Here is a 72,089-nt window from a genome sequence, read left to right as displayed (position 1 = left end):
CTGCATGCTTGTCACAGTTCCCTCCCCACCCAACTTGGTATCATCTGCACACTTGGAGATCTTACATTTTGTTCCCTCATTCAAATCATTAATGTGTATTGTGAATAGCTGGGGTCCAAGCACCGATCACTGTGGCACCCCACTAGTTACTACCTGCTAATTTGAAAAGGATCCATTAATTCCTACACTTTGTTTCCTCTCTGCCAACTGGTTTCCTATCCATCTCAATACACTTCCCCAATTCCATGCACTTTAATCTTGCACATTAATCTCTTATGTGGGACTTTGTCAAACACCTTCTGAAAGTCCAAATATGCTACATCAACTGGCTCACCTTTGTCAACTGTACTAGTTATATCTTCATAGAATTCCAATAGATTTGTCAAGCATGATTTCCCCTTTATAAATCCATGCTGTCTGAGTCTGATCCTGCCACTGCTTTCTAAATGCTCTGCTATAAAATCCTTGATGATGGATTTGAAAATTTTCCCCACTACCAATGTTAGGCCCACAGTCAATAATTTCCTGTTTTCTCTCTACCTCCCTTTTTGAATATTGGAGTGACATTAGCCACCCTCAAATCTGCAGGGACTGTTCTAGAGTCTATAGAATCCTAGAAGATGACCACCAGTACATCCACTGTTTCTAGAGCAACTTCCTTAAGTACTCTGGGATGTAAATTACCAGGCTGTGGGGATTTATCAGCCTTCAATTCCAACAAATTTCCCACCACCATGTCTCTACTAATATTGATGTTTGTCAGTTCTTCCGTCTCACTAAATATTGCATCCTCCAACAATTCTGGTATATAATTTGTGTCCTCTTTTGTGAAGACAGAATCAAAATATGAATTCAATTCCTCAGCCATTTCTTTGTCCCCTGTTTCTGTTTGTAGGGGACGCACATTTGTCTTTACCAATCTCTGTCACCTCATGTACCTATAGAAACTCTTAGTGTCAGTCTTTATGTTCCCTGCAAACTTAACGTTTGTACTCCATTTTCCCCTTCTTAATCAATGCCTTAGTCCTTCTTTGCTCCCAATCCTCAAATTTATTATTTTTCTTGGCTAATCTGTATGCTTCTTCCTTGGATTGGATCCAATCTGCTATTTCCTTTGTAAGCCATGGATTGGCCCTCTTACTCAGTTTGCTTTTGTTACAGACCAGAACTGGATGGGTACATGAAAAGGAAGGGTTTAAGGAGCCAAATGCTGGCATTAGATTAATTTAGGACATCTGGTCAGCATGCTCTACGACTCAATAACTCTGTGAAGCTGATCTTAGAAGACTAGGGCCTGCTAAACCTTCAAAGTAAATGTACCTTCAGAAACAACTACTTGATACTTCAAGTTAATAGCTGTGGCTCAGTGTTTTGCACTCTCATAGCTACGTGAGAAATGTTGAGGGTTCAAACCACACTCTGAGAGACTTGAGTTTATAATCTGTGCTGACACTCCAGTTCAGTACTGAAGGAGTGCTATACTGTCATAGATGCTGTCCTTGGGATGAATTGTTAAACTAAGGCCAGTCAGCACCATCACATAGATGTAGAAGATACAAAGCACCACATAAATGAAGGCACAGATACTCTTGAAGAGCTTCTTAAAGATTTGGATAATTACTTTAATCAGAGCAAAGAAGAGCTCAGAATCCTTAGATAATTTCATTAATGACATCCACAGATTGGTGGAAAACTGGCTTTCTGAAGTCAGAATTTATAACAATTGCTGTTGAAATTATTGATGAATCTTTGTAAGATTTATTACCGTCCAAAAAAGATTGGACACCAGAGAAAGCTATTCAGGTTTTCCTGGAAACAAAAACCAGGAAAACTCACACAAATGCTGCTAGGAGAATCTCAACCTTTTCCAGGAGACCAACAGATCCTGCCCATTCTATATTGTACAAACATGCTAAGATTCATGTGACAAGATAATGCAAAGCGCAGAACAAACAGCAGATACTAAGAGTCAATGTCAGTGCTGTGGAGCAGAAAATTCTCAAAGCATAAGCAATGCTCAGCTATGATTAAAGCATCTGTAAGACTATCGGTCACTTCCAGAAGATGTGCAGAGGTAGGGTACACTTTCAGGGAAGCACAAATGGTGGTGACGAGATATGCAAAGAATACAATTCCGTAGAGTGATCACCACTAAGAACATTTAAGAAGTAATTAGATATGGACATGCGATACCAAGGTATACAGGGTGAGGTGCTGGATAATGGGATTAGAATAGTGAGCTGGTTGTTTTTTACTGATGTGGGTGCAATGGGCCAAAGGGCCTTTTTTTGTGCTGTAGCTCTCTATGCATCTATGGCACTAGAAAAGATATCTGAGGCACTCTGAGGGGAAATGGTTGATTCAACTATCCAGAGTTTGACAGAATCTATTTTTGTCAATGGATACCTGATTAATTTTAATCTTGATACAGGGACAAATATCAAAAACCATGGCTGAAGATACAGGAGTTGAAGTCGACAGAAGTGAAGCTGCATGGTATAGAGGGCCTAACTGCCAACATTAAATATATGCAACAACATTAACATGATAACATAAAGGGTGTCAGATAGAAGAGAATATACACTCATTATCGGGAAGGCTCGTTCTTGAGCAGCAAGATGTGTTTTGCCCTTAATCATAAGCAAAAGATCAAAAAACAAGAATAACTGAGGAGTGAAAGTTCCTTTGAGATGGGATATCCTAAAGTTTGGCAAATTTGGGACAGTGCTGTGGACCCAGGTTCGATTCCAGCCTCGGATGACTGTCTGTGTACAGTTTGCACGTTCTCCCTGTGTCTGCATGGGTTTCCTCTGGGTGCTCCAGTTTCCTCCCACAGTCCAAGATGTGCAGGTTAGGGTGAATTGGCCATGATAAATTGCCCATAGGGTTGAGGGATATGCAGACTAGGTAGATTAGCCATGGGAAATGCAGGATTATAGGGACAGGGTGGAAAGGGCTGGGTCTGGATGGTACACTCCTCTGCACTGTCTCGAAAAGCTGAATGGCTTCTATCTGCGCTGCAGGGATTCTATGATTCTATTTAATTGAATATTGAATGCAGCATCATGTAAGGAAAAAAATCAAATTCATTGTGCTTTTACGCACCTGGGAAGATTATAAAATCCTTCATAAACCAAGTTGAGATGCAACTTTAGGAAATTACCAAAAGGGGCATCATTTCCCTGACGACCCAAACCACTTGAGAGGTGCTCAGGCAAGAATATCAAACCTAACCAAATAGGTCCACCAGAAAATGGGCACACAACACAGCTCAATGAGGTGCTGGCATGGAAAATCCACCTGATGGCAACAGTCAGTGAGAGTTTAACCAAAAAAGTAGAGTTTTCTTTTACCAAACTCAATGCCAATCAGTGGGCTCTGGCTGCTGTCATTAGGTGTGCTTACAACATTGGTTACTACATTTGGAAGACCTTGTTTCAACAGTCTGCTATTCAGATCGTCTCAGTCCCAGAGATTTTCCAACAGATTCTGTCACCATGTATCATAAGCTTTAGGATGTGTCATATGCCACATGGATGACATACTGATGCAGAGGGAGATGGTCAAGGAACATGATTAGAAGGCCCAGAGCAATTCTTAAATGCTATCGAGCTAACGGTCTCCCCCTCAACGACATGTGAATTTGCCAAGGAATCTATTTGCTTCTTGTGGTGCATTGCTGACATTGATGAGATGAGGTCAAAGGCTGTTTTAGGGGTTTCCCACTCTGAAATCAGCGCTGATCTGAAAAGATCAGTCATGTCCTGAAAAGATTCCTAACACGGTCAACAGGCTGGCAACATTTTTGCCTCACCCGGCAACAGCAACTGAACCCTCAAGGCAAAATTGAATCACCCACTCAGCTACAGAGGTTCAGTGGCTAACAAGTCAGAAACAAACCTTGCCAAAAGAAAGATTGTGAATATGTTGCTATTCATTGCAGTTGTGTTGGAAGCTGGCCACATTGAAGGCCCAGTGAGTTGTCCATTTTGAGCATCAAAAGCATTTCACCATTACAGATGACTTGCTGGTATTCAATGAGAAGCTGGTCATTCAAGCTCCAGTGTGGGATGACATCCTTGACAAGGAACACCAAGGACACTTGAGGATTACTAAGTGGAAAGCCAGTTCTTGTGCGACCGTGTGCTGTCCAAAGATCTCAAAGAGGGTGAGGACTTCACCTCACTAAGCAGAGATCCCCTACTGCTTTCCCCGCCAGAACATGGAAATCAACCTATTTATATTTGATGGTTGGTCTTACCTTATTTTGTGGACTGCAGTCATCAGGGTCTTGAATGAAACGTTTGCTACAAATGTCACTACATGCTACACAATCCTCAAGCTAGAGGCCTACCAATTGTCCAAGTCTGAATGAGTTCTGAAAGTTCAACCATCAGTATTAATGAAGTTAGAGATTCGGGTAGAGATGGGATAGTGGTAAGTGTAAAAGTTGTGTAAAAACGATTGCTTGATGTTAACAATGGGGAAGAAAACATTGGGGTGGAGACATTGTATAAGATAATGGTCCTGATCAGGTTACTTTTGGAGACTGCAGTAGACTGCACCCAGTCTGACAGTGTCATGTTGTCTTCAGTGGAGAATTGAATGTCTAGCTTGAGATCATCATGGGCATCATCCCTGGCTCTGTCATACTAGACAATGTAACTTCTACCCATTGCTCTTGTGCAACAAACTGCACTTTGTTAAACAAGTGCCTCTTCTGATTAAGGCTTACCAGTGGCTCATCCCCTATGACTGTTAACTAAACAGAGCCTTAAATCAGTGTCAAAAGAAGAATTGGTCGCAGCATTTGACCTAGTCATTACCTTGTTGCAGTTGGTCTGGCAAATTAAACAAAACAATCCATCTCTTCTAACATTTAAAATGCTTAAAAATCTGAAACGTACTTTAGTTAGCAAGTCATTAATACCAGGTGGTCTCTTATTTCCCAGGGCAGTTGGCTTTAACTGGTAACAAAATAAGAAAATTACTCTAACTCCCTCAACCAACTTACGTGATCCTAATTGCCACAGAAATGCATGAAAGTGCTGAAACAAACTAAACTTCTGTGTTCATCTGACCAAAAAAGTATCCCAAATTGTAAATCAAATTTGACACAAGGAGTCTGAAAATGTTATTATTGCGTCCACAGATAGATTTTGAAGATGTGATTGCAGAGCCTGAAGGAAGTCACAGCTTGGACAGTGTGTGGAAAGTCAGCTTCACGACCTTCACGGTGTCGAAATACTGGTGCTATCGAATACTCTCTGCTATCTGCGGAATCCCACTGTCTATCTGCTGGGGTCTCTATTTCGCCTGCCTCTCCTTCTGTCACATCTGGACCATTGTGCCCTGCATCAAGAGCTGTCTGATTGAAATGCAGTGCTTCAGTAGGCTCTACTCTCTCTGCATTCACACCTTCTGTGACCCCTTTTATGAAGCACTGGGCAAGTTATTCAGCAACATTCGTGTCACTTTACAAAAGGAGGTTTAATTTCTCACTATGTCTTCTTTCAAAACATGTACCCTTGCGGAAGGCTTAGCCGCTAAATTGCCATATTTCATTCAGAACTTTTAAAATTGTAATTCACTTCTTCTGTTGAAATGGTTATAACTTTACCTCACTACTTTTCCCCACGTTTGATCATTGTAAAGTTCTAAAAACGTCTGAGAATTTGTAGACAGATATTACTATTACACCCAATATTGCCTGAGTCATTCTTGTCTGCTGTGTCTACTTCCCACAAAGATCAGCTCATCATCATGATGAGAGTGTTTAAGTGTCTGTGCTCCGAGTTCATTACTAAGGCTCCCTTAGTGTAGCTCCAGCTCCCTTGCAGAGACTGAACCAGGCTCAATTCTGAGTGAGCTTCCCACTCAATCACACAAACTGCCTACTCCAACCTCTGCCAAACCTGTCATTTCCTCCTCTTCCCTGACCCATCCACTACTGGGAACAAAATCTATGTCAGCTCCAGTCTCCACTGGCATGTATAACATGAGAGTTGGCAACCTCACCCTTTCTCTTACACCACACCCCAACCCCCAGCAGATTCCCCATAACATGAAATCAACTGCCCGCACACCAATTTTATACAAATGATAAATGATCAATTGATTTTGTTACCAAGTTGAACGAGCGAACAAATGTACTGCCCACACCACAAGCAGTGGACACAGGCACATGGGCAGGATTGAGTTTGCAAAACATTTTCACTGTTTCAAAGGCAGGTAGGAAGTCGGGGTATGTCTTCCGGGGCATCTGTGTAGACTGTTTGTGTCAGAGGGTGTGCTTTGTGCATCGGGTCTCCAACTTATCCCCAGCCAGGATGAGACGCTACTGCCATCCTCATTCACCACCTGTTCTCCAAAGCCCTACCTCCCTGACTCACCCCCACACTCCCCCACCAATTTCCAATACCTTGTTGCCTCTCTCTTAGATCCATGTCTCCCTCAGCGGTGCATTTCCTTGCAGTTGTGGCACTGGCCACTACTGAGGTATGGCCCTGCTGAGGGGCAGAGGTCCCATTCCCACCTAGACCATGCCACCCACAGTATATTACAGCTTGCAGCTTTGTTTTACATGGGAACAGGCATCTGACATTTCAATTAGACCATGGACGATGTGATAACCCTCAATTTCACTTTCCTGCCTTTTCACAGTAATCCTTAATTCCCATACTGATTAAAAATCTGTCCATCTCAATCTTGAATATGCTTAATGTCCCAGCTCTCTGTGGTAGACATTTCCATAGATTCACTACCCTCCAACAAAAGGAATTCCTCCTCATCTCTGTCATAAACAGACAACCCTTTACTCTGAGATGATTTCCTCTGGACCTAGACTGTCCCACTAAGGAAACAACTTTCTGCCTTTACAGGATCAAATCTTGGAAAAATCTTCTAAGTTTCAGTAATGTCTCCTCTCATTTTTCTGAACTCCAATGAGTACAGGCCCAACCTACTCAAACTCTCATTCCTATCACAACAATCTCTCCATATCCAGGGTCAGCCTAATGAAGCTTCTCTGGGCTGTCTCCAACGCCAGTGTATCGTCCCTTAAATAAGGGGGCCAAATCTGTTCACAGTATTCCAGCTGTGGTCTGACTAGCGTCTTATATAGTTTTACTCTATTTCCTTTGAAATAAAGGCAAATATTCCATTTATCATTCCCATTATCTGCTGAACTTGTAGCAGGAGTTTATGCTGGATTTTATGCATGAGGACTCCCAAATCCTGCTGTGGCTTTCTGTAGTCTTTCCCCATTTAAGTAATATTATGCTCTTCTATTCTTCCTGCCAAAGTGCATAACCTCACATTTTCCCACACCACATTCCATCTGCCAAGTTTTTCCGACTCACTTAACCTGTCTATATCCCTCTGTAGATTCTTTGTGTCATCTTCACCAATTGCCTTCCCACCTATTTTTGTTTTTTGTTTCTGCAAAATTGCCTGTAGAACACTCACTTTCCATATCCAGGTCATTAACATATGAAAAATAATTGCAGCCCCTGCATTGATGACTGTGTCATTCCACCAATTCCAGGTTTCCATCTTGAAAATGACCCCCTTTTCCCAAACCTCTGTCTTCTAATTGTCAATCTTTAATGCTTTCTTTAAACCTCTCAGACTCTCCATCTCCCTCAGAACCTCTAAAATTCACATCCGCAGCTCAACCTTTGGTCACTCCCACCCAAGGTCTCCTTCCTCTTCTCAACCTCTATCATTGTCTAAGAATCTCTCTGAAGTTCCTTTGGTCATTTCTCCTACCTTAGGAACATTATATAGGGAGTTTGAAAGGGCTCTTGGGACACAGTGGTATTGTCCCTACCTTGGTCTGATTCAAGCTCTGGTTCCAAGACCCATCTACTCCTAAGGTGTGTCATAACACTTCTGAACGGGTTGATAAAAAGCACAAAAGCAGTTCATTGAAAGTTGGCTTAGTCAGCCAGGTGCCTGATGTTTGTAGAAATGCACCAACATGTCAAAAACAAATCCAACCCAGAAAAATCCACCCTTGAAAATGTTCTGTATGTGTGAAATTCTGAGCTAACTCTCCTTACAGTGTGGCAAATGTCTTACCTTGTTACTGGCCTGTGCTCCAAATGATACCAGTTCTAAAAGCATCTAATGGTGGGGATAGGTTGTGTAGACTCGGCTTTTATTCTCTTGAGTATAGAAGATTAAGGCCCTGTGGCCCAGAGACAGAAATGCTACCTTTTTGCAAGATGAGACCACCTGTATGATAGTTTACAACTATTTTATCTGATGAAGGGAGTGCAGAGAAAAGGAAATGAGTTTAAAATTAAATCTCAGCAATTATGGTGATGCCCAGAAGCATTTTTTCATATAAAGGGTAGTGGAAATCCGGAACTCACTGCCCAAAAGCTCATGTTGGGAGTCAATTCAATATTTCAAAACAGACATTGATGCACTTTTATAGATCAGGTTATGGAGCCAACGCAGGGAAACAGAGTTGAGATACACATCAACCATGATCTATTTGGATGGTAAAATATACTCCAAGAGCCAAATGGCTACTCCTGTTCCACTCTTTGGGAGATTAGGTGACTTTTCCTGTGCTATGGGGGAGTAGCACAAATAGTCCTGGAGTTCATGTTCTGGGAGAGTAGATGTAGGAGACAAACAGACACACCATGTCCCGCATTCCTGATTCCAGCCCAACAGTCTGATGAAAACAGTGTAAAGTGAGTTCACTATAGGACTGTGGATGCCCTTCATGACCGATTAGCCTCAGTAAGTCCTGCCCTTCTTAGTTTTACCAAAGTGCAATACCACACATTTATCTAAATTAAACCCCATCTGCCACTCCTCAGCCCATTGGCCCAATTGATCAAGATCTCTTTGTAATCTTAGATAACCTTCTTCACTGTCCACTGTACTGCCAATTTTGGTGTTATATTTGCAAATTTACTAACAATGCCTCTTATATTCTCATCCATATCAATTATATATATGACAAACAACAGTGGGCCTGTCATTGATCCCTGTAGAACACTGCTCAGCACTGGCCTCCAGTCTAGAAAACAACCTTCCAACACCACCCTCTGTCTTCTACTGTCAAGACAATTTTATATCCAATTGGCAAGCTCTTCCTGAATCTCATGTGATCGAACTTTACTATCATTCTATCATGTGGAACCTTGTTAAAGGCTTTACTAAAGTCCATGTTGACAATGTCTGCCACTCTGCCCTACTGTGTACAGGTCTAATCGCCCTGTTATAGGATGTTATTAAATTGGAAAGACTTCAGAAAAGATTTAACAGGAGTTGTTGGGACTGGATGGTTTGAGTTATTAAACTAGGCTGGAACTTTTTTCACTGGAGTGTAGGAGGTGACATTATAGAGGTTCATAGAATCATGAGGGGTATAGATAAGGTGAATAGCCAAGATCTTTTCATTAGGGTGAGGGAGTTCAAAACTAGGGCTTACATTTGTAAGGTGAGAGGAGAAGGATTTCAAAAGAGACCTGAATGGCAACTTTTTCACATGGGGTAGTTCATGTGTGGAATGAACTGCCAGAGGGAGTGGTAGGTGCAGGCTGCTGCAACATTTAAAAGACATTTGGACAGGTGCATGAATGGGAAAGACTTAGAAGGATATGGATCAATTGCAGGCAAGTGGGATGAGTTTAGTTTGGGAAACTTGGTCAGCAAGTTGGAACAAAAGGTCTGTTTCCATGCTGTATGACTCTATAACACAGTTGGGTGGGATAGCAGAAAGCAGCTAACAATTTTAGAACCAGAGAGTGTCTTATAGGGAAAAGAAAGGGGAAAATATCTGGCGCCACCTGCAAATTGGTGCTATTTCCATCAGGTGGTGTACTAGGCTAGGTATGGGCATTGAGGGCTAAGGATCAAAGGCAGATAAATAGCAATGAGGTTGATGTTAGCCTGTAATGCAATTAAATGGCAGAAACAGCTGCAGGGGCTGAGCGCTCACTTCTGCCTATCTGCCCTGGGGGATATGAGTAGTTTGGCGACTGGGAGCTTATATTTGCTTTACAGTTTCTGAGCAAGAGTGTAGTTTTTCATGTCTTACATCAGTCCTGTCATTGATCAGTCCTTTGCTTTCCTGTGTCACTGATTTTTAGCATCCTTGATATGGTTGTTGGATGCCTGTATTACATTTTCAAAGGTAATGCAGCTTCTTCTTTCTCCTTCTGAAAATGTGGCGACTGCAGCTTAGTCATTAACTAGATGACCTTTAGCAATGAAGCTTTTGACAGGGCTCCCCACTGGACTTCATCTTGAAAAGATTCTTTTTCAGGAAGCAAAAGCCTTCTCCTCGGTAACCCTGTCAACTCTGAGATCAGGATGTGGGCACAGTGCCTAGTGAACACATTTGTTGTTGATCGTCAGGGCACCTAGCCAACTGCCAAGACCCCAGAATGTTGCATAGTTGATATAGGAGTGAGATTCCTCCTCTGTGTTCAGTAGTATTTCTATATCTTTGTCCTCTCCTCGTGCTGCGCCCCGTGCATAGGTGGTGACCCCTGGTTTTGCAGGCTGCACAAGACTGCTGGTCCTTCACCCATTTCTTCACGTGATATTCTTCAACATCTGATGCCCTGGTCTGCCTGAGTGGCCCAGGTTGTAGGGCTTGGAAGTTCATTTTGAAAGAGTCTCAGTGATTTATTTCAGTGGTTCTTGTAGATGGTACATGCTGCTGCCATGGTGTGTCAGTGGCGAAAGTAGTGAATGTTGTAGATGGTGAATGGGGTGCCACTGAAGTGGGCTGCTTTCTCCTGGCGAGTAATTGAAGTTACTCTGCAGGCAAGTGAAGAGTATCCCATTACACTTGTAAGATGTGCCAGTGAGCAGACTTTAAGAAGTCAGGAGGTGAGCCGTTCACTGCAAAATACCAGCCTCTGACCTGTTCTTGTGGATACAGTATTTATAGTGCTAGTCCACTTCAGTTTCTGATCCATAGTGACTCTGTTAATGGTGAAGGGTTCAGTAAAGCAATTGAAATGTCAGGGGATGGTAATTAGATTTATGATGGAGGTGATCATTGTGTAAAACATGTAGTGTTGGCGTTAATTGCTGCTTACCAACCTGTGTCTGAATGTGGTCAAACGCTTGCTACATGTGAACACAAACTATTTCAATATCTGAGGAGTTGTGAATAGTGCTGAACATTATGCAATCATTCATGAATATCCCCACTTCTGACCTGAGAATGAAGGGAATGTCACAGATGAGGCACCTGAAGATGGTTAGGCCTAGAGCATTACTCTAAGGAACTCTACCCTAAGCAGATATGGCTTAGGGCTGAAATCACAGGCTATTAACAACTATTATCATCTTGCTCAGTATTAAGCAAAGCTCCAGTCAGTGGACAGTGCTCCTCCTGAGTTCATGCACTTCATTTTGGTAGAATTCCTTGATGCTATATTTCAACAAATGCCTCTGAAATCGAATTCTTTTGTTCATGTTTGGATGAAGGACATAATTAGATTCGGAGCAAGTGGTCTGGGCAAAAGTCAAACTACACAATGATGCAAAGGTTATTAGTGAGAAAGTGTGGCCCAACAGCTTGAGAGTCAATGACATCTTCCAACAACTTGAAATCAGGATCATGAAATGGTAGTTGGCCCAAGTGGATTTATCCAACTTTTGTGGACAGGGCATACCTTTCACATCTCTTGCGTCACTTGGATTCTATACTGAAAAACAACAGATGATACAAATGAAAACCAAAAGAACTGCGGATGCTGTAAAGCAGGAACAAAAACAAAGTTGCTGGAAAAGCTCAGCAGGTCTGGCAGCATCTGTGGAGGAGAAAACAGGGTTAACGTTTCGGGTCTGGTGACCCTTCCTCAGAACTGATACAAATGATTGCAGCCATCAAATTATTTGTCACAGGACAAGGTTGAAGTGGAGCTTTTATTTGAAAATTTTAACTTGTGGAAGGGCTGACACACTTAAGATGAGCTGAATGAATTCATTTCTGCGGTGCTATCGTCTGAAGCAGGCTACAAAGCAGAATCCCAGCCAAGAGTGTGCAGGAATCTGCTAGATATGTAGCACTTAAGATGTCAAGAAGCAGCGTTGACAGGAGACGGTATGGAGGACTCAAATGACTCACTGAGCAACTGATCTTCAAATCCCAGAAGTTACAGCTGCCACCTCATCAACTCACCCATGTACATTTCTGTGTAGCATCGGAATCTGTACACTGGGTGTGACTGTAAATGACAAACACTCTGCAACAAGCTGGCTTGTTCCCCTGGGTTGTGCTTCCATTGCCTACTCCTTGACAGCACAGCTAGCTATACCAGTGGCAGGAGGAAAATTGGAAAGGCAATGTGGAAGGAGATTCAACAGCAAAAGGGACAGGTGATATTTCTGTGGTTGCAGGCATGAATCCAGGATGGCTCGTTGCTCCCCGATAGCAGGGCCCAAAAATGCCACTGAGTGGCTACAGAGCACTCAGGGGGAGAAAGTAACCAGATAGCAGCTGTGGTCAACGTAGGAGGACCTTTTGGCAGAGTTTAGGGTGTTAGGAATGAATCTAGCAGGCAGGATCTCAAAGATAGTTATCTCTGTATTATTCCCAGCACAACGCACAAGTAAATATAAAAATTGGATGAGAGCAGATGAATATGTGTGAATAAGGACTTTGAATTCCTGGGATATTGGGACTGGGAATGGGGATGTGTACAGGTCAGGCAGTTTGAACTCCTACTGCTGGTCCTTGCAGGGTTATTTGTTAGTGCTATTGGGTTTAAACTAACAACAAGATGATGCAGGTCAAGAGGTAATAATTAGAAAACTTCAAATTGCAGGCTGGAGAGACAGTTGGTGCTACAGTAGGAAATGGTAAGGTGTTAGGTCACAGAGTCATCTGTATACAGTCCAGGAGGAGGCCATTTGGCCCATCAAATCTTGGATGGCTGACTGCAGAGCAATCCAGTCAGTCTTCATCCTTCACATGATCCCTGCAGTTTTATTTCGCCCGGGAGGAGGCAATGGCCTTGTGGTATTATTGTTAGTGGTAGAAGCATTATCACAAGACAATTAAATCAGAGACTAAGGCTAACTTTCTGGGCACTTGGATTCAAAGTGCACCATAGCAGCTGGTGGAATTTGAGTTCAATAAAAATCTGGAACTACTACTCTAATTATACCCATTGTCGATTGACAGGAAGAACCCATCTGGATCATGAATGCCCTTTAGGGAAGGTTGTCCTTAGGAAGGCTGTCCTTACATGGTCTGGCCGACAGGTGACTGCAGACAACCTAGAAACATGCTTGACTCTTAGCTGTCCTTGGACAATTAGGGATAGGCAATAAATACTGCCCTGGCCAGCAATGCCTGCATCCTATGAATGAATAAAACAAATCCAGTTCCTTTTGGAATCATTAATTGCTTCCATTTCCACCATGCTTTTGGGTTCTGGGTCATTATCACTCACTGCATTAACCAATATTTCCTAACATTTTCTCTCTTACCCAAAGTCTTCAATCTGTCTCCCCTGACCCTGACTCTTAGTTAATGGAAACAGGATTTCGTTGTCTACTTTATCCAAGCATGTTGTAACATAATGTGCCTCCAGCAAATTTTCACTCTATTTACACTTCACCAAAGGGAACAGGTCCCAAATTCTCTAACCATTCCTTATAACTGAAATCCCCTATTCCTGGAATCATTCCAGCAATTCTCCTCTCTACTCTGAAGGAATCCAACATCCTGCTTAAAAGGAGCTGATCAGAACTGGATGGAATACAGTAGTTGAGGTCTAGTCAGAGATTTATGAAGATTCAGCATAATCTCCCTACTTTTGTACTGGACATTTGAATCCCACAAAAAGTGGGAATAAAGTCAGGACATAGTAAAATAATGTCGGTGGGGCCTGAATTTCAAAAGCTGCCTTCCATTTCTGCTGTTATAGGGGGAAAATGTTTGAGGCATGACTCCATACACAGCACTTGGGATGTCTGGATTACCATTATAAAAGCCTGGGCGTAATTCATCCTTCATGTCCAACACAATATTCATAGAATCATACAGGTACAGAAGGCACCCATTTAAGAAACATTTAGACAGGTCCATGGATGGGATAGGTACGGGCGGATATGGACCAAACACAGGCAAATGGGACTAAGCTTAAACTGTGAAAACTGGGTGTACTGGGCAATTTGAGTAAAAGGGCTTGTTTCCATGCTGTAGACCTCTATGACTCTGACTAAGTCTGTACCATCAAAACTACACTAAATCTACACTAATCCCACCTTAGAGCATTGAGCACAGCCTTGAAATGTTATGACAGTTCAAGTCCACATCCAAGTAATTTTTAAAGATAGTGAGGTTACAAGTTTCAACTACCCTCCCAGGCAGTGCATTGTGGACCTCCATAGGTTTTGTGTGAAAAACAGTTTCCTCACATCCCCTCTACACTTCTTGCCTTTCAGCTGAAAATTGTGCCCCCGTTGTTATCGAGCCTTTGACTAAGGAGAACGTCAGCTTCCTATTCACCCTCTCTATGCTCTTCATAATCTGATTCATCTCTGTTAGGTTGCTCCTCAACCTTCCCTGCTGCAAAGAAAATAACCCGGGCTTATCCAGCCTCTCTTCCTGGTAAAGTGCTCCAAACCAAGCAATATCCTGGTGAACAGCACAAGCTGACTGGGCTTGTAAACTTTGGGCAAAACCTCCAGAGGAGTTGGGAACCATTGGACAAATAAGTTTAAAAGGTCTTGTCAATGTTGCCTCGTATTAAATCTTCTCTCTCCATGCACTCCATGTCTCGTCTGTATCGCATTCCTCATATACCCATGTTCCTTGTCTACCCTGTCTATTACCTCCAGACCCTTTTTATGTTCCTTATACAATCTCCATATCCATTCATCCAATATCCAATGGAATCATTTGAGCCATGAGCAAGTCTTGCGTGTTTTTGGAATGATCCTGAAATGATGTAATAAGTGGTATGGCTTTGAAATCTCCTTTTCAAAACAACGGCTCATCTAATAACCTTCTAAAAGTGCCAATTAAACATAGACATTAGAAGCATCAATGATAAAAGTTAACATCTTTTAATATTATCCAAATCAACAAAATGTATTGAGAAATAATTCACAGAAGGAATGAAAAAGAATAAACTTATAACCTCATGAAGCCATCAAGTAAACAAATCCAGCATTCAACTTCAATCTGCGTGAACAGATGCCTTCCGAACTAAACCCAGGGTCCATTACTGGAACTCAGCCCAGCATTCAAAACACTAACCTATGGCAACTGTATCAACAGCAGTTTGAACCGATGCTCAGACATCTTGGTGGTTTTACTTTCAGCCAGTTGTAAGATCAGCAGCATAATGAAAGTATTTCACTGACTGAACTTTAACTGGTTTGGAGCTTTTATTTTGTCTTTTATCTGCATTGCTCAGCTGTTATTGCAGCTGCATTTTGGATTTCAGCTGGGCGACGAGAAGAGGAGCAACAGCACTGTGCCAACAGAGGGAGACGCAACAACTTTCTCCTTGACCACTGATATTCCACGGGACACCACTGTGTGAAAGATTTCTGAATGTGACAATCTCTGTGACTCCACCAGGATCTGGGCTTTCCTACTGCATGGGCCATCACGTATAGCATCTACATGTAGGGTCTGCAGTCTTTCACCAAGGATAATGGACCAGAAAGACTCCTGACCGCGCAGTCCATATTTACGGGAACGTAAAGCAAAGTTCTCCTTCATTCAGGCACCATTAGAGTGCATGGTGGTTTTACTGAAATTTGCAGCTAACCCACCGAATAAAAAACAATCGAGGACGTGTCAGTATCTACACCACTACAGAAGTACTGTTGATAATCTACAGGATCACTGAAGTCTTACGGCTTTTCAAAAAAAAGGCTACGCAGCCCATCATGCCTGCGCTAACTTGTTAAATGAGCATCATTACCGAGTGCCAATTCGCTGCTTTTTCCTCATACTCTTGCAAGTTATTCTGCTCCAAATAATCACCTAATTCTCAGTTACAGCAAGGCTTCCCCTGGGGGTGTCTGAACCATACAGCCAGGCTCAAATGAAGGCCTGAGTGAGGGATAGTCACTTGTTGTTCTTGTTCCCAGAAGTCATGGCCAGCCAACACACGCTTGAAGCTGGGCAGAGACTCAATGAGATGGCTTCCAGCTTGAACGAAGGCAGCATGTACGATTTAGATTGCTTTTTGGCAATGTGGCTGTCAGTGTGGGAAGTAGCTGTTTTGAGGGAGGCTGGGCGGGGGTAGGGGGAGTTCCCAGGTACACTGGCAGGGCTTATAGATATGCCTGGAGCCCACACCGCTTCCCTTCCCCAAGTCCAATCTGTCACCAGGCAGCCACGTTCTGGCAGCTGGACTGTTCCCCTCTTCCTCTGGGAACGTGGAGGCAAACCAGGTCATCTCAGCCAGCCTCCATTAAGGAACCCTTAATAAGGCTTTTTGATAGCTTTCCTCCACAAAGGAAGCCTGGGGGATCGAATAGAGCCCGTTTTAGAGACAGTCTGGGACCCTACCAGGAGGGTCAGTCACCATGAGAGGGGAGGAACATCAGTACCACGAGTCTTTTGTTGATCAGGAGCAGTTGGCAGGCTTAATCCTCTGTCCCTACTCCTCATGTTGAATCTAGCAGAAAGATAAAGAAGTGAAGGAAAGTCAAATTTAACAAATGGGTGAGTGCACATTCCCCTTGAGTTGGTCAGGGTGGCTGGTGTCATTGCTGCCGATGCCACACTGAGACCCTTGGACCCATCAGGAATGCAGAGATTCACATTGGGAGTCATTGCACCATCCAGCTCCAGGGTTTTGCACGGTTCAGGCAGCAAGTTTTGCTCTTGGTGGGCTATTCAGAACGCTCTTGCATTGGGGTGAGAATGAGCACAAACAGGTCCCTGTGGCACTTTTTGGTTCATTTCGTACAGGAACCTGCTGGAAGGATTATAGTGTCATGGTCATGATGTTTGCAATAAAACTCATGAAACAAAACATGCTATGAATATAGAGATAATAAGCATTGCTGATGCTGGAGTCAAAGGTAACACAGCGTGGAGCTGGAGGAACACAGCAGGCCAGGCAGCATCAGAGGAGCAGGAAATCTGACGTTTTGGGTTTGGACCCTTCTTCAGAAAGAACGAAATGTCAGCTTTCCTGCTCCTCTGATGCTGCCTGGCCTGCTGTGTTCCTCCAGCTCCACATTGTGCTATGTATGCTATGAATACAGACATCATCATAGGATCCCTACAATGTGGAAACAGGCCCGACAAGTCCACGCCGACCCTTGCAGCATCCCACCCAGAACCATTCCCCTATAAGCCACCTAAGCTGCACATCCCTGAAACACTACGGGCAATTTTAGCATGGCCAATCCACCTAACCTGCACAATTTCTGGACTGTGGGGGGAAACCAGAGCACCCAGAGAAAACCCACACAGACACGGGGAGAACATGCAAACTCCACGCAGACAGTCGCCTGAGGGTGGAATTGAACCCGGGTCCCTGGCGCTGTGAGGCAGCAGTGCTAACCACTGAGCCACCGCGCCGCCCCAAATGTAGAATGTCAGGAGTGGAATTTGAACTCATTCCCCTATAAAGGGACCAGAATTCACCAGGCTGCCATAAGGAAAGGATTAACACTCATTGAGTCAGGCCCCTTGGACCACTCAGCCATCCTGACCAGCTGCGGTAAAAGGGTAACCACACCTTCCAAATAAAAAATCCTCCAAACGCAAGTGTATGTGGAACAGAGTGTGTTTAATAATTAACAGAAACCTCAGTACAAATCAGAACACAATGGCATTTTATAATTTTGTCTTTCACCTCACTTACTTCTTCCTTTATGCCTTATACATTCAAATTACCTTATCCAAGATGGCAAGAGCCACAACTGCTCCCAGATACCCCAGACTCTCATGATTGTTGTACCCTACCCACACCCAAGCTTACACCAGGAATTTGCTCTAGGGTCTCCAAACTGGATACCCTTAGAGCCCATGGAAAATTACATGTTTGGACTATAGGATCAACGGGACAGGATTAGGCCAATCAGCCTCTCAGACCTGCTCTGCCATTCTAGATCGTGCAGATCATCTATCTCAATGCTATTTCCCATGCACGCTCCCTACATCCTTTAATGTGCCCAATGATTGAGTTTCCTCAGCTCTCTGGGGTACAGAATTCCAAAGATTCACCATTCAGAAGAATGGTGAAGTTCCTCCTCATCTCAATTGCAAGTGGCTTGTCTCTTATTTCCTGCTTGTTTATCGGATGGCTGATTGCAAGGGTAAGTTTGAGAAAATCCCTGGGTTAGTCTCTAATATCCCACTACAGGGTCCTTTTGGGAGAAAGTTTGAGAAAATCCCTGGGTTAGTCTCTAATATCCCACTACAGGGTCCTTTTGGGAGAAAGTTTGAGAAAATCCCTGGGTTAGTCTCTAATATCCCACTACAGGGTCCTTTTCGGAGAAAGTATGAGAAAATCCCTGGGTTAGTCTCTAATATCCCATTACAGGGTCCTTTTCGGAGAAAGTTTGAGAAAATCCATGGGTTAGTTTCTTACATATTGCAGGGGCCTATTTGATAGTCCTGTTCAACACCGAAGACGAATATCAAGAAATTCATCTTTACTCCTTTGAATAACTATCAATGTTAATAATATATGGACATATGAATTAGGAGCAGGAGTAGGCCATACTGTCCCTCAAGTCTACTGCACCATTCAATTAAATCATAGCTGATCTGAACAGTGATCTTCAACACTTGAGAATAGTTGTTACAGGAACAAAGCTACAGGGAAAAACACAACCACCTTGTATCTTTCAGGAGGAGGACAATGATTCCCAATCATTCAAGCTCCCTTTATGTCATATTGCCTTATCAATAACCTCTGATCCAAAGTGACCAAATGTTTGGAGATATCTGACCTCAAAGTCGCTCAACGAAGATACTACATCTTTCCATATTTCCAGCTCTTTGGAAAATAATCAGAGAAAGTGTCCAAAAGGATCCATTGCTCCCCCCCACCACCACACCATCTCCGATACCTCCCACGAAATAGTAACATCACTTTAGTTAATGTCGACAAAAAAAAGCCTCAATTACAACAAAATAATGAATGAAGTACAATAAATACAGAATAAGCATTCTAATACACAACACAAAAATAAACTAACAACAATTATATAGTGTCACCCTGGAAAAAAGCCTACTTGTATAGACCAATGCTTGTTTCAAATTGTTGGTGTGGAGATGGTGAGAAGGCACAAATATGCAGGGAAGGATCAGCTTAAATCATTGTCACAGCCTTAATCAGGCTTGTGCTGGACATCATAGGGCATCAAAAAGGTGCTGGTTTGTTTCCTGGTCACAATATGCAGCTCTCAGCACCACCCACCTGCCTCCCCAGCAAATGAGGCTGTTAACCCAAGCATCACTCTTATGATAAGGGCTCTTGTGGCCCAGTGGTGGTGTCGCCACCTCTGGGCTAGAAGGTCTGGGGTCAAGTCCTACCCACATCAGAGACTTGCCATTAGCACTCCTGAACAGGTTGATTAAAGATATCTACTCCGCTCTCCCGAGTCAGGCCTTGTCGAAACAATCCTGGTTTGTCAGCAGAGTAGCTGTGCAAATGTACTCTATTCACACCCAATGGACGCTAGGTACCAATGGATGGCAGTCAGGAACTGGAATCATAGCCCCATTGCACGCATCTCATTATTTAATCTCCACTAGCTGTCTTTTCTGAGTGATAAGAGCAGCGTACACCACAGGATCCAGCCACTGTAAGGACAAGCTTTGTCAGTGCATCAAAATCCATTGGTGAGGAATTATAATTTATCGCTTATAATCAGCACAGCATTTTACATCATGGATAAAGGCACAGGAAACAGAGAGAAAGGCCTTGGCCATCTGGTCCTCACCAAACACACACAGACACACACACACACACGCATACATACACACACACACACGCACACACACACATACACGCACACATGCACACACGCACACGCACGCACACACACATGCACACACATAGACACACACACACACGCACACACACACACAGACACACACACACATAAAGTTGCGTGCGATTTGCTTTACTGCTCATGCTGCTGATGAAATAAAAGGCTCTTCTGGCTGCCCGAGCTCTTGAGGCTGATGGCGAGGGTGGAGGAATTGCTTTTCTTGCTGCAGGTCAGCTCGCTGCTGGGCTGCTCAGGTTTGTTGAGCTTTAGAGAGCAGCAGCACAGCAGTTGCTGGACCAGGTCGTGGAACAGCCGACCAGTGAAGAACATGTAGATCCAGGGGTTACAACAGCTGTTCAGACTTGCCAGTAGCATGGTGATGACGAAGGTCCAATCTGTGGTGAGATTAGAAACAGAAGACAGGGCTGTTAACGATGATCATCACCCTGAATGTATAGACTCACAAGAATGTATGGAACAGGAGTTGGCCACATGACAACTCAAGCCTGCTTTCCTGGCTGAAGTGATTGTAGTCTTAACTCTACTTCTCCATTTGCCCACCTCTTGGTTCCTTTGCAGGTCAAAATCTTGAATATACTGAGCCAGGCTTCACTGCTCTCTGGGTAGCAAATTCCAGAGACTAATGACTTCTCAGAGAAGAAATTCCTCTTAACCTCAATCATAAATGAGAGACTTCTTATTTTGAAACTATGTGCCTCCATTCTAAATTCTCCCACAAGTGATAACATCTTTATGGCATTACCTCTGCCAAACCCCTTCAATACAATCACCTCTCACTCTTCTAACCTCCCATGAGTATAGGTCCAACCAGCACATCCTTTACTCATGAGACAAACCCTTCATCCACAGGAGTCAGCCTTGTGAATCTCCTCCGAAATGTCTCCAATTCATGCATATCCCTCACCGTTTTCATCTTAAAGAGCAAGTCTATGTTTTAGTCCAGAAAGCCAGTTGGTGAAGGATAAAAATTGAGCCAATCTTCACACGCTTCTACATTTATTTATCAAGGTTCACAGTGCGAATGCACAGCTCGGAGTCCAACAATCCCAGTTTTAGGCTGTGTCTATTTTATGATTTTAGAGGACAAGTTTCTTGCCATATAATGCTCGGGCAAAATATGGGAGTTAATGGTTTAATTAAGTTTCAAATTCCAGTAGTTTGCAGATGACACAAGGAGAGGTGGAGGGACAGGTAGTGTTGAGGAAATGGGGAGGTTGTAGAAAGACTTCGACATGCCAGGTTAGTGAGCAAAGAAGTGGCAGATAGAATACCATGTGGCAAAGTGTGAGGTTATACATATTGGTAGGAAGAATACAGACTTACGCTATTTTCTAAATGGGGAAAGGCTCTGGAAATCTGAAGCACTAAAGAACTTGGGAGCCCTGGATCAGCACTGCCTTAAGGTTAATGTATGGGTTCAGCTGGTGGTAGGGAAGGCGAATGCAATATTAGCATTCATTTCGTATGGGCAGCACACAACAGATGTACTGCTGAGACCGTATAAGGGTTCAGCCGGACCACATTTGGAATATTGTGAGCAGTTCTTTACCCTCTATCTAAAGAAAGATATGTTGGCATTGGACGGTGTCCAGAGGAGTTTACAAAAATGATCCCGAAGCTGAAGGGCTTGTCAAATGATGAGCAGTGGAAGACTCTGGATCTGTACTTGATGGAGTTTGGAAGAATGAGGTGGGGTCTGACTGAAAGTTACAGGATACTGAAAGGAGTGATACTGATAGAGTGGATGTGGTGAAGATGTTTCCAACAGTCGGAGAGACTAGGAGCCAAGCGCACAACCTTAGAGCAAACGGATAACCCTTTAGAACTGAGATGAGGAGGAATTTCGTCAGCGAGAGGGTGATGAATCTGTGAAACTCATTGCCCCAGAGGGATATTGAGATGGGTTTTTGATTACTAAGAAGATCGAGGGTTATGGGGATAAGATAGAAGAATGGGGTTGAGAAACATATCAGCCGTGATTGAATAGTGGAGCAGACTCAATGAGCTGAATGGCTTAATTCTGCTCCTTTATCTATGGTTTTATACAATGCATTAACTCTCATTTTTATTAAGAGGGAGAAGGTTCATGAGTCCCTAGTTAATGGCTATGACTTGCATGCAATTAGACATAATAACAAATGCTCTCCTCCCTCTTTAAGCAAAACTTCTGGTTTCAAAACAGCTTAAAACCAAAGACTTCACAATATGCAAAGGGTTACACTGTGACAGGATTCTCCTCTGGGATCCCTGTATTTCACTTATTTTTGTTAAGCTTTCAAAAATGCAATGATTTGAGTTGACTTATTGTGATTTTAGAGATCTTCCTTCCCTCCAGCATTGGTTTCAATCCAACATAACAATTTCCCAGCACTTCCCCACCGAGACTGTTCAAGGAGTATACATTTATCCATAATGAATAATTATTTACACACCTATCAATGAGTATACTGTTTTCAGTTCTGATAACTGTGCAATAACTCCCTCAGAATATTTGACAAATAGAATCCAATGTTATTGCTTTACCCACACAAGAACCAATGTTTCAGCAGCTGAAGTACTTTTAACAAACTTTTTAAATTTACTTAGCTTTTTGAGGTAAAGGACAATGCTTCCCACTTTCAGTCATAACAAACATAATGAAACTGGACTGCCTGGCGTAATCTTCAAGAAAGATTAGTATGTGAAGTACTGGTAAAATGCCTAGTTTTCTACTCTACATGTTTATCCAGATTTAATTATGTTAATACTTAATATTTTCTTAATTCCTGACCTTAAGACATTGTAAGGCAGTACATAACCACAATGCATCAAAACTAACACCTAGTCAGCTCAACAGACCAATCAAGCTTCACGATTTCTTTTTCTCTTATTTATAAATAACATCATCGTTCTGTGAAGCTCCGGAACATTTAATAAGAGTACTCTTCCTTTCGGATTGCTGATTAAAGTTATTCCAGGCCCACTCTGCTTAAACCTCCCACAAGCCAGACACCCAAATCTAAATTTTGTCTGAATATTACCAATATCACATTTACTAAATTCCTCCTGAAAGTGGCATTTCAGGTGGACAAGGTGGTAAAGAAGGCACAAGGCATGGTTGCCTTTATTGGTCAGAGCACTGAATATAGTAATTGGAATGTGATGTTGCTGCTGTACAAAATGTTGCTAAGGCCACTTTTGGAATACTGCATACAATTTGGGTTACCCTGCTATAGGAAGGATGTTGTTAAACTAGAAAGGGTACAGAAAAAATTTACAAAGATATTACCAAGACTTGAAGGTTTGAGTTATAAGGAGGCTGGACAGGCTGGTTCATTTTTTTCCCTGGAGGGTAGGAGGCTGAGGAGTGACCTTGTGGAGGCTTATCAAATGACGAGAGTCACAGATAATGTGAATAGTCAAGGCTTTTCCTAAGGAAGGGGGATTCCAAAACTAGAGGACATAGGTTTAAGGTAAGAGGGGAAATATTTAAAAGAGACCTTGGGGCCACTTTTTCACAAAGAGGGTGGTGCATCTATGGTAATAAAATGTGAGGCTGGATGAACACAGCAGGCCAAACAGCATCTCAGGAGCACAAAAGCTGACGTTTCGGGTCAGTGATGAAGGGTCTAGGCCCGAAACGTCAGCTTTTGTGCTCCTGAGATACTGCTTGGCCTGCTGTGTTCATCCAGCCTCACATTTTATAATCTTGGAATTCTCCAGCATCTGCAGTTCCCATTATCTCTGGTGCATCTATGGAACAAGTTGCCAGAGATAGTGGTAGAAGCAGGTACAAGTACAACATTTAAAAGATGTTGGGACAGGTACATGAAATATAAAGGTTTAGAGGCAAATGGATAAGTTCAGTTTCAGATACCTGGTTGGCATTGACCAATTGACCTGAAGGGTCTGTTTCTGTGCTGTGTGAGTCTATGAATAAATAACATACACAGGAAGATGGCCAAATGCTTTCTTTTATGTTATCAAAGAAAACTTACAGGATTTGTTTATAGTGAAACACAACCTATTTTGATTTTAAAAATTTCCCACACCAAAAATAAACACACCTCATTATAAATTTGAATATCTCCAACAATTTAATGTGCTATGCCTTTCTCTCTGTTTTAGTTTGTCAAGATTATTGTTCTATAGCCACCAAGACTTCACCATCATAATCACTTCTTCTTCCAACGCTGTCTGAGGCTTTCTCTGTGTCCTTTAGTCCATTGTGCAATGTATTCAAGCTGCAATTTCTACTTGTAACCTTATGTCTAGGAGGCTCCTGCTGTTATATTGTCCAGTGTTACAATCAGAGGGTCTTCCTCTGGTATTTGGTCCCTTTCCAACACTTGGTCCGCCATCAGTACTTGCACTCTGTAAGTTTCCCTTATAATTCCTTTAGAATCTGCCATGATGGGGATTCTGCAAAGTCCTCCAGTGCAATTCCCAACTACACTGAAATAATGACTGCCTGGCCAGTGGGGAATCCAGGCAATGTTTGATAGAGTTATTAGGATTCTTTCAAAATGTAATACGTGGGGTGGATAAAGTGTATATATAGTAGTACCTGTAGATACAGTGTATTTGGATTTCCATAAATCACTCAATTGGATGCCACAAGAAAGATTACTGCACAAGATAAGAATTTATGGAGTTAAGGATGATTTTCATGTACACTCCCTCAAAACTGGCTGTCTATAACACAGAGTTGTCTGAGTAACTGACAGTTGTTAAATGCACCATGCATCTTTATTTTCTCCATCAAAATAAACTAATTCACATGTACACTCTCTCAAAATTGGCTGTCTACAACACAGAGTTGTCTGAATAACTGGCAGATGTTGAATGCACAATACATCTTTATTTTGCTCAATCAAATTAAACTATTTGGATAATTTATGTCACGACTGCATGGTGCTGGGCTTATTATTAGTTTTGCTGCTTGCACTTCAGCTAATTCCTAAACTTGAAGTGATCTTTGATTTCAGCTGACCTAAGTTAGCTTGAACAAGGTGGCACAGCAGTTAGTACTGTTGCCTCACAGAGCCAGGGACCTGGGTTCAATTCCACCTTTGGGTGACTGCATGGAGTTTGCACGTTCTCCCCGTGTCTGTGTGGGTTTCTGCTGGATGCTCCAGCTTCCTTCCACAGTCCAAAGATGTGCTGGTTAGGTGGATTGGCCGTGCTAAATTGCACTAGTGTTCAGGGATAGGCAGATTAGGTGGGTTCCAGGGGAAGGGTAGGGGGATAGGTCTAGGTGAGACGCCTTGAGGGTTGGTGTGGACTTGTTGGGCTGAAGGGCCTGTTGCCACACTGTAGGGATTCTATGATTCCCACTATCCAAACCAAAATCACATCTGGCACAGCTTCATCTTTGAGATGCCGTACATGTTATATAATTGTGTGAATGGAGGATTGGCTTACTAACGTCAAAGTAGGAATAAATGGATCATTTTCATGTTAGGAACTGTAGCTCATGCAGCATGAATCAGTGCTGGGATATCAATAATTTATAATCTACCTTAATAACTTGGATGAATGGGTGAATTGTAGGAATGTCTACTGATAATACAAACAAAGCTTGTTGTGAGGAGGATACAAAGAGTTTAAAAAGGGATAAGTGAGTTGTCAAAAATTCAAGAGATAGGATATGTTTTGGGGAAGTATAAGGTTGGCCCACTTTGGCAGGAAGAATAGTGAAGGAGAATATTACTTAATTGGAAAAGGACAGAAAAATGCTGCATTACAGAGGGATCTGTAATGAATCTTGAAACGTTAGCGTGCAACTTTTGGGATACTGTGTTCAATTCTGGTCTCCCTGCTATAAAAAAGATGTTGCGAAACTTGAAAGGGTTCAGAAATGGATGTTGCCAGAGTGGAGAGTTTGAGCTACATGTTCAGGCTGAACAGACTGGGCCGATTTTCCCTGGAGCGTCAGAGGCAGAGGAGTGACCTTATAGAAGTTTATAAAATCATGAGGGGCATGGATAGGCTAAATAGTCAAGGACTTTTTTCTCTCCCTTCCCCTACTCCCTCCCTGCCAACTCTGACCCCAACCTGGGGTGGGTCCAAAACTAGAGGGCATAGGCTTAAGTGACAAGGGAAAGATTTAAAAGGGACCTAGGAGGCAACTTTTTCATGCAGGGGGTGGTGCATATATAGAATGAATTGCCAGAGGAAATGGTGGAGGCTGGTATAATTACAACATTTCAAAGGCACCTGGAAATTTGAATAGGAAGAGTTTAGCGGGACATGGGCCAAATGCTGGCAAATGGGACTAAATTAATTTAGGATATCTGGTCGGCATGGACAAGTTGGACCGAAGGGTCTGATTCAATGCTGTACATCTCTATGACTCTATTAGGCATAGTAAGTAATTGAGAAGACAAATAGAATGTTGTTCTTTATTGTAAACAGGATGGAGTGTGAAAGTGGGAAGTCTTGCTACAGCTGTAGAATGCAATGGTAAGATCACATGTGGGATATTCTGCACTGTCGGTCTCCTTAGTTGTGGAACTGTATACTTGTATTGGATGTTGTTGATTGCATGATTCTGGGGAACTATATGTCTTATGAGGAAAGGTTCAGTAGGTTGGCCTTTCCTCATTGAAATTTAGAAAGAATAAGAGATGATCTTATTGAAACACAAAATTCTGAGGGGCTTGATCATGCAGATGCTGAGGGGATGTTTCCTTTCATAAGAGAATACAGAAACAGTGGCACTGCTTTAAGATAAGAGGGCACTTCTTCAGGATGGAGCTGAGGAAGAATTTCTTCTCTCAGATTGATGTTGGGTTTTGAAATTCTCTTCCCTAGACAGCAGAGGAGGGTAGGTCATTGCCTACATTCAGGGCACAGTTAGACAGATGTTCAATCGACAGAGGAGTCAAAGTTAACAGGGGAGCATGAAGAAGATGGTGTTCAGGTTTCAATCAGACTAGCTTTGACCTTATTGAATGATGGAGAAAGCTTGGGAGGCCGATTGGCCTCCTCCTGTTCCTATTTCTAATGATCTTACTAAGACATTGTTTCCCCTGCTTGTGGAGTTTGGAAGTAGTTGGCAGGATAAGGGTCAATCACTTAAGACTGCAATGAGAAGTAATTTCTATACTCAGAAGGTGGTGACCCTCTGGAGTTCCCTATGACAGAGGGCTGCTTCACTGCATACATGCCAAGACAAAGATTAGTACATTTATCGATTTCGGGATAATAAGGAGATATGGAGATCAGTTGAGGAAATAAAAATGAGGTCAAAGATCCTCTATGAATTGCTTAAATAGTAAAGAAGTCACAAGGGGGCATATAGCCTGCTCCTGCCCCTATTTCTGATTTTCAAACTGTCAGGTCATGACTAGTGGTGTCCAAAAGGCATCCAAGCTGGGGATTCAGCTGTTCACTATATTTATAAATCACTCAGATGCAGGAATGGAGTTGCATATCTAAGTTTGCTGACGATAGCAAGTTAGACCCCACCGTAAATAGTGCAGCACAGCCCTGCAAAGGGAAATTGACTGATTAGGTGAATGGCTAAAACAGCGGCCCGATTGGTGCCTGGAATATAAGGGGTGAAATTGTGTAAAGCTTGAGACAACGATGTTTAGTTCAGTACACTGACCTTGTGAGCGGTCGCATAGCAGATTGACCAGAATGATATAAAATGGAGCTAAAAGAGTTAACATTTGAGGACAGGATGTACAGACTTGGGATCTCTTGAGTAGAAAAGATTAGAGATCTTGAGGGGCAGTGAGTAGTATCCCAGTTTCTAAGCCAGAAGCTCCAGGTTCAAGCCCCACTATGGGATTTGATGGCTAAAGGCAGTGGGACTAGTCAACCAAGTGGTGGAGCCTCTAACATCTCTGTCCGTAGTTCCGGGCTACAGCCTGCATGTATCTCAGACTCCTTGGTGGCTGGCTGGGTTGGATGATCAATGTGGATCAGATTACTTCCAACAGCACAGGGTTTGATCCCTGTTCTAGCTGGAGTGGATTTGGGATTTGCCTCCATGCCATGCCTGTGGGGGGGATGTGGTACTGTGAGTCTGACCTACTCTTCGCTCAGACCTGAAGAAGGAGATGTCAGATTAAGGAGTGACCAAACTGAGGCATTTAATGTGATAAATGGATTTAATAAGATGGATGAAAGCTATTTCCTCTGGTAAGATAGTCTAGAACAAGGCAATGCAACAGCAGAATTAGAATGTATGATAGAAATCCCAAATAGCTTTTGAGACCACGGATCAGCCGGAAACGTCATTATATTTTTGTCAGATTGGAAATGTAATGGAACTGAGGCAGGTAGTTGGAGTTGAATCATAGATCAGCCACAATCTAATAGAACTGAGGAACAGATGGAAAGGGTGAATGGTATCCCTCTGTTCTTTATTCTACAATGATGTGATGGGTGTTGAGCTATCACCTGCCAGCTATAGCGCCTCCTCCCAGGAAGGCCCAAAGAACCAGCTTGGGGGAGGTGTAGGTCTCAGCTACAGGGGAGGCTGTGAGAGTACCAGGATCACAGGGGTAGCCACTGGCACGAACAGGTAACATTGGGATGGGTGGGGAGTGGTGGAGGTGGGAGGTTTGGTTTCAACAGAGTGGGCCTGTGGAGAGAAAAGGCAGGAGTGATTAACACAAAAGTGGCTCTCGACAACCCTCCTGCTTCCTGCCCAACGTGCAGTCCCTCAATCAGGCACAAAGTGCCTTTGTTTGCAACAGACTCAGCCACAGCAACGGTGCTGGGATGGGGACCCTGAGTAGTCTCAAGCTGTGTGAGGCCAGGAAGTTGACTGCGAGCTTCCCACTAAGAACCTAACTCTGGTGAAGGCTTGAAGGCAGAAGGCTATGGGTCTGCTGTCACCCTGGCTCTTCTGCCTGCAAGCTTATCATCAGATTACATGGAATACAGGGAGAACTAGCCATTTGGACACATAACTGGTTCGAAGATAGGAGACAGAGGGCGCTGGTGGGGTGTTGCTTTTCAGCTTGGAGACCTGTGGCCAGTGGTTATGCTGCAAAGGTCAGCGCTGGATCCACTGCTTTTTGTCATTTAGGTTTGGATGTGAACGTAGAAGGCATTGGTTAGTATGTTTGCAGATGACATCAAAATTGGTGGCACAGTGGACAGCGAAGAAGGTCACCTCAGGGTACAATGGGATTTTGATCAGGTGGGCTGAGGAGTGGCAAATGGAGTTTAATTTCAATAAATGTGAGGTGCTGCATCTCGGTATGGTAAATTAGGGCAGGACTGGTGAGGTCCTGGGGAGTGTTGTCAAACAAGCAGACCTTGGAGTACTGGTTTAGTTCCTTGAAAGTGAAATCATAGGTAGTCAGGGCAGTGAGAAATGCATTTGGTACATCTGCCTTTATTGGTCAGTGCATTGCGTACAGAAGTTGGGAGGTCATGTTGTGGCTGTACGGGACGTGGGTTTGGCCACTTTTGGAATACTGTGTTCAGTTCTGGTCTCCCTGCTTCAGGAAAGATGGTGTGATACTAGAAAGAGTTCAGAAAATATTTACAAGGATGTTGCCAGGGTTGGAGGGTTTGAGCTATAGGCTGAATAGACTGGAACTTTTTCTCTGGAGCATAGGAGGCTGAGGGGTGGCCTTTTTAGAGGTTAATAATATCATGAGTGGCATGGATAGAGTGAGTAGCCAAGATCTTTTCTCCAATTTCTCTAAGTCCTCAAAATTAGAAAACATAGAAACATAGAAGATAGGAGCAGGAGGAGGCCATTCAGCCCTTCACACCTGCTCCACCATTCATCACATTCATGGTTGATCATCCAATTTAAAAGCCTAATCCTTCTTTGTCCCCATAACCTTTGATCTCATTCACCCCATGTGCTATATCTAGTTGCCTCTTGAATACATTCAATGTTTTGGCATCGGCTACTTCCTGTGGTATTGAATTCCACAGGCTCACCACTCTATGGGTGAAGAAATGTCTCCTCATCTCCGTCCTAAATGGTCTCCCCCGAATCCTCATACTGTGACCCCTGGTTCTGGACACACCCACCACCGGGAATATCCTCCCTGCATCTACCCTGTGCAGTCCTGTTAGAATTTTGTAAGTCTCTATGAGAACACCCCCCCCCACCTTATTCCTCTGAACTCCAGCAAAAACAATCCCAACCTAGTCAATCTCTCCTCATATGTCATTCCCGCCATCCCTGGAATCAGCCTGGTAAACCTTCGCTGCACTCCCTCGAGAGCAACAGCATCCTTCCTCACAAAAGGAGACCAAAACTGTACACAAAATCCTAGGTAATAAAATGTGAGGCTGGATGAACACAGCAGGCCAAGCAGCATCTCAGGAGCACAAAAGCTGACGTTTCAGGCCTAGACCCTTCATCAGAGAGGGGGATCTCTCATTGCAACTCTCTTGTCTCCACCTATCTTCTTTACTCTCCATCTTCGGTCCGCCTCCCCCTCTCTCCCTATTTATTCCAGTTCCCTCTCCCCATCCCCCTCTCTGATGAAGGGTCTAGGCCCGAAACGTCAGCTTTTGTGCTCCTGAGATGCTGCTTGGCCTGCTGTGTTCATCCAGCCTCACTTTATTATCTTGGAATTCTCCAGCATCTGCAGTTCCCATTATCTCTGATACTATTTTAACATCACTGCGAAGCCTCTTCCAGGGATGCCTAACCTGAAGAAGTTACCCTCCTCCCTCCGGACCAACGTCAGGGAATCTCTCTCCCATTGCAACTCTCTTGTCTCCACCTATCTTCTTTACTCTCCATCTTCGGTCCGCCTCCCCCTCTCTCCCTATTTATTCCAGTTCCCTCTCCCCATCCCCCTCTCTGATGAAGAGTCTAGGCCCGAAACGTCAGCTTTTGTGCTCCTGAGATGCTGCTTGGCCTGCTGTGTTCATCCAGCCTCACATTTTATTATCTTGGAATTCTCCAGCATCTGCAGTTCCCAAATTCTCTGATACAAAATCCTAGGTGTGGTCTCACCAAGCCCCTATATAACTGCTACAACATATCCCTACCCTTGTGGGCAACCGGGGAAACATTGAAAACCGACTGAAGGGGCAACTTTATTATGCAAGATGGTAGTACATGTATGGAATGAGCTGCTGGGGAAGTGGTGGAGGCTGATACAATTACAACATTTAAAAGGCATCTAGATAGATATATTAATAGGAAAGGTTCAGAGGGACATTGGTCTAATGCTCGCAAACGGGACTCGATTAATTTAGGGGTTATCCGATCAGCATGGATGAGTTGGACTGACGGGTCTATTCACGTGCTGAACATCTCTATGACTATGAATCTCATCAGAAACAGCAGGAGGTTCTGTCCGGCGCTTCTCCAGACCCTCGCGTCAAAAACCATTCTGACTCCAGTGGCCATCAAGCCCCCTCTGGTGGTCGCCTAACGTCAAGACAATGACTGAAATGTTGAGTTCAATGTGCTTTTTTTTCGATCTCCGCGAGGTTTGACCAAGTGTGAGAAAGGACTGCTCCCTGATAATGAGTATTAAACTTCCTCAACTTCTTCACTCACACTCTCCTGTCAACCTCGAGCAGCTCCAATCAGGGATTCAGCATGACTGAAAACAAAAAAAAATGCTGGAAATCGGTGGGTCTGGCAGCATCCATGGAAAGCAAGTTAACGTGTTGCGTCGAGATGACTCTTCATCAGAGCAGGAAGTCAGCGTTTAGTTTTGAGGACTGCACCTCAGGGAGATTACAGTGGATTTCCATTGAAATGCCACTGAATATTACGCAATTTCATTTATTTTGTGGCCATCGCATGGCTTCCAACACAGGTAATTTTTTATTTAAATTTCCAGTCTGTGAGTTAAAATTAGAAGAAATAGTAGTTTTCTAATTAACATGGTCGAGTAACAATGTGGTTTCAATTTTTTGGACCCCAACATCTGTATTTTAATAGACTTTCGCACTTGGAGGTTGTACATAGCACATTCACTAGAATGAGAATGGGACTGAAGGGAGTACATTATGAGGATGGGTTTGTAGACTAGAGCTACAGGGTTTTCAGGCACCTTCCTATTCTCTATCCCCAAATCCTGGTTACCCTCTGTCCTCAGTTCCTGAGTTACTCTCTATCCCTTGTTCCTAGGTCACTATCTATCCCCAGTACCTGACTCACTCCCTACACCCTGTTCCTGAGTGACTCTCTATCCTTTGTTCAAATACACAAATGAGAACGTATAGCATAGGAACAGGCCCTTTGGCCTTCCAAGCCTGTACCGACCATCATGTCCTAATTAATCTAAAAACAAATGTGCCATTTTTCAATCTGTATCCCTCTATGCCCTCACCATTCATGCACTCAGCAAGGTGCCTCTTCATTGTCATCAATGTGCCCACTTCCACTACCTCTTCTGGCGTTCCAGGCCACCTACAAACTTCCCTTGTGGATCTCCCTCAAACTTCCCCTCTCTGATCTTGAAGGTTGTAAATGAAATTCAACCCTGGGAAATATTCTCTGACTGTTCACCCTATCTGAGCCTGTCCTAATTTTGTATACCTCTATCACATCTCCTCTCAACTGCCGTCTTTACAGTGAAAATGATCCTAGTCCTTTTAGCCTTTCCTCATAGTCAATGTCCTGGAGACCAGGCAACATCATGGTGAACCTTCTATGTACTATCTCCAAAGTTTCCATAGCCTTCTGGAAGTGTGGTAACCAAAACTGCACACAATACTCCAAATGTGGTCAAACAAGGGTTTTATATAGCTGCAACATGTTTTGCCAACTCTTGTACTCCATGTCCTGGGCGATAAAGGCAAAATTCTTAATCACCGTGGCTACCTGTGTTGGCACTTTCGGGGAACTGTGGACCTGCACACCCAGATCCATCTGTATGTTAGTGTTCCTAATGGTTCTGCCGTTTACAATATAATTCATGCCTAAATCTGATCCTCCAAAATGTATCACCTTGCATTTGTCTGGATTAAACTCCACCTACCAGTTCTGTGCCCAAGTCACCAATCTATCTATATCCTGTTGTATCTTTTCACAATTGTTGGCACTATCGTGAAACTCCACCAATCTTTGTCATCAGCAAACTTGCTAATCAGACCACCCACATTTTCCTCCAGATCATTTAAATATACTACACACAACAGAGGACCTACGACTGATCCCTGTGGAACACCACTAGTTACCGGTCTCCATTCTAAAAAACATCCTTCCACCATTACCCTTCATCTTCTATGACCAAGCCAGTTTTCTATCCATCTAGCCAGGCCATTCTGAATCCCTTCTGATTTTAGTTTTTGTACTAACCTGCCATGTGGGACTTTATCAAATACCTCACTAAAGTCCATATAAACTACATCCATATCCCCTCCTCATCATTATCCTCATTACCCCTTCACAAAATTCAATCAGGTTGGTGAGACATGACCTTCCCTGGACAAAACCATGCTGCCTGTCACGAACTAGTCCATTTTCTTCCAAGTGCGCATATATCTTGACCCTCAGTATCTTCTCCAACAGCTTTTCCACCACAGACATCAAGCTCACCAACCTATAGCTTCCTGGGTTATCTCCGGATCCTTTCTTAAACAAGGGAACAACATTCACTAATCTCCAGTCCTCTGGAACTTCACACTCCATGTGAAGATATCTGCCAATGCCCCAGCTATTTCTTCCCTCGCCTCTCTGAGTAACCTGGGGTAGATCCCATCTGGTCCTGGGGACCTGTCTATCTTAATGCAATTTAGGACTTCCAAACCTTCCTCTTTCTGTATGTTGACATTCTCTAGTGTATTCACACATGCATCCCTGATCCCAACATTAGTCATGTCCTTCTCCTTGATGAAAACTGATACAAAGTACTCATTCAGGTACTCTCCCACTTCATGTGGCTTCACGTGTAACATCCCTCTTTTGTCCTTGATTGGGCCTACTCTTTTTCTTGTTACCCTCCTTCTCCTAACAAATGCATAAAAAGCCTCGGGATTCTCCTTGACCCTTTTTACCTTCCTAATTGCGCATTTAAGTTCCTTCCTAATTTTTCTGTACTCCTCCAGGGCTTCGTCAGTTTGTAACTGCGTAGACGTGTCATATGCTGCCCTTTCTCTTTTGATGAACCTTATAATTTCCCTTGTCATCGATGGTTGCTGAATCATGCCACACCTATCATTTAGTTTTGCAGGGACATGCACTTTAGTCAAATGGTCTTTAAAAACCTGCCAAATGCCCGAGGTAGACTTGCCCTCAAATAACTGCTTCCAATCCACATTCTCCAGTTCCTGTCTAATTTGGGTGTAGCTGGCTCTTGCCCTGTTAAACACCCTCACCTGAGAGTCACTTGTGACCCTTTCCTTGACTACTTGAAATCTTATACAGTTATGGTCTCTAAGCCCAAAATGCTCTCCAACTGAAACGTCAATCATTTTTTTTTCCTCTCTGGTTGGATTGTCAACATACTGCCTCAAGTAGCCATCTTGGACACAACTAACAAATTGCTCTCCATCCGAGCCCCTGGCTCTCAGGGAGTCCCAGTCAATAACAGGAAAATTGGAGTTATCCACCACAACCACCCTGCTGTTTTCACACTCTTCCAGTATCTGACTACATACCTGCTCCTCTGTCTCCCGTGGGCTGTAGGGACGTCTACAGAAAATCCCCAATATTGTGATTACACCCTTCTTATTCCTGAGCTCCACCATAATGCCTCAATGCAAGATCCCTCCAATGTGTCCTCCTTCAACACAGCTTTGATGTGATCCTTAATCAGCAGTGCAATTTCCCCCCCAGCCCTTTTGTTTCCCTTCCTGTCCTGTCTCAAACAACAATATCCAGGAATGTTAAGCTGCCAGTCCTGGCCCTCCTTTAATCATGACTCAGTAACATCAAAATCCATGCATTAATTCATGCTCTTAGTTCATCTGACTTACCTGCTATACTCCTTGAATTGAAGTTTATTCAATCATAGAGCATGGAAGCAGACCCTTCGGTCCAACCAGCCCATGCTGAACCATAATCCCAAACTAAACTAGTCCCACCTGCCTACTTTTGGCCCGTATCACTCCAAACTCTTCCTATGCATGCATTTATCCAAATGTCCTTTGAACATTGTAATTTGTACCCACATCCAGCACTGCCTCAGGATGTTCATTCCACATGCGAACCATGCTCTGTGTAAAAAAATTGCCCGTCATGTCTTTTTTAAGTATCTCCCCTTAAAAATGTGCCCCCAGTCTTGAAAATCCCCATCTTATGGGGATTAGAAGCAAATGCATTCCAGTCCTCCAGTTCCTCTGAGCACAACGTCCCAGTGACTGCTCTTCCACTGTGCCATGCATATCTTTGTCACTTTGTCCCTAAACCCTGCATTTACTGGCCTAGAAATCTGGTTTCCTGCCCCCCCCGCTGCCGCCAAACTAGTCTAAACCCTCCCAAAGAGCTCTGGCAAACCTCCCTGCCAGGATATTGGTGCCCCTCCAGTTCAGGTGCAACCCGTCCTTCTTGTACAGGTCTCACCTTCCCCAGAAGACATCCCAATGATCCATTTATCTAAAGCTCACCCTCCTGCACCAGCTCTGTAGCCACGTGTTCAACTGCACTCTCTCTCTGTTCCTAGCCTCACTAGCCCTCACTAGTAATCCTGAGATTAATATCCTGGTAGTCCTGCGTTTTAGCTCCCTACCTAACTCACTGAATTGTCTTTGCAGGACCTCCTCCTTCTTGCGACCTTTGTCATTTGTCCCAATGAAGATAATGACTTCTGCCTCTTTTCCCTCCTGCTTCAGGGCATCCTGTACCAGCTCAGACACACCCAGGACCCTGGCACCAGGGAGGCAACACGCCATCCTAGAGTCTTGTTCACAGCCACAGAACCGCCTATCTGTGCCCCTGACTATCGATGCACCTACTTCTATTGCTCACCTGGACATTGCCACATCCTGCTCTATGGCAGAACCAGTTGTGGTGACAGAACCAGGTCTGGCCACTGCTAATACTACCTCCTGAGAGGCTATCCCTCCCAACCGTATCCAGAACCATACACCTGTTTGAAAAGGGAATAGCCAAAGGAGACTTCCGAACTACCTGCCTGCCTCTCTTCGCAGTCACCCACCTATCTGCCTGGACCTATGCTGTGGCCACCTCCCTAAAGCTAGTGTCTATCACTCTCTCTGTTCACTGTATGCACCACAGTGTGTCCAGCTGTTCATCCAAACCAGCCACACGGTCTGCGAGGAGCTGTAGCTGATCACATTTCCTGCAGATGTAGTTGTCAGGGACGCTCGAATGCTCCTTGACTTCCCACATCTGACAAGAGGAGCACACCACCACTCTCACTGCCATCTATTCCCGGGTCACCGTCTATGCCCTGTTCTTGGGTCACACTCTATCCCCAATTCCAGGGTTACTCTATCATGTTCCCGGGTCACTATTTTTTGTTACTATTTCTGATTATCGAGAAACAACAGTAAGGGTGTACATCAAAATGTGACTTTACCTTAAAAGCAGTTTTCTTGAAAATGGTACACCTTTAAGTGAGTTTATCTGAAGTGTCAGTCAAGCATTTCAGCTCTTCAGTGGACAGAGGAGTTTACGCAAAAAAATGTAGATTTAATTGCAACTGTATTGATAGAAATAATGGCAGTCTGATTTATGAGTTACAACAGATGAAATCCAATTCTGCAGATGAACAGAATCTGAAACTTGCTAGAAAATTCTGTTTTTGATGGGTGAAACTGGAACCTTGGGATGGAACAAGTTAGATTTCACGTTCCATTTAATACAGAATTTGTCTACAGACGCGGAATATCGTCTGTGCTGATCAGTGTTCGTGAGAGAGCTGCCAGCAGAGGGCAGCATGTCACAGGAGGCTGCAAAGCCATCAGACTGACTTCTGCAACTCCAGCTTTACAGGACTGTGGAAGCAGAAGACTTCGTTATATCACTCAGTTCTGTTTCATTGGATCAGAAACATTAACTCTGTTTTCTCTCCAGGGATGTTGCCAGAGCTGCTGAGCTTCTCCAACGATTCCTGCCTTTGTTTCATTCAAGCTGTCTGCTGAATTTCCATTATAACGAAGTGTGGGGGCTTCATGAACACAGCAGGCTAAGCAGCATCTTGGGAGCACAAAAGCTGACGTTTCGGGCCTAGGCCCTTCATCAGAAAAGCATCTGCAGTTCCCATTATCTCAGCTGAATTTCCATTTCCTACTGAGAGTTGGAAAGCTGTTCTTTGCTGGTTGTTTCCAGCAGGTAAGTGCTTGCTTCTTCTATCAAAAGCACAGTTTTAAAAAATACAATGGTAAGATCTATACTCATAAACGTGTCTTTGTTCCCAATTCCTCCACCTCCTCTGCAACTGCTCCCAAGATGAAATGTTCCACTCCCGGACATCCCAGATGTCCTCCTATTTCAAGGACTGCAACTTCCCCCCTCCGGCAATCAAAAATGCCCTCAACTGCATCTCTTGCATTTTTCGCACTTCTGCCCTCAAATCCTCGCCCCCCCCCCCAACAAAAACAAAGACAGAATCCCCCAGGTCCTCACATACCACCTTCACCTGACACAACCTGTCCATCTCCTCTCCCATTCCACTGACCAATCCCCACCATCCCCTACCTGCACCTACCTATCACCATCCCACCTACCTTCCCCAGCCCCACCCCACTTCTCTCTGTTTCCCAGCTCTCTACCCACCTCCTCATTTCTGAAGAAGGGTCCTGACCCAAAACATCAGCCTTCCTGCTCCTCTGATGCTGCCTGGCCTGCTGTGTTCATCCAGCTCTACACCTTGTTATCTCAGACTCCAGCATCAGCAGCTCCTACTGTCTCTACAAGGGAATCAGATGCCTGCATTTCAATGGCACTTTTCACAAATGGTACACCTTTAAGGACATCCTGAAGCACTAAACAGCCAATGAGATACTCCTGAAGTGCAGTCAAAAGTTATAATTTAGGGAACAGAACAGCTAATTTACATACAGGAAGCTCCCACAAATAGCAAGGACCAGATTATCAGTCTGAACAAGAGTCGTTCACTGATAAATATTGAAAACAAGGCGCAACACCCTTGTCTTCTTTGAACCAGTATGAAGGGGAACTTTCACACGCAACTGAGAGGGGCCCAGACACAGCTTTTGTTTGATGCCTACATTGGAAAGCTGGTACCTCTGACAGTGCAGTGTTCTCTCACTACTGCACTGGAGTGCTCTATAATTTCAACCTGATATGAATGTATCAAAGGTTTATATCAGAGTAATTCCAACATATAAGAACACTGTTTCAGTCCGGGTCTCTCTACACTGGTTTGGATGGGGGATGCTAAGCTGCTGTTTGAAGAACACCTATTTCCAAATAAACACACCCCTCCACCATCCACATACCACTGTCACTGGAAGGGGGCTTGAAACATCTCTATTCCCACAAAGATTCACTGTGTGCCTGCTAGATCTCAGAACTGCTAAACAGTACAGGGCGCCTTGTGGCATATGAGTATGCACAATCACCCTGAACCCTGGTGACTCTGTATCTACTCAGCAGAACGCTGCCAGTCTCAGAGCAGTCAGCTGTACTTATCTGGAGGAAGGCTTGACCATTGCATACCAAATGATACATCGCCCTACAGAGAGCCAGCATGCACTTGATGGGTAGAATGGTTTCTTGCTGTGTCACAATAACTCTAACCCTTGAATAAAAAAACTGAAAGTATCCCACAGAAGGGTCAGATAGCACATACACAACAATGAGAGGCAGCCTCCATTAAATTTGTCGTGTCAAGTCTATATTTTCAGTTTGAGGTAGCATAGTATTGATTTATGGCAAATTCTGTCCCATCACTGGTAAATATTATAAATCTTCTAATCAAGCTGGCTCAAGAGACCTTCCGTCGACGGCATACTTAGATTTTAATTTAACCTAATCAGCCTGTTCAGAGATGTTATTAGACACCTCTGGAGCAGGTAAGACTTGAACCTGGGTCTCCCAGCCCAAGGATCAGGACACTACCGCTGCAACACAAGAACCCTTTAGTTTAAGTATTACACTCTCTGTATATATAAAACTTATGTTCTAAACTTCTTAATCTGTCGAATAGGTAAATAAAGTGAAAATAACAATTAAGAGGAAAGGGGCTGAGAGTGTGAAGTTTGATTTCCAACAAGTAATGTTGAAACCGTTTTACAGGACAGTAAACAGAATGTTGGAAGGTTAGGGTGTGTTAAGGTAGGATGGATGTGCTGATAATATTGAAACAGCCTGGATATAAAACTGAGGGTGCAGCTGAGGTTGCAAGTCTGACTGTCAAAGGACACAGGTCTCTGCAGTGGACAAAGTATTTCAGTGCAACGTGAGCCCAACTCTGATCTGACCAAATGGGTTTTCAAAAGTTGCATATTCCATATATCCCCCAACATCCATAGAAGATTAATGCTAAATGGTTTCCCTGGATGCACGAGCAAGACATAGCATCGAAAAGGGAGCTTATCACAGAATGAATTATCACTTCACTCCAGCATTGGTAACATTTCATTTCATTTTCTTTATCTCAGGAGCATAAATATTTTCTCACACAACTTCCTTCTCTTAATTAATTTATCCACAAACACGTTTTGATTTATGAATTTCTACTTCTATAGTTATACAAAATCACTTAAGCCTATCGTTTGTGTTCAAATGCAGAGTGTTGACTGTTTTGCTGCATTTTCATTTTTAAATCTTATTTCTTTCTGGTCTTCTTATTGCAAGAGGGCTGATTTTGCAGATCAAATATTGCTGGGGCCTGCTTTGGCTGGCAGTGTTTTATCCTCTACTGTGCAGCCCGAGGGTTGTAATAACGTAGAAGGGGGGCACTGGCCTTATTGAGTCCATATCAGACTATCTCTTCTGGTCCCACGCCAAGGCCATCTTCCCGCAGCCTTACACATAATTTGCTTCCAGATAATTATTGAAATTCCTTTTTTGACATCACAATTGAAGCTGGCTCCATCACACTCTGAAGCAATGCATCACAGATCTTGACCGCTGACTGCTTAGAAAGGTTCTGTCTCATTTCTGTTCATCACCTGAAATTGGAGCTTTGTCATCATTCATTTAGAATCCCTACAGTGTGGAAAGAGACCCTTTGGCCCAACAAGTCCACACTGACCCTTAGAATGTCCCACTCAAACCCATCCCCCCAACTTAAACATCCCTGAACACGACAGGTAATTTAGCAAAGCCAGTCCACCGAGCCTGCACATCTTTGGACTGTGGGAGGAAACCCATGCAGACACAGGGAGAATATGCAAACTCCACACAGACAGTTGCCCGAGGGTAGAATTGAACCTAGGTCCCTGGCGCTGTGAGGCAGCCATGCTAACCACTGAGCCACTGTGCTGCCCCTAGCATTTCATAACATTTTCACTCCCTTTCTCTCAAACTCACATCGTTCCCTCCCCGCCCCCACCTTGTTCAATTCTCCTTCTCCCTCTCCCCTAAGGAGTGAAAGGAGCTTTTCTCTTCAGTTAGTTTGATTCTCACTCACTCTCACATTCATCATTTCTCCCCCTCTTTCCCTACCCACCCTTTTCCCTTTCTCCCCACCTCTTCTTCTGACCCTCTTTTTCCTTTCATGACATTTAAGTCCCTCTCTCCCCTTCATCCCTCCAGCCCACTCACAACTGTTTGTTGGATCAGTTCAGAAGGAATCAACTCTGCATCTAATGTGCGATTCATTGTTCTGACAGTATTGGGTGTGTAGAATAGGAGGGGGCTTTTATAGACATCAACCACAGTATTTGCTTTGGCGAGGCTGCAACTTTTAAATAATTTTAACCCTAGTGGCTGCGAAATCTAAATGCATAGCACCAATATTAGTGTTCTCGAGAGTCATACAGCATTGAGACAGACCCTTCAGCCCACCATGTCTATGCTGACCAACAAACACCAAACTACACTAATCCCATTTAGCTGCACTTGGTCCATAGCCTACCGACCGTTGAAAACTGCTGGCATCCACACTGGAGAGTTAGCCTACAGTCTCCCCATGTAAACACACCATTTGTTTTACATCTACCAGTTTGATCAAGCATTAATAGGGGCAATGGGTTTTCAAGACAAAGTTGAACAGTTACTGCATTTTGGATTGGCTGCTGTCAATATGTCACCCATTCAACCAACCTAAAACCAAATGTCATCAAATCAGAGGCAACGATAGCACAGAAGGAGCCCATTAAGCCCATCATGTCTTCAGCGGACATTGAGCCTAATCTCACTTCCCAGCTTCACCTTGTAGGTTACGGCATTTCCAGGACATTTCTAAGTATCTTTTACTATATTGAGTGTTTCTCCCTGTGCCACCTTTCCAATGAGTTCCAGTTCCTCACTATCCTTTGACTGAATAAATTCTCCTCGAAACCTCCTACCTCTTACTTTAAATACACGTTCTTGGTTATGGGTCCCTCCACCAAAGACAACAAAACCTTCTCGTGGGCCCTGCCTAGGTTCTTTCAATTAGCTCTTTCCTCACCCTACTCTGGTCCAAAGAAAACAGCACTACCTTGTGAACTAAATATCTCCACTTCAGCAACATCTTCTTAAACTTCCTTTGCACCCTCTCCAGTGCAAATCATATTTCTGCAATCGTGTGATGACCAAAACTGAAAGCAGTATTCCAAAAATGGCCTAACTAATGCTTTACACAGCTCCAGCATAACCTCACAACTGTTGTATTCAATGCCTTGGCTAACAAAGTAAAGTATTCTGTACAGTATGTTGTAATAGCATTTCTCATGGCTGGTTGTATATTTGTACACACCAGAATAAAGTGGTTCAGCTTGTTGTTGACAATCCACTTACTGCAACACTATTTCTGTCTGTCCTGCAAAGGCATCACATTTGTTGGTGAGTTTCAGAAATCCCTTGCCAGAGAAATTCGGGTTGGATAAGCTTACAACAGTCCTGTAGAGGAATTGAAAGTTTTCTTTTCCTTATGTTGAGAAATAGAGAGAAAAAAAAGTCTTCATGGAGAGGCTACTTATACACATGGTCGAAATGATCTGTAATGATAGCTGCACCAGCAGATATTAATGAGAGATTGGGAGAGTACAGCTATGATTGAGAGTCTTTCGCTGTGTAAGTGCAGTGGCTCGAGATGTTCTTCATTGCTAATAATATCCTGAATATTCATGATAATCTGGCTGTTAATCAGGCAAAGGAGGGAAGGAAAAGGGCAATATTTAAAACTGACACAGAAATATATTAAGTTCAAGAATTTGCTCCCTCCTGACGAACAAAGCCAAGCTGCAGTCAGACACTGAGTTTGAATTTGAGCATGTACCTTTATCAGAATTTTATGTCTTCTATTAGTTAGTCAGTTCCCTACCCATGTAAGATGCCACTATTTAAGAAAGGTGGTAAGGAAAGGCCAGGGAACTATAGACCACATTGATAGTGGGCAAGTTATTGCAGGGAATTCTGAGGTACAGCATTTACATGTATTTGGACAGGCAAGGACTGATTAGGGATAGTCAACATGGGGGGAAATCATGTCTCACAAACTTGACTGAGTTTTTAGAAGAAGTAACAGAGAATTGAAGGTAGAGCAGTTGACGTGATCTATACAGACTTCAGTAAGACAAATCGACAAGGTTCCTCATGGTGGACTGGTTGGCAAGGTTAGATCACATTGAATAGTGAGAGAGAATTAGCTATCCAAATACAGAACTGGCTCAAAGGTAGGAGAGAGAGGGTGGAGGTGGAGGCTTGCTTTTCAGATTTAAGGTCTGTGACCAGTGGTTGTGCCGCGAGGATTGGTGCTGGGTCCACTGCTTTTTGTCATTGATATAAATGGTTTGGATGTGAACACAGGAGGTGTGATTAGTAAGGTTGCAGATGACATCAAAATTGGTGGTGCAGTGGACAGCAAAGAAGGTTACCTCAGAGTACAACAGGTCCTTGATCAGATGGGGCAATGGGTTGAGGACTGGCAGATTGAGTTTAATTTAGATAAATGAGAGGTGCTGCATTTTGGAAAGGCACATCAGGTCAGAACTTACACACTGAATGGTAAAGTCTTGGGGAGTGTTGCTGTACAAAGAGATCTAGGAGTGCAGATGCATAGTTCTTTGAAAGTGGAGTCACAGGTACATAGGATAGTGAAGAGGGTGTCTAGTATGCTTGCCTTTATTGGTCAGTGCATTTAGTATAGGAGTTGGGAGGTCATGTTGTTGCTGTAAAGAATATGGATCATGCCACTATTGGAATACTGCATGCAATTCTGGTCTTCCTGCTATAGGAAGGATGTTGCAAAACTTACAAGGGTTCAGAAAAGATTAATAAGGATGTTGCCAGGATAGGAGGATTTGAGCTACAGGAAGAGGCTTAATAGACTGAGGCTATTTTCCCTTGTGCGTCTGAGGCTGAGGGGTGACCTTACAGAGGTTTACAAAATCATGAGGAGCATGGACAGGGTAGATAGACAAGGTGTTTTCCCCAGGGTAGGGAAGTCCAAAATTATAGGGCACAGGTTTAAGGTGAGAAGGGAAAGATTTAAAAGGGACCAAAAGGGCAACTTTTTCATGCAGACGGTGGTACATGTATGGAACAAGCTGCCAGAAGAAGTGGTGGAAGTTGGTACAACTATAACATTTAAGAAGCATCTGGATGGGTACATGAATAGGAAGGGTTTAGAGTGATGTGGGCCAAATGCTGGCAAATGAAACTATATTTATTTAGGATATCTGGTCGACATGGATGAGTTGGACCGAAGGGTCTGTTTTCATGCTGTATATTCTCTACGATCCTATGGCTCTAATTCACAGCCTCCACACTCTGGGCATGGTCTAGGAATCGCACAGCATGTTACTTACCTCCAGTCTTCCCAAAACCCCTCTATCATTTACAAAACACAGGACTATGATGAAATATGCCCCACTTTCCTGCACTGGTGTAGCTCCAATAACATTTGGGAACTTTATTCCACCTAGGACAAAACAGTTTGCTTGTTTCGCACCAAAGCAACTCCATCCACCACCAACGCTCAGTAGCATCAGTGTGTACAATCTACAAGCTGCACTACAGAAATTCACCTAACATCCTTTGACAACACCTTCCAAAACCATGACTATTACAATCTAGAAGGACTACAGCAGCAGATACTTGGGAACAGCACCAACTGCAAATTCTTCTCCAAGCAACTCACCATCTTGACTTGGAAATATATCGCTGTTCCTTCATGATTGCTGGATCAAAATCATGGAAATCCCTTCTTAATAGCATTGTGGGTCTATCTGAACTAAATGGACTGCCGTGATTCAAGAAGGCAACACACCAGCACCTTCTCAAAGGCAATTAAAGATGAGCAATAAATATCTGACCAGCTAGCGATGGCCCACAAGTGAATTAAAACAATGGTCATTGGGATTACTGAGGAACTGCCCCGTGGGAGTGGCAGTGGTACTGTGACAACAAACCCATTGCCCCCCGTCAAGAATACGGCACCCACTCTCCCACCAATGCCATTCTCATCCTGTACCTTTCCTGTTCCCTTTCAGCCAAACAGCCCAGACTGCTGGCACCCATGCCAATGATGGTCAGCCATTGTAGCACTGGAATAGCTCAAAGTCACCCTTCTAGACCAAATGCAGTCTCACTCACTGCCCCACTATTCCATGTGATCTAACCTTGCCAACCAGTCTACCATGAGGAACCTTGCCGATTGTCTTACTGAAGTCTGTATAGATCACGTCAACTGCTCTACCTTCATCAATTCTCTGTTACTTCTTCTAAAAACTCAGTCAAGTTTGTGATACATGATTTCCCCCCATGTTGACTATCCTTGTATAAAGCATGAGACAGCAAAAACTGCTGATGCTGGAGTCAGAGATAACACCGTGGAGCTGGAGGAATACCGCAGGCCAGACAGCATCAGGGGAGCACGAAAGTTGAAGTTTCAGGTAGGGAGCCTTCTTCAGGAACAGGTGTGAAGCAGGGTCCCGACCGGAAACGTCAACTTTCCTGCTCTTCTGACGCTGCCTGGCCTGCTGTGTTCCTCCAGCTCCACACTGTGTTATCTTGTAAGAAGCATGTTGCAGCCAGTAAGGGAGCACTGCACAGGAGCTCTGAAGAGTCAAAGGCACATGGAGGACAGACCGCTAGGGTGGTTAGGGGCAGGGGATGTTGACCACAATATCTGTATGTAATATTGGTGATTAAACTTATAGGAGTGTTTTGGAATGAAGTTTTTTTGCATACTTTTGCTTTGTCCTGGTCAGTGACATTTTGGGGGTAGGAGAGAAAGAGGGAGAGGAGAGGAAGGATAAAAGAGGGTGAGGGAAGGGAAAATGAGAGAACAGCTACTTCTGAGGCAGAAGAGAAAGACAGAGACAAGCAGACAGAGGGAGCGAGAAAGGGAGAATGAAATTAACAGAAGAGAGGTGTGTGTGACAGGCTGAGGACAAAGACGGAGGAAGGCATGGTGAGGGAAAGGGAAAGATTGTGAGAAAGAAGGAATGTGCAATTGAAAGAGATGGAATGAGAATGAAATGATAAGCTAGAAGGCAGAGGACAGTGAAACAAACACTGGCAGGTGAAATAGGAACAGAAATAGTGCGGGGTGAAAGCAAATCTTGGTGCAATAAAAAATGCCGAAAGAAGATTTTACAAACGTATAGAGGAAAATGCAGCAAAACAGCTAACATTTCAAATATACATCAGAACACAGTAAAAAATATTTGCACTTGTGCATAAATATAACAAAAGTAGAAAATCTGGTTATGTCAATGAAATTAATGAAGCAAATCAAATTGTGCAACAACATATTACTTCATTATGGAGATAAAGAAAATGAAATGAAGTATATTATCTTTCGAATGAAAGGATAAATAATTCAACGGTAGAATTTCAGGAGTGTGTTAATGGCTGTTGTCTAGGGAAATTGTTTGCAAGAAACTGTGTGTACATAGCAGGGATTATCTAGAATATGCTGCTTTTTGAAGTGACTGCTAAACCAATTTGGTCACCTAAAAGTGGGGCTCATCTTGCATTGGGGTGCTCTGTCTCCTGCAGAGTAGACTCATTGAGCTATTATGACACAGAAGGAGCCCATTTGGCCCATCAGGTTCATGTCATTTTTTTTGTAGAAGAACCCAATTAGTTCCATCCCTTGCTGTATTCCAACTACACTGTTATCTTTTTTTCCTTCAAGTGCCCAATCAATTTTCTTTCGAAATCATCCATTGCCTCCACTTCCTTATAGGCACTAAGGCTGGTGTTAGGGAATCCAATGGAGCTAAAGACTGATAGGTCCCATGGACCTGATGGGTCATATCGTAGGATATGAAGGTCGGAGTCACAGAGATAGTGGATGCACTAAGTGGTAAACTTCCAGGAATCCCTAGCTTCTGGAAAAGTCCAGAGAACTGATAAACTTCCAAAGCAACACCTTTAATTAAAAAGGGAAGGAGACAAAAAATATAACAATAGGCCCTGATGAAGGGTCCTAACCCGAAATGTTGACTTTCCTGCTTCTCTGATGCTACTTGCCCTGCTTTGTTCTTCCAGATCCACACTGAATTGACACTGACTTCCAGAATCTGCAGTTCTTGCTATCTTCAATAACAATAGGCCAGTTGGCTTAATATCTGTTATTAGGAAACTGTTAGAGTCTACTATAAAGGCTGTAATGGCAGACCATTTAGAAGTAAATAACATGATCAAGCAGTATCAGCATGGCTACAAGAAGAGGAAATCATGCCTGGAAAATTTATTAGCATTCCCTGAGGAGGTAAAAAGCAGGATAGATAAAGGGAAAACAGTGGATGTAACATATTTAGATTTTCAGAAGCCGTTTGATAAAGTACCACTTGTTAGACTACTCAATACATGGTGTTGGAAGTAGTAGATGAGCACAGATGGGGAACAGCTAGTTGTAGAAGACTGGGAGTTGTGGTAAGGGGAGCATTTTCAAGACATTAATCAGTAACAAATAGCATGCGACAGAGATCAGTGTTAGAAGATCACAATTAGTTACACGTGACAGGGATGATGAAAGTGAATGTACCATAAGCAAATCTGCGTGTGACACAAAAATAGGTGGGAAGGCAAGTAGTTAGGATAGTACAAACAGCCGACACAGGAATACAGACAAAGTTAAGCAAATTGACAAAAACTTGGCAGATAGAATGTAATGTGGGGAAATGTGAGTTTCAGCCCTGGCAAGTAGAGTAGAGGAGCTGAATATTATTTAAACGTAGACAAACTGCAGAAAGCTACAGTGCAGATGGATTTGGAAGTCCTTGTACAGAAATCATAAAAAGCATACAAATTCAGCAGGCGACTGGGTAAGCTAAAAGAATGTTGTCCTTTGTTTCGAAGGAAATGGAGTATTAAAAATAGTGCAGTCTTATCAAAACTATACAACAGAACTATACTTATTAAAACTATACTAGACCACTGAAACACTGTGAACTGTTCTGGTCCTCTTATTCTCAGGAAAGATATATTGTCATAGGGGCAGGCATTGAGAAAGGTTGCTAGGATGATGTCCTGGAGTTGAGTGGCCCAAGTAGAGCCCAAACAGAGCAATAGTGAACAGGGTTTCTTTTTTAAAAAATCACTTGTAGGATGCTGGCTGGGTCAGCATTTATCCACTGGGAATACAGTGGTGGAGTAGGACTACTGAGCTCAGGGCTCGTCCACTTATTGTTTTCTCTCTTCTCTCTTATAATTCTCTTCTATTTTATATCACCTACCTGTTGGTGAAGACCTCGGTCATGGTGATGGCATCAGCGGTGACTAATGGGGCCAGCAGTGGAGATATGTGGCAGCGATGTTGGAGATGGGTTTGGGCGTTTGGCAACTTCTGTCGAGGTGGTCCGAATGTCAGGTCAACATCCAGTTCAGTTCAGTCTGATGTTCAGGTGAAGAAGGAGGCTGCGGGAGAATGTGGCGTGGATTCGGCCGTTGCTCAATTCTGCTTCGGCAGTGGCTGAAGACGAGGAGGGTCCGGGCCCAGGAATCCGATGGTCTGTGTTTTCCTTGAGGCTTCTGCAATGTCTTCACAGCAGCATGGCTGGTTTGGCCCGGCCAGGCGATTCCTCTAAGTGGCTTCAGTGGTGCACTGGGATGCCTTTCGATGTGTTGCCTTCCTTGCCTTTGGTCTGGGTCTCCTTGTGGCAGCTTCAGTCAGTCTATGACTCCATGTGGCATTTTCTTTGGCATCATGGTGTGTCCAGCCCAGGATTCCAATGGGAGAGATGTCGGGTCCTTGATCCCAGAGCCATGAAATGGACTAACTCGGCTTCGACTTATGTTCTTTTTTTTAAAGAAGGTCCCTTCTCTTTTTGTAATATTATGATGGAAGCACTGTTATTGTGAATTTTTCTTTTAGTTTTCTAATTTTTTTTTCCAATGCATTTGTACTGAAGAATGTGTAGCCGGGTATCTATGTACCTGAGATGGCGCTGTAAGTGGTGAGGTGTAAACTTTTCACCGTACTTACTTGAGTATGTGTAACAATAAAGCGAATTCAATTCATTCATTCATTTATTGCCCATCACTGGCTGCCCATAAGAAGATGGTAGTGACCTGCCTTCTTGATCTGTTGCAGTCCTTTTGGCAAAGGTATACCCACAATGCCTTTGAGGACAGAGTACCAGAACTTTCACCCATTGACCCTGAAGGAATATAGATTTCCAAGTCAGGATGGTGAGTGTTTGAATCCCACCACAGCAGATGATGGAATTTGAATTCAACAAAAATCTGGAATAAGAATCTGATGATGACCATGAAACCACTGTCAACTGTCAGAAAAGCCCGTCTGGTTTACTAATATCTATTAGGGAAGGAAACTACCATCCTTACCTTGTCTGGCCTCCATGTGACTCCAGATCCACAGTAATGTGACTCTGAACTCCCTCTGGGTAATTAGAGATGGGCGATAAATGCTGGCCCAGCCAATAATACCCTCATCCCGTGAATGAATAAAGAAAATTCTCAGTGTTCTATCCAAGTGTTGCTCAATATGGAGCGGTACTGATTGATCAGCTGAAGGAGGACCATATATGGTAATCAGCAGGAGGCTTTCTTGCCCATGTGTGACTTGATGCCAAAAGATTCATGGGGTCTGCAGTCAACGTTGAGGACTCCCAGGGCAACACCCTCTCAACTGTGTACCACTGTGCCATCACCTGGCTAGGCTGTCCTGCCCACTGTAAGGTATGACTGCTGGGGTATGACTTTTATAGGCTGTTGCTTGACTACACTGTGAGGCAGCTCTGCCAATCTTGGCACCCGGCCCCAGCTACTGATAAGGAGGATATTGCAGAGTTGACAGAGCTGTGTTTGCTGTTGTCACTTCCAGTGCCTAGATCGGTTTCATTCCTTAGAGACATTTTCATGGTTTTATACAACTGAGTCACTTGCTGGGCCATTTCAGCTGACAACTCAGAGTTACTGCTATAGATCTGGAGTTACATGTAGGCCAGACTAAATAGGGATAGCAGGTTTCCTTCCCAAAACATCCACATGGATTTTTAAAGACAATCAACAGTGGTTTCATAATCATCATTAAGCTTTTAATTACGGATTATTAAAGAAGTTCCAATTCCACTATCCAGGGTTTATTCAAAATTCAAATTCCACTATCTGGGATTCAGACCCAGGTCTGCAGAACTTTCCTGTTGGGTCTCTGGATAACTAGGCCATTGACAATACTAGTCCGGTATTACAATCAGCTGTAGAGGTAGTGTCACTACCTCTAAGCCAGGAGACAGGTTCAAATCTCACCAGCTCCACGGATGTGCAAATAACAACTCCCAACAGGTTGATTAAAAAATAGTTACAGTGCCAACCTTTTGGTAATGTGTTTTGAGTAGCTGACTCGTGGTTAAAAGGAAAATAAAGACTAGAATCTGACTTATTCAGTATAAAAATCAGCTGGGATTGTAACAACATGCAGATCCACTTCCATACTATCCAGCGTCAGCGTGTGAATCAGGCTTGAGGAAGGAAGTCATAGACACATACAGCATGGAAACACTGAAAAAAGTCCCACCCTCTCCTGACAACTCAAACCTTCCATGCCCAGCAACATCCTGGTAAATCTTTTCTGAACCCTCTGCAGTTTCCTTAACAGGGTGATCAGAACTAGACACAGTACTCCAGAAGAGACTTCACCAACATCCTGTACAACCTCGACATGACATCCCAACCTTTACACTCGAGGGTTTGAGCAATGAAGACAAGCATGTTAAATGCCTTCTTAACCACTTTGTCTATAGATTTTATAGGTCCTATAGATTCTGTATGTTGAGGGGGCTAGGGTTTTTTTTCATTGGAACGAAGAAGGATGAGAGGTGGCTTGATAGAGGTGTACAAAATGATGAGAGGCATATATAGAGTAGATAGCTAGAGACTTTTTCCCAGGGCATAAATGACTATTACAAGGGGGCATAATTTTAAAGTGAATGGAGGAAGGTATAGGGGAGATGTCAGAGGTAGGTTCCTCACACAGAGAGTGGTGGGTGTGTGGAATGCGCTGCCGGCAGTGGTAGTGGAGTCAGATACTTTAGAGACTTTTAAGCGACTCTTGGGTAGGTACATGGAGGATAATAAAACGTACGGTATGCAGGGTAGTTTGATCTTAGTAGGATATTAGGTTGGCACAACATAATGGCCCAAAAGGCTGGTACTGTGCTCTACTGCTCTATGTTCTATACATGATGCAAACTTCAGAGAATTATGTATCTGAATCTCTATATCTCTCTGTTCTACAACACTACCTAAGGCCTTATTTTAAGTGTATAAGTCCTGCCCTTGTTTGTTTTACCAAAATGCAAGACCCTGCATTTATCCAAATTCACTCCATCAGCCACTCCTCAGTCCATTGACCCAACTGATCAAGATCTCTTTGTAATCCTGGATAACTTTCTTCACTGTCCAATATACCACAAATTTTGGTGTCATCTGCAAAATCACTAACCGTGCCTTCTATATTCTCATCTCAATCATTGATGCAAATGACAAACAAAAGCAGAACCAGCACCGATCCCTGTGAAACACTGCTGGCAACAGGCTTCACATTCCTGCCATTTCCAACAATGCCTGGTCAGGTGGCAGCTCTCGGGTATCAGAAAGGAGAAACGTGCAAGATTTGGGTGGTGGGAAAGGAAAGGGTAAAAATAAATGGGTGCCATCATCTGCAGCCTGTAAATCAGCAAAAGAACATGGATGAAAGGAAAGACAGTTGCGAGAAGGTGGATGAGGAGGCTGTCATCATTGATGTTGCTGCTGGCCACAGTCTCTGTCATGTCTGCTCCACTGATGATGAACACACGAAGGTGAGGGCATGCAAAAGTGCGGCCAGTTCATTGCTGCTGGCTGTGGTTGTACACCACCCTGTATGCAAGTGGGGGGAGGGGTGCGGGAGAAGTGTGCCAGTGAGTGTGGTGCCAATGTGTGGGGTGGCGTGCTTTTCAGTTGAAGAGCTGGCAGTGTGTGCAAGCCATGGGATGCAGGTCTGAGAACTTGCAGCGGTGCTAAGACCATGAGGTGAGGCAATATAAATAATGTGAGCAATGATTGATAAAGATCGTTGGCAGGACAGTGAAATGGAGTAATAAGTGGAGCAGTGTGTAAGGCTACTAGTACAATTCAGAGTTGTTGAGGGATTTGACTGTGAATTCATTGACCATTCTGGCACTGCATCCAGGGGCTAAGGACCACACAACACGGCAGCTTTCTGTGCCCTCAGAGTTTGTCTGAGGTGCCTCCTGATCCCCAGTGGAAAGTGCTTATCTCCCCTCCTGGCCTGCTTTTGCACAAGCCTCTGGTGATGCTTCAAAGATTATTTTCACTTCACCCTGTTCTCTTTATCTTTTATCCTGCCACTTACAGCACCAGCTTCAACCAGAATTTACCTCCCCCTTAAAGTGATCCAAGCTGTATTTAAGTGGTGTGGACCAGCTTTAGTAAATGGCTTGGCTTGCACAAACTTGGGCCCCCAGCCGATGCATAAAACAACTCAACAGCAAATGTGGTCATTGTGAAATTCAGCTGGCTAAAAGATGTATGTGCACTGCCTGCATTGCGTAGAAGTGACACGATTTAATCACACATCCAGTTCCCTGGGCATGTTTCCGGTCACCACAGAATTTTGCCTCGAGCTGTTTTTAAGTGCAGAGAAATTAAAGTAGCAGGAGGGTGGTTTGAAGATTTCACAGTAATCATAAGACTGGAAGACAGAGGAGCAGATTTGGCCATTTAACCCATCAAGTCTGCTCCAACATTCAATCATCGCTGATATGTTTCTCAACTCCATTCTCCTGCCTTCTCCCCGTAACCTAACCCGCTTAATAATCAAGAACTTATCTATCACTATCTCAATTATTTGGCCTCCACTGCCTTCTGTTACTTCTTCAGCCTTCTGCGGCTAGAGTGCTATGTAGTGCTTCTGTGGCTGAAGAAATTCCTCCACATCTCAGTTCTAAAGGGTCATCCCTTTACACCGAGGCTGTGCCTTCGAGTCCTTGTCTCTCCTACTAGTGGAAACAGCTCCATGTCCATTCTATCCAGGCTCCTCAGTGTTCTGTAGTTTCAGCGAGGTGCAATCAGTTCTATGCAACCATTTGCTGAAGACTTTTCTGATTTCCTACCTGGTCAGACTACGCTGAGATGAAGATACATTTTCTGATGTCAGTCCTAAAAGAGCTCTTGTCTCATTGTAACTTGGTTCATTTGTTCTCTCTTGTTTCACTCCCACAGTATAGTGGGACATAGTAATTCAGGTTTTAACGTTTTCAATGCCATGGATATTCTTACAGACATCTGATTGGCAATTCCAAGTCTCTCTACTTTTGCCTCATAAACTTGATACTGGAGAATAACTTTATGATTCTTCCCTATGTTGTCTCCATTACTTCATTGTTACTTAGCAACCAGAACTGGGTGCAATATTTCTAGTGAGAATTTATCAAACCACTGTATACTTTGATCATTTTCTTCTTTGACTTATACCCTATTATTCTGTGCTTGTTACCCCATATTCTGCTGCCTTTATTAACTGCTGCTGAGCATTGCATGGACGTTTAGTGTCAAGTCAACTGAGAATACAAGATCTCTCTCAGGCATCATCTTTAGTTTTTCAACAACAATCGTGGACACTTCATTGCCTCTCCTTTCTTACGTGAAGCAGTTTATCCTTGTCTGCCTTAAATCCCATGTCATCATTCTGACCACCCGCACAGATTCTGAGCTGTCTCTTCTGATTCCACCAGCTTTCTGAGTTTTGCATCATTTGCAAACGTGAACACTATGCATCAAGATTCTGAATCCACATTATCCATGGAAATGAGAAACTGCAGTCATCCGAAACTGAGTCACAGGTAATATGCCCAGTACTTCTCTGTGGCTCCGAAATAGCTTACCGTGCACATTCAAAGAATAGCACTAGAGGTTTTCCCGTCCAACTAAAAGATAATCAAAGACAAAACAACTGAATGATAGAAAAACCCCCAGTAATGCCATTCACTGTGATGCAGTCATTTCCTAAATGTTGTGTATCCAACCATTCACAAGGGGAAATATGAGCTTTCTACAACAAAGGTAGCCCAAGTGTAATTAAAGACTTCACCATAAATGAGAGTATATGCAAGTAAGTCTCTAACGATAAATGGTATTTATTCCTTTAGAGCACCACAGTGCTTTGTTTCTGATCTAATGGCCTCAGCTTATGTTCAATGGCTGCCTCCTAATGACTATTAACACCTCACAAACCCACCTTTGTCTCCCTCAACACTCTGGAATAAATACCATTTATCATTAGAGATTTACTTGCATTAACTCACATTTATGGTGAAATCTTTAATTACATTTGAGCTACCTTTGTTGTAGAAAGCTCATATTTCCCCTTGTGAATAGTTGGATACACAACATTTAGGAAATGACTGGATCACAGCGAATGACATTACCAGGGGGTTTTCTATCATTCAGTTGTTTTGTCTTTGATTATCTTTTAATTGGGCAGGAAAACCTGTAGTGCTATTCTTGATGGTGTCTTATTCTTGGAGGAACAATTGCAGGAATATTGATCACAAAACTGGGAACAGTTGTGATCTTATTTATTTCATTCAAAGTAATCTTGCAAGGAAGTATTAGAAATATGTTTCCAGAGTACATCACAATGACCACCAGCCTGTACCACAGCAATTGTCCTACACAGAGTTTTCCACTGTTTGCCAAATAACATCTCATGATTGTGTTTGTGAAACCGATTTTAATGCAATACTTAGCTTCTGTAGCGATGCCTTTTCCCCAAACTTCTCTTTACTCTGAACATTACTTTTGACTTATCACTGCATTTTCTCAAATTCGTCTCAACTAGTCCCTTCACTTTCCTTCCTGCAGGATTTCTACTGATATCTTTATGCAGTACTCTCTTCATCACACCTGTTCATAATCCAATTTGGGTCCCATTTGATTTGCTTAAATTTATTTCTTTACGTATATATTTATTGTGAATGTCAAACCTTATATCATTAATGTTCTCCTTGACTTCTACTGATGTTGATGTCAGTGCCTGGACCAGTATATAGCAGCCGTCCCGAGTCACCCTTGAGAAGGTGGTGAGCTGCCTTCTTGAACTGCTGTACTCCATGAGCAGTAGGTTGGCCCACAACGCTGTTAGAGACAGAGTTCCAGGATTTTGACCCAGCGACACTGAAGGAACAGTGATCAATGCCCAAGTCAGAATGGTTAGTGACTTGGAAGGAATCTTGCAGATGCTTGTATTCCCATGTATCTTCTGCTCCTGTTCTTCTAGACAGTACAGATCATGTGGTTGGAAGGTGCAACTTTGGTGAGTTACTGTAGTGCATCTTGTAAACAGTACACACTTGCCACTTTGCATTGGTACATGTTTAAGGTAGTTGGGGCACCAATCAAGGAGGTGCCTTTGTCCTGGATGATGTTGAGCTCTCAAGCATTGTTGGTACCATATTTGCCCAGGCAACTGGAGAGAATTCCAACATAAATTTCCTAGTTTACTTCTTTCAGTCTCGTCCTAACTTAATCAAATGTAGTATTTTTAAAAAATATATATATCTGAAGCATGGTCTCCAGAAATCTCCACATTGACAGGGGTGGCAAATAGAATTGTTAGAACAAGCTCAGTGTTTGCCTGACTGTCTGACTTGGCAAAATGTGCTGTGCAAAAAGCTGCATGCCCATGATACATGGATTATCTCCTCTAGATATACTAAACAATTAGGCAAGTTCCACATGAAATTCATTCAGAACATTATGGACATCAAATGGGAGGCCAAAGTAACCAACAATGAGGTACTCCAAAGTGCAGAAACACCTAGGATTGAAGGATTAATTACTAGTACTCAGCTCAGAAGGAGTGGACAAGGGGCTAAGGTTAATGTTCTTGACATGGTTCCAGCCCAGTGATTGAAGAACTGGTAAACCACAGTCACTTTTGCGTGGGAATCAAACTAAATACAAGCATAACCAATTAATTCTGCAAAGTTCATAAACTAATGGCACTGATTAGCTGGTAAATCAGTCTAGTATTATTGAGATGGAGAAAAACAATAGAAAGCTGCAACGTAAAGGGACTTGGAGGTACTTGTGCACAAAACACAAACATAGTACACAGATGCAGCAGGTAATCAGGGAGGCTAATGGAATGGTGGCCTTTATTTCTATGGGGTTAGAGTTAAAGAATAAGAAAGTCTTACTGCAACTGAATGTGGTGCTGGTGAGACCACAATTGCAGTGCTGTGAGCAGTTTTGGTCCTCTTATTATTCATTGGAGACAGCTCAGAGAAGATTCACTAGGATGATCCCTGGTACAGAAGGATGGTCTTATGACTCAAGGCTGAATACATTGGGACTCTGTTTAGAAGAGAGAGATGATCTCATTGAGACATATAGAATTCTTAAAAGAGGCTGTAGGAAATATGAACAGAAGCAGGCCATGTGTGCTCTTTACCCTGCTCTGCCTTTCAACAACAGCATGGCTGATCTGACACTCAGTCCATTTTCCTACTCTTTCCCAACAACCCTTGATTCTCCTTCTGATCACAAATCTATCTATTTCAGCCTTAAATAGGCAAGGACTCTGCCTCCACAGCTCTCTGTGGCAAAGAATTCTAATGACTCGCAAATCTTTGAGATATGAAAATTCCTCAGTTCTGTGTTAAATTGGCACTCCTTAAATTCTAAGACTACACCCTCTGGTCCTAAACATCCTTTTAGCATTTACCCTGTTGGGGGAGGCAATGGCTGTGTGGTATTATTGCTGGGCTGGTAATCTAAGGAACCTGATAACATTCTGGAGACCTGGGTTCAAATCCCACCACGGCAGATGGTGGAATCTGAATTCAACAAATACCTAGTATTAAGAATCTAATGATGACTATGAATCCATTGTCAATTGTTGGGGAAAAGCCCATCTGGTTCACGAATGTCCTTTAGGGAAGTAAACTGCGATCTTTACCTGGTCTGGCCTACATGTGACTCCAGACCCACAGCAATGTGGTTGACTCTTATCTGCCCTCTGGCAATTAGGGATGGGCAATAAATGCTGCCTAGCCATCAATGCCCCTCATTCCTTTTACAAATAAAGGAAAAAGAATGGCATGGTGGCTCAGTGGTTAACACTGTTGCCTCACAACGCCAGGGATACGGGTTCGATTCCACTCTCAGGTGACTGTGGAGTTTGCACATTCTCTCTGTGTCTGTGCTGGCTTCCTCCGGGTGCTCTGGTTTCCTCCTGCAGTCCAAAGACGTGCAGGCTAGGTGGATTGGCCATGGAAAATTACCTGTAGCGTTTAGATGTGTAGATTAGGTGGGTTAAAGGGGGATGGGTCTGGTGGGTGCTCTGAGGGTCGGTGTGGACTTGTTAGACTGAAGGGCCTGTTTCCACAATGTAGGGATTCTATGATTCTTAACTCCTCAAGAATCCTGACTTTCTCAGTGAAATCATCTCTCATTCTTCTAAATTCCAATCAGTAACATGTCTATTATTCTGCAATATCCACATTCCACTATGATGTGTACAAGTTGGGGCATGAATACCACAAAAATTATTAATAAATTTGGCAGGCATCGCAACCACACAGATGGAAACAGTGATTTAACTGTAGGCAAGGCAGGCAATCAAAACTTTATTTTGAAATATTCCAACAGAACATTTGCATCCCTTAAGTTTACTTGAATGAAGATATTCAACCGTGAATGACAGTCAACATTGTCATGTTCATATTTTTGAGGCTTTGTCTTTAACAGGACAAATCAAAATGTATCACATTCTTGATGCGCATGCAAAAAGAAACTACATTGTGGATGCTGGAAATTTGGAAAATAAAATGCTGGAGATAATCAGCAATGTTCCAGCAACTGTGGAGGGAGAACCAGAGTTAATGTTTTGGAGACTTAAGTTGGATTCTTTCTTTAAGAAGTTATAGCAAATATTGAAAAGCTCCAATGCAGTGACTTTGTAGTCTTGTAGACAGAGAGACCTAGGGGTTCAGGTACATAATTCTGTGAAATTTGTGTCACAGGTAGACAGGGTGGTTAAGAAGATGGTTAGCACGTTTACCTTCATAGTTCAGACATTTGAGTAAAGGAGTTGGGATGTCATGTCGAGGATGTTGGTGAGCTTTCTTCTGGAGTACTGTGTGCAGTTCTGGTTGCCCTGCTATTGTATATATGATATTAATTTAGAGATGGTTCAGGAAAAATTTACCAGGATGTTACTGGGAATAGAGGGCATGAGTTATAGGGTGACACTGGGATATGTTTTACTGGAGTGCACGAGGTTGAGGGGTGACCTTATAGAGGTTTATAAAATCATATGGGGTATAGACAAGGTGAGTAATGAGGGTCTATTCTCTAGGGTTGAGGAATTCAAAACTAGGGGGCATATTTTTACGATGACAGCAGCAAGTTTTAGAAAAGGACATGAGGGACATCTTATTTACACTGAGAGTGGTTCATGTGGGGAATGAACTGCCAGAAGAAGTGGTGGATGCAGGTACAGTTAAGTGACATTTGGATAAGTACATGAATAGGAAAGGTTTGAAGGGATATGGGCTCACATGTGATGTAGGTCAAAGTTAAGACTCAAAGACCTCTTGAGGGTGAACCTCAGGAAATGGGACATGTCAACCATAGGCTACGAAAAATGCATAGGGAAGATATCCCTGGGGAGTGATCGCAAATAATGACATTATTTCCTTCAAATGTCATAGAATAGCTGCAGCTGAGAACGAAAGGGATATTGTAAAGACTAGGCAGTCCAAACAAAATTGGACAACTCAACCTTGCCCACACTGAGGAAAGCCATGCAGGTCATCAATTGGGCTCCACAGCCATGTTAGAATACAATGTAGGTGACTCTATGTACACAAGCAATGACTTTGAAAACAAAAGGAACTGATAACCATCTGAAACATGGCAATAGGAGGAACATGAGGACAGTATGCAGTCTCTCCAGCCTGTCTCATCATGCAATGAGATCATTGTTGGTCTGTAATCTTGAGATCATCATTAGTCTAGGACTTTCCTCCATAACCCCACCTTTGCTAAATATTCCTTCATACCTTTGCTTAACAAATATCTACCAATCCTAGAATTTAAACTGACAATTAGTTTAGCATCAGTTTGAGTTGTGGAAGAGAGTTCCAAACTTCTACCACCCTTTAGGATAGAGATGACTGGTAATTTCATTCCTCTGGTTGGGCTCTGAACTGTAGGCCAAGACCCTAGTCTTGAACACTCCAACCAGAAGAAATGGTTCCTCTTTGTATGTCCTGTCAATTCCCCTTAATATCTTGAAACGTTAAACAAATCACTCCTTAATCTCCTAAATACCAGGAAAGGTAACACGAAATTGTGTAACCTCTCTTCCTAATCTAAAAAAACCATTGGATTTCAGGTATCATTGTGTTCAATCTATACAGCTTGCTCTCCAGGATCAAACTATCATTTATATATTATGGATCCCAGAGCCGTTTATAATCCTCCTGGTGTGGTCTAATCATGACTATGTATGAAAGATGACTCGTACTCCCTTTTGCAGTCCTCTTTTTGATTATTTTATGTACCCATTCATGACTATTCAACTACCTACATGCCAAGGCTGCAATTCAATGCCATCTTAATTGTTTTCGGCCTTTCGACATTTAAAAGCATCTCACTCGATCCATTAAGTTTGACTTCGTCACATCCATTTGGTAATCCATTGCATTTCTTTTCTTTTAGCACATTGTGATTATGTCCCTTTCAGGTATAACTGATCTTGCATCTCAGCAAATTATCTTTTGAACACCTCCTATGGATCTTTTGTCATTCTACCCATTAACAGATTTGCTCATTTTACTGTCTGTCTAATTCCTTTGAGGTCAGCTTTAGCTAAATCCAGTATCTGTTATTGTTTGGCATTTCCACCTTTTTAAACATTATATTGAACTTGATCACACTGTGATTACCACTAGCAGATTGCTCACACATAGGCTATTGTCTAAATCTGACCCATTAGTTATTACTTACTATGAAATCAAAATATGTTAGGCCTCCATGTCAGTCCTAGGACATACTGTTGCAGAAAACCATCACATGATACTCACTTCAACAATTCATTATCATCCTGACATATCCTATTTATCTCCATCTACATGAAAGTTAAATTAATCCATTATTCCTATTTCAAGACACCCCCCTGCCCCGCCCCGGGAAGTGACAGGCACAGGAGGACCTTCTGGAGGAGCAGAATGAATATGCCCATTCTCAGCCACTGCAGAGAAGAAGCTTGCAGCATCAGCCAAACTCAACTCAAAAGGAGAGCTGCATTTGCAATGAGCTGCTCTCTGTAGACTAATCTGATAGCCATGTGTTTAATTAGGCATCAAAAGATTTTCCGCGATTCACAAGGGTTTTATTGTGCATCGACACTTTAGCTCAAACGCCAGTTTCCACAGGGATCCTTGCCCTGTCCAGAAGCCAACCCTCACTAGGTAAGGACCTTCACAAAAAAAGTGCAATGCAATGACCAAATCATCCATATCACTGAACCTAGTCATACGAACCTGTCCCCATCCCGGACATGGAGGGATTGTCTTATGGAGAGAGGTAGAGTAAGTTGGGCTTGTCCTTATTGGGATTTAGACGAATGAGAGTCAACCTTATTGAAACATAGAAAAGTCTTAGGAGACTTGAAAAGGCAGATGCAGTAACATTGTTTTCCCTTACAGGAGAGCCTAGGACCAGAGGGCATCATCTCAGAACAAGGCTTAAAGCAGATGAGGAATGAATTTCTTCACTTAGAGGGTACTGAATCTGTCTAATTCTTAACCACAAAGAGTTGTGAAGGATGGGTCATTAAGTATATACAAGGCAGAGACAAACAGATTTGTAATCCTTAAGCGAATCAAGTGTTATGGGGAAAAGGCAAGCAAGTGGAGTTCAGGATTATCAGATCAGCCATGATTTTATTGAATGGCAGAGCAGACTTGATGGGCTGAGTGGTCTGCTTCTGTTCCTACGTATTATGGTCTTACTTTGCCTTCCTCCTTGTCTAATCACTACAATTGTACAATCTACCATTTCACAGCTATTACCTGGTGGCTGATACCCGACTCCAACAATAGTCTTAAATTTTTTCTATTTCTTAATTTGACTCATAAAATCTACATCATACAATTTACTTTTTGTTCTATCCTCTAATTTCAATGAAGTCATCACCTAATTAAACACTGGAACTACAGTTCTTCCTTTTTATCTCCGTTCTTATTCTTGTATCCTCTTTAACCTGGTATATTTTGGTTCCAGAGTCAACAATTTTGCAGCCTTGACTTAATACTGGCTACCATGTCATACCACCCAAACTCTACTTGATTGAACAATTCCAGTTTATTCAGTTTGTTCTATGTTTGTGTATAAAGAATGCTTCTGAAGCAGGATCACTCGACTTGAAACATTAACTGTTTCCCTCTCTATAGTTGCTGCCAGATCTGCTGAGATTTTTCGGTATTATCTGTGTTTGTTTCAGATCTCTAGGACCTGCAGCTCTTTGTTTTATTTTATTGTGTAAAGAATGTTTATTTGGATCACACACCATAAGATGTCCTTTGATTCTTATGTGTTATTCGTTTTTTTTATTTCTGTCTCCTTTATTAATAACTTTACATCTTTTAATTTCCCCTTTATCTGTAGTATCTAAAAACCCAGTTTCTGTATGCGGTTTCCTTTAATTTTTTTGGAATGATTATAATGTTTATCCACCGTATCCCAACTGAACTCCAACCCATGCCCACCCCCACAACCACTCCCCCCTTAACAAGTTTAAAGTCTCAGCAACTAACTTAATAGCCTTTTCTCTAGGTCACTGGCCCCTGCTTGGTTCAGGTAGGACTCATGCTAACAGTATGATTCCCTCTCTTTTCCCAATTCCACCCTTTCTGTCCCACATATTGTTCTTCCTCATCTGCTTATCCCTATGTTAATTTACGGTTAGTTAACTATTATCAGGCTATCAAAGTAATATAACCAAATAATAGTCAATATGGCTAATGCACACATCGGAAAAATTAATAGAAAAATATTAATGTGACATTTAATACAGTTGTTATAAACCCTTCAATCTAATAATACTTGTAGCTGTTATGACCAACATAAGCATTTTGTATAACAATATAAAACAATTAATTTAATTGGTGTCAGTCTCCACTCCTTTATTCATCTCCTATATCTGCTCACTTCTCGGAAATTTAACATAATTTCAGGTACTAAGTATACCAAATGACCAAATGGAAGTGAAGTTGTTAATAGCTGAGATCAGTGCTTGGACTCCAGCTATTCACAACAAATATTCATGATTTAAATGAGTGAACTAACTGTTATATCTCCAAGTTAACAGACAGCACAAAGCTGGATGGCATGGTGAGCTGAAAGGAGGATGCAGAGATGTTTCAATGGGATTTGGACAAAGTGAATGGGAAAATACATGGCAGATGAAGTAATAATATGGATAAATGTGGGCTTATCCAATTTGGTAGGAAAAATAGAAAAGCAGATTTTTATCTGAATGATTAGGAACGGGGATGTGCAATGAGACCTGGGTTCACCAATCACTTAAAGTAAACTTTTAGGTGCAGGGATGAAGAAGGCAAAAGACCTTCACTGTAATGTGATCCAAGTACAAAAAGGGATGTCACATGGTATCGGGGTGAGCTTGCAAGATGGATACAGAATTGGCTTAGTCACAGGAGACAGAGAGCAGCAGAGGAAGGATGCTTTTCGGAATGGAGGGCTGTGACTAGTGGCGTTCCACAGGGATCAGTGCTGGGACCCCTGCTATTCGCAATCTAAGTAAATGATTTGGAGGAAAACATAGCTGTTTTACTTAGTAAGTTTGCTAATGATACAAAGATTGGTGGAGTTGCAGATAGTGAGGAGGACTGTCAGAGGAAACAGCAGGATATAGATCAGTAGGAGGCATGGGCAGAAAAATGGAAAATGAATTTCATTCCAGCCAAATGTGAGGTGATGCATTTTGAAAGGTTAAGCATGGGTGGCAATTATACAGTGAATGGCGTACCTTAGGAGTATTGATATGCAGAGGGATCTGGGTGTGCAGGTCCACAGATCACAGAAGGTAGCAGCACAGGTAGATAAGGTTGGAAAAGTAAAGGCCTATGGCATGCGAGCCTTCATTGGAAGGGGCATTGAGTATAAGAATAGACAAGTTATGCTGCAGCTTTATAGAACTTTAGTTAGGCCTCACTTGGAATATTGCATACAGTTCTGGTCACCACAATACGAGAAGGATGTGGATGCTTTGGAGAGAGTACCAAAAAGGTTTACTAGGATGTTGCCTGGTATGGGGAAATTTAGCTATGAAGAAAGATTGGATAGACCGGGTTTGTTTTTACTGGAATGCAGGAGTTGAGGGGTGACCTGATAGGTGTTTATAAAATTGTGAATGATGTAGTTAAGAGTGGAAAGTATAAGGCTCTTTCCTATACTGGATAAGTCAATTACTAGGAGAGACAGGTTCAATGTGTGAGGGGTTGTCTAAAAGAGACAACACAGTGTGGAGCTGGAGGAACACAGCGCGGAGCTGGAGGAACACAACAGGCCAGGCAGCACCAGAGGAGCAGGAAAGTTGACATTTCGGCTCAGGATCCTGCAGTTCTTGCTATTTCTGTAAGTCTAAAAGAGATGTGCGGGGCAACATTTTCACAGAAAGAATGGTGAGTGCCTGGATCTCGCAGCCAGAAGGAGGCGGTGGAAGCAGACACAATAGCAGCTTTCAAGAAGCACCTCAATGAACACATGAATATGAAAAGAATAGAGGGAAACAGATCCTGTAAGCGAAGACAATTTTAGCTTGGAAGGGCAAAATGTGCTGGCACGTGCTTAGAGGGCCGATGTATGTATTGTACTGTGATGTATTGTTCTTTGTTCTTGTACCAGGGATGTCCTGATGTAATTGTACAGGGCCTTGGTGAGACCATGCCTGAAGTATTATGTTCAGTTTTGGTTTCCTTATCTGAGGAAGGATGATATGGCTATGGAGAGAGTGGAACAAAAAGAAACACAGTCTGATTCCTGGGGTGACTGGACTGATGTACGAAGGAAAACCACATCAGCCAGCACTGCACTGACTGGGATTTAGAAGAATGAGGAGGTATCTCATGAGAACAAATAAAACTCTAAAAACAGTACTAGACAAGGGAAATGCAGGAAGGATGTTCCAGATGGCTGGGGAATCCAGAACCGAGGGACATTGGCCATGTAAGACTGAGATGAGGAGAAATATCTTCACTCAGAGGGTGGTGAGCCTGTGGAATTCTCTGCCACAGAAGCCAAAATATTGGAAGTGTTCAAGAAGGTTATAGATATGAGGGATAAAGGGATGAAAGGAGAAGATGCAAGATATGAAAGTGGGTACTGGGTGGAATTGACGCAGAGATAGTAGGAGCTGTGGATGGTGGAGAATCTGAGATAACACGGTGTGAAGGTGGATGAACACAGCAGGCCAAGCAGCATCAGAGGAGCAGGAAAGCTTGACGTTTTGGGTCGGGACCCTTGAGAAATTTCTGATCCACCTTCGCACCGTGTTATCTCAGGGTGGAATTGAATTGGATGATGACAGTGAGAAGGGGGGTGGGGAGAGATTGAGTTGGATGATGCAAGTTGGAAGGGGTCTAAGAGATTGAGCTCGATGGTGAAAGTGGGAATGGGAGGGGGTGGTTGAGTTGGATGATGACAGTGGAAACCTGGGGGAGAGGAATGATTGAGTTGATTGATGAAAATGAAAATGGGGAAAGTTTGAGTTAGATGATGAAAATGGGAACAGATGTGGGAAGACCGAGCTGGATGATGCAAGTGGAAAGGGGGGAAGTGGGGGGCTGAATTGGATGATGAAAGTGGGAAGGGAGGGGATTGAGTTGGATGATGAAAGTGGGAAGGGGGGAAGCGGGGGGCTGAATTGGATGATGAAAGTGGGAAGGGAGGGGATTGAGTTGGATGGCGGAAGTGGGAAGGGGAGCAGGTGTGGCGGCAGGGGTGGGAGGATTGAGTTGGATGATGGAAGTGGGAAGGGGGGATTGAGTTGGATGATGGAAGTGGGAAGGGGGGATTGAGTTGGATGAGGGAAGTGGGAAGGGGGGGGGAATGCACTGAATGATGGAAATGGAAAGGTGGTGATTGAGTTGGATGATGGAAGTGGGAAGGGAGGGGATTGAATTGGACGATGGAAGTGGGAAGATGGGGATTGAGTTGGATGATGGAAGTGGGAGAGGTGTGGGGGCGGAGTGGGGGTGGTGGAAATGAGTTAGGTGGTGAGCCGCGGTCACGATGAGCGGCCCCTCGCAGTGGGGTGGCGGGGAGGGCGGTGGGTGTCGGGGTCGCTAGAAGAGAGAGAAAGAGAGAGACTTACTCTCCTCGGGGGCGTGCTCGTCCCACACCTTCCACATCTGCACGACGAAGAACGGCGTCCAGCAGACGATGTAGGCCAGGACGACGACGAACGTCATCTTGACGGTGCGGATCTTGGCGCGGGAGATGACCTTGACGCTGCTGACCCTGGAGAGCATGAGGGTGCCCCCGGAGGAGGAGGAGGAGGACGACGAGGAAGAGGCGGCGCGGGCCTCCCGCTGGGTCTTCAGCCAGACGTTCCGCCAGATCCTGAAGCTGATGAGCGAGTAGCAGACGAGCAGCACCACAACGGGCAGCACGTAGACGGACAGGGTGATCCACGTGATGTAAGCGCGGGCTCCCCAAGGCCGGGCGAAGTCCCCCCAGCAGTCGTAGGCGCCGGGCCCCACCTCCTTGACGGAGAAGATGAAGACCTGAGGGGTGCTAAAGAGCAGGCTGATCAACCAGGAGAAGAGCACGTAGGGCCGGGTGGTGCGCTGCTGCAGGGCTTTAAGGGGCTGGCAGATGGTCAGGCAGCGGTCGATGGACATGACGATGAGCAGGTAGGTGGAGGCGAACATGCCGACCACCTGCAGGTACTTGACCGCGCGGCAGACCAGGTCGGGCGCGTAGAAGCGGAAGGTGACCTCCCAGATGAGCTGGGGCAGCACCTGGAAGACGGCCACCACCAGGTCGGCGATGCTCAGGTGCTTCACGAAGAACAGCATGCGCGACGGCTTGCGGCGGTTCGAGCGGATCGCCAGCAGCACGCCCAGGTTGCCGCCCAGCGCCAGCACCAGGATGACGGACAGAACGGCCACCTCCAAGCGAGCCAACAGCTCGTTCCTCACCACCGGCAGCGCCGCCGCGGAGCCGTTGCACGGAGAGCTGCCGTTGTCAGGGGGGACGCCCGATTCGCCCAGCGATGCGTTGTGCCAGTGTGTGCAAAGCCAAGCCATCTCTCTCTCTCTCCCCCCAAAAATAATGGGAACTGCAGATGCTGAGAGATCTCCCAACACCGTTTTTGTTTGTCTTTTTATTTATTGCATCGCTTACTTTCTCCTCCCAGCAAGTCACTTTGTTTATGTTCTCTTCTATTCCCCTCTCTTCTCTCTGGGTTGGATCTGAACCTTCTCGCCAATGGGTCGATCCGGCTCCCGCACCTTAACTATCAGACCCCTCCACTGGGGTCGTCGTGTTATACCAGCTCTACATCTCGCCGCGTCCGCTTCGGACCGTGTCCATTTCATCGCACGGTGCCTGCTCAGTTTCAGCCAACCCGTGCCCACAGAGGCTAAAGGAAGGTACAAAGATACACTGTCACCAGCGTGGCAAGTCCAATTCCTAACAGTGTTCTTCGCAACCGTGCATCTCATTCACCCTCCTCTTGCCAAAGCAGTGCCCATGGATGTGTAGGTTAAGGTGGATTGGCCATGTGTAAATTGTCCCATAGTGTGCGGGGAGTGTAGGTTAGGGTGGATTGGCTATGCTAAATTGCCCCATAGTGCAGGAGGATGTATAGGTTAGGGTGGATTGGCCATGCTAAATTGCCCTATAGTGTCGGGGGATGTATAGGTTAGGGTGGATAGGCCATGCTAAATTGTCCCGTAGTGTGCCGGGATGTGTAAATTAGGGTGGATTGACCGTGCTAGATTGTCCTGTAATGTGCAGGGAAGTGCAGATTAGGGTGGATTAGGCCGGGCAATGAAAAAAAACCATGCAGGGTTATGGAAATAGGACGGGTCTTGGGTCTGGGTGGGATGCTGTTCGGGGGGGTCGAAGCAGATCCGAAGGGCCGAATATCTTCTTTCTGCGCTGCAGGGATTCTGTGATTCCATTTGAGATCCCCATGCTTTTTAAGAAACCCCCCTTTTCAGATTTAATGAGGAATTGGTCCCACACCCACACCCCTTGCCCGAAATCTTTGCATTCGACCGTCTCTTTTGAAATATCCTTTATGCGAGTTATTTTGTAGAACTCCTTCTTTCTCACCCACCCCCACCTCCCGCCCCCCGCTCAAAACAAATTCAGGATGACATAACTTGAGTTGGTTGCCTTTAACTCACAGGGTAAAACAGATGAAGGGGGGAATTGTTTTTATTTTAAAAATACAGTTCAAACAGTTTGAGAGTCGACTTTAAAACAAAACCTATTGACTGTAGTATAGATATCAGATAAGACCAACTCAGATTAAATACAGCAAAGATAGTTATTACCTGAGGCATTCTTAAATACAGTAATGGAAAACTTTAGATTTTTTATTCCACAACAATTATTCACTTAGCGTTCACGGAGACAATTACATTTCCGCAGCTAAAAGATGAACAAGTTTATTGAAGAGATACCTGTTTGGTGTACGAACGAACAGCGCAAAGTCTTGAACCTCTCTCTCCTGACAGTCAACCGTCTGGAGTTTTCGTTGTTAAAAGAGTCTCTCGTCAGGAACTGCCCACATTTTCATACCTGGTGCGAGCGTGTTTATTCCTTTCCTTCTGTTAGAGAGTTCGACTGTTTTGTGCGTTCCTTCTCGCTCTGCATCAGCGGCAACTTCCACCGACTGACCTGAGTTTCTATTCGCTAAATATTTATAGCAGCTTCTCGGGAGGGCACACGAGCCGGGCCGCCTCTCACCGATAGGAGGAGCTGCGAGATGCAGCAGGTCTCGCCCAGACTATTGAAGGTTTCAGCGCTTCGTCGCCCTCAGTGGGGAGAACACAGGGGAGAGTGACAGGGGACAGAGAGAGAAGCAGGGGAGGGAGGCATAGAGTGACAGGGAGGGAGAGAGGAACAAGGGAGGAGGAGTGACAGGGACAGAGGGAGAGGTAGGGGAGGGAGGGATACAGAGAGTGACAGGGAGGGAGAGAGGCAGAGAGAGTGACAGGAGACAGAGAGGTAGGGGAGGGAGGGATACAGAGAGTGACAGGGAGGGAGAGAGGCAGAGAGAGTGACAGGGGAGGGAGAGTGACAGGGAACAGAGAGAGAGAGGCAGGGGAGGAAGGGAGTCAGAGTGACAGGGAGGGAGAGAGGCAGAGAGAATGACAGGGGAGGGAGAGTGACAGGGAACAGAGAGTGAGGCAGAGGAGGGAGGGAGACGGAGAGTGACAGGGAGGGAGAGAGGCAGAGAGAGAGGCAGGGGAGGGAGACAGAGTGACAGGGAGGGAGAGGGACAGAGAGAGAGGCAGGGGAGGGAGGGAGACAGAGAGAGGCAGGGAGAGTGATGGGGGAGGGAGAGTGACAGGGGAGGGAGAGTGACGGGGGACAGAGAGAGAGAGGCAGGGGAGGGAAGGAGACAGAAAGAGTGACAAAAGGGAGACTGACGGGGAAGGGGAGAGACAGGAGAGGGAGTGTAGTAAGAGTTTGAATAGAGGCAGGGGAAGGAGAGAGGCAGGCAGGTGAGGGAGAGTGACAGGGAGGTGGAGGGCAGAGGGTAGAGAGTGGGAATACGGGTTAGAGGCAGGAAAAGGCTAGTGATAGGGGAGTGGGAAGAGCAAGGGAGGAAGAAAGGCAGGAGAGGGAGAGTGGTGAAGAGAGAGGGAGGCAGGGGAGGGAGAGAGGCAGGAGAGGGAGAGTGGTGAAGAGAGAGGGAGGCAGGGGAGGGAGAGAGGCAGGAGAGGGAGAGTGGTGAAGAGAGAGGGAGGCAGGGGAGGGAGAGAGGCAGGAGAGGGAGAGTGGTGAAGAGAGAGGGAGGCAGGGGAGGGAGAGAGGCAGGAGAGGGAGAGTGGTGAAGAGAGAGGGAGGCAGGGGAGGGAGAGAGGCAGGAGAGGGAGAGTGGTGAAGAGAGAGGGAGGCAGGGGAGGGAGAGAGGCAGGAGAGGGAGAGTGGTGAAGAGAGAGGGAGGCAGGGGAGGGAGAGAGGCAGGAGAGGGAGAGTGGTGAAGAGAGAGGGAGGCAGGGGAGGGAGAGGGGCAGGAGAGGGAGAGTGGTGAAGAGAGAGGGAGGCAGGGGAGGGAGAGAGGCAGGAGAGGGAGAGTGGTGAAGAGAGAGGGAGGCAGGGGAGGGAGAGAGGCAGGAGAGGGAGAGTGGTGAAGAGAGAGGGAGGCAGGGGAGGGAGAGAGGCAGGAGAGGGAGAGTGGTGAAGAGAGAGGGAGGCAGGGGAGGGAGAGTGGTGAAGAGAGAGGGAGGCAGGGGAGGGAGAGAGGCAGGAGAGGGAGAGTGGTGAAGAGAGAGGGAGGCAGGGGAGGGAGAGACAATGGGAGGCAACGATGACAGAAAAAGCGATTAACGAATTCACTGATTCACTCATGCCCTAAGGAGTCAATCACAATCCGGGAATGAATCTTTCACTGTACACTCCAGTACCATGCCTCGAATATTTTTCCTTCCCCAGATGTACTACAAGAGCTGACAATAGCTCTGGTCGCTGTATACAGAGTAAGGATGATCATGTGTTTGCTTTGTCCATTCAGAGAAAACAAAACACTGTCTTTAGAAATCAGCAAAGCTAGACTCAAAAAATGAATTAAATAGTATGGATTATATCTCTCCTGATAGGCTGGAAATGAATTACAGGCCAGATTAAAGCATTTTTAGTACTAAATTTGATTTTCAAAACATATTTTTCTTTCCCTTTCTCACAGCCACTAACCCTAATTATTCAAGGAATTGAGGGTTATGGGGAAAAAGCAGGAAAGTGGAAATAAAGATTGTCAGACCAGCCACGTTTTTGAATGATAGAATTTAGATGTGGAGTTATTTATTTGTCACATGTACTAAGCATAGGAATACACATGTACAACTTGTGAAAGTGCACAAAGTTGTCATTCACTGGTGCCCATTTGGTTACAAAAGCCAGAATTAAAAGACTTGACAGAGCCAAAAGGTAAGCAAGAAAAAAGAGGGCCAGATCTCAAAATCCGAAGTCCCAACTCCTCGCCGCTGCCACTCCGGCCCACTGTCACTGTCACTGCCTCACCGGCCTGGCTCTCACTGTCACTGCCTCGCTGGCCCTGATCTCACCATCACCACCTCACCAGCCTTGCTCTCACCGTCACTGCCTCACCAGCCCCGCTGTCACCGACGCTGCCTCTCCATCGTGCTTTCACCACTGACATCTCTCCAGCCCACATTCGATCCGCCGTCACTGCAGGACATGACACGCACATTCAGCTTCCGCCACATGGTTCCCAGTCGTAACCCGACTTCTTCTCAACTCATTTGGTAATTAGTTAAAAGGGTGGGGATTGGGGGGGCGGGGGTCGCTGCAATAGAATTACAACAGAGAGGAGAGAGAAGAAAGAAAAAGACAAGAAAGGGAACTGGCGAGCAGAGTGGAGTTCCAAATGGAGTGATTTATCCTGCCAGCATCTTTGAGGGAGTTGATGAGCCAATGAGCCTACTTCTGCTGTTATGCTTCATGACCTCATAGTCTTATAATATTCTGTAGAGGGGCAAGCAGTTCTCCCTTGTAATTCTATGAAATTGAAGACATTGTAGGAATGCAGGCTTTATATTTCTTTGTGGTAACCTGTCGAACTTGGTCAATGACTGAGGCTTGCTGCAATTTGAACTTTATCCTGAGAGTACTCAAATTTGCATCCTTTCCAGACAGACCGGGTCCATGTTGCACCCAATTTACGTTGGCTATGGCATGGGTAAGACTAACAACAACATGCATGTCATAGCAGCTTGAATGTAATTAAAAAGCCCCAAGGTGTTTCACAGATATGATCTTCAGGCACAATATGGCACCAAGTCACTGGAGGTGACATTAGGTCACATGACCAAATGTTAAGCAGATTCTTGAAGGTGGAGGGAGAGGTGGTGAAGTTTTGGGAGGGATTTGCAGGCCTTGGGGCCCAGACTGCTAAAAGCACAGTCTCCAAATGCTGGAAAAATAAAGCACAAGAGGCTAATCCTAACCTGTAAAGAATTTTGTTGAGCAACACCCAAGAAACTAAAACTTGAACTAGGGGGTTTTTAATTCCTTTTTGAGTCTAGCTTTGTTCTTTACAAACAGAAATAGACCATTGAGGCCAACCAATCCGTGCAAGTGCTTATTCTTATCTCTAGCCCCCTCCCACCTTTCATTATCCTATTGTAACTCTTTATTCCATTCTCCTTCCTGTGGCTGTCCAGTTTCCTTTAACTCTGTCTATTATTTGCTTCGCCACGTGAGATGCACTTTCTCATGACCTTGTATGTGTCTCAACATTTTTCACAGCCTTTTAGTAATTTTCAAATATAGCCAGTATTCTAATCTATTCCATGCAGCAACTATTTAGCACACAGCAAGCTCCCAGATTCAGCATGAGGTTTGAGACCAGACAATCTGTTTTAGCAGTGATGGCTGGAGTAGCTGGAGCATGAGGGAAAACTGCCCTGCATTTCTGCAGAATGTGTTATAAACCACAAGATCATAAGGTGTAGGAGTAGAAGTAGGCCACTTGGCCCATTGAGTATGTTCACAGAGATCATGGATGATCTATTTATTCTCACCTCCACTTTCTTGCCTTAGCCCCATAATCCTTGATTTCCTCAGTTATTACAGATCTTTCTGCATCAGTCCTGAATATATTTAATGGACTCAGCCTTGATATCCTTCTGTGGTAAAGAATTCCACAAATTCACCATCTTCTGAGTGAAAAACATTCTTCTCATCTCCATCCTTACTCTGAGATGATGCCCTCCTGCCTTAGACTCTCCCACAAGGGAAAACAACCCCATTTGCCCTTTGTGGTGATATTTTGGCTTTAAGAGGTGTGTTTTGACCTGGTTTCTTTTAGAGAGAGATTGGGGGACAAGTGCCAAGAAGTCTGTGAGAAGATAAACAACTTGTGAGGCCTTGGGTTTTTTTTTAAAGTTGGAACAATAGAAGCACCCTGAGTGGGTCTGGTCAATCTCTCACAGATCCAGGATAATTAGTTAGCTGTCAGCAGTTGCTGCTGGGGTCTCGGCAGGGTTAGAAGGCAGTAAATCGCTTCCACGTGCTACACTCTGTTCCTGAGCACACTCTGAGAATTGTATTTCATATTCTATCTCCTAGATTGGAAAACAGCATGTTTTCTGAATTTGTCTTTTGCCAAGGGTGTGTTTACAGGATGTTTGCTATATTGGAACAATTACTGCTCAGTAGTGAAATAATCTACTTCCTGTTAAGTTTTCCAGTAGATTTCAGTTATTCCAAGTTTCATTTTCTTTTGTTGTATTTTAATGTAGTGTTTGGATAAATTGTGTTTTGCTTAATGTCGAGAAGTTTGACCAATTGGATTGCATCTGGAGCACAGTACTTCACATTTACCCTTAAAATAAGAAAAAGTTAGGGTCTATTC

General features: G+C 43.9%; 2 protein-coding genes across 2 annotated transcripts in view; one reads left to right on the top strand and one right to left on the bottom strand.

Moving 5' to 3' along the window:
• LOC125460432 (caveolin-1-like) overlaps positions 1-5,735 on the top strand; it is a 12,649-nt gene extending 6,914 nt beyond the window's left edge. The window contains exon 2 of the mRNA XM_048547934.2: positions 5,153-5,735. Within this exon, the coding sequence (XP_048403891.1) occupies positions 5,153-5,494 (342 nt within the window). The 3' untranslated portion in view covers positions 5,495-5,735. The remainder of the gene's footprint in view (positions 1-5,152) is intronic.
• A 12,005-nt stretch (positions 5,736-17,740) lies between these two features.
• Positions 17,741-69,099, bottom strand: oxtra (oxytocin receptor a). The gene is made up of 3 exons (XM_048548208.2): positions 67,168-69,099; positions 64,845-66,116; positions 17,741-20,369 (listed from the first exon to the last, which is right to left on the bottom strand). The coding sequence occupies exons 2-3, from the start codon at positions 65,779-65,781 to the stop codon at positions 20,107-20,109; spliced, it is 1,200 nt and encodes a 399-aa protein (XP_048404165.2). The 5' UTR covers positions 65,782-66,116; positions 67,168-69,099; the 3' UTR covers positions 17,741-20,106.
• Positions 69,100-72,089: the final 2,990 nt, after the last annotated feature.

The sequence above is a fragment of the Stegostoma tigrinum genome, chromosome 11 (genome assembly GCF_030684315.1).
Source record: "Stegostoma tigrinum isolate sSteTig4 chromosome 11, sSteTig4.hap1, whole genome shotgun sequence".
In the NCBI taxonomy this organism is placed as follows: domain Eukaryota; kingdom Metazoa; phylum Chordata; class Chondrichthyes; order Orectolobiformes; family Stegostomatidae; genus Stegostoma; species Stegostoma tigrinum.
The sequence above is the reverse complement of the archived record's forward strand: the minus strand, read 5'-3'. Positions and strand labels throughout refer to the sequence as shown.

What these genes read in the sequence shown, in the direction of transcription:
- oxtra (XM_048548208.2), bottom strand. Translation starts at nt 65,781, where the DNA reads ATGGCTTGGCTTTGCACACACTGGCACAACGCATCGCTGGGCGAATCG. An exon ending in CGAGCACGCCCCCGAGGAGA is followed by an intron (nt 20,370 to 64,844) that starts GTAAGTCTCTCT and finishes ATCTCACCACAG; the next exon opens with ATTGGACCTTCGTCATCACC.